Consider the following 71,299-nt stretch of genomic DNA (forward strand, 5'->3'; position numbering starts at 1 on the left):
GGAGTCCCGACCCTGACGCCTGCATATTTGGAGTTTGCGTGCGTGTCTCTCTCTCTCCGTGGTGGCGTGGATTTTTCTCCGAGTCCTTCGGTTTTTCATTCAACATTTATAAAACATGCGTTTAGAGGATTTGGCCGCAACAAATCTCCACGTCGAAAGCCACTTCGTTGCGATATCATTTGTGGCCTGGTCGCTTCTAAGAAAAAAAGAGCTATGTCGCTCGGTGGGCTGTATCTGGTAAAATAAAAAAAAAGTTTAGTCTCGTGTTCGAATTCCGTAGATGTTTCACATCACGTGAAATATTCCACACCACCCCCTCCCTAAGAGCTGTGCTCTATTAAACATCGCACGGGTGTGCTCGTCTCACGACATCGTCTCGTCACCTGCTAAATCACGGTAATGACCTTGCTAGCAGACAAAGTTGTGATCTCGAGATAATATTCTTCAATTGACTCATTGATAAACAAAAATATTGAAAACCCCTCCACATTCGTCGATAACACTTTGGCATTAAAAGGAGGAAAGTATGTAATAGGCGACGTTTTGGGCAATAACCTTACTTCATAGCAGATAGTAATAGGTTTTTACCCTTTCAACTGGTACAAAAACTGACACCTTTATACAAGGCATCATGTTTGCAATAACCACAACACAAGCAGTCAAAATGCAAACATGCAAACATTTTGACTGCTTGTATTGTGGTTATTGCAAACATGACGCCTTGTATAAAGGTGTCAGTTTTTGTACTAGTTGAAAGGGTAAACACCTATTACTATATTTTGCCACTGGTAAAGGAGATGTCTCATAGTGTAAATTCATAGCAGATATTAAAGGGCCCTGCTATTAAGAAGGCCCATTGCTCAGAATGTGACTGTGGAGTGGCCGTCGAGATGATGATGATGGCCCATGAAGGGCCGGGATGCGTGGAGGCCCAGGACGAAAGCAAAGTGAGCGAAAACAAGTATAACCAGTAAAAACAAAGTTTTTCACTATAAATCCTTTATAAGCGTGGCGGCTAGAGTCCTCTCGTCCTCTGGCTTGAGATGGCTGCCACCTATGGGTCAGATGATTGCATTGCACCATTAAGCAATTGGTAATTAAATATAATATTTTTGTCCTAAAAAGTGTACAATTTTGGAAAAAATTTCACGAACATTAATTGTCACGCACAACGAGTCTGTGTGGAAAATGTCAGCTCGATTGGATCACGGGAAGTGGGTTAAAAAACGACCGAAAGATTTGCACGGTCCTAAGCAAGCAAGCGAACTTAATATAAAGGATTTAAAAATCCAGGAAGGTCAGTTCAGAACAGGTCAACGTTGGTTACTCTTGGATAATGTACGTGGTCCCGTCATGTGAACGTGGAATGTAACCGTTGGCCTTACCTGTTCGGAACTTCTCATGGAGGTGAGAAGGGGGCGTTGCTCTCTGAACGTGCACTCGCAAACACTCCACGTGGACACACAACGCGCGCGTCCGCGGGTAACGTCCGCGGGTAACGTGGAGTCTCACTCTGACGAACCAGTGACACGTGGTAATCGAGGACACAATAATCGAGTTATTTTGATTCGTGCAAAAAAAAAGATCCCTTTGGGTGAATTGTTGATGGTTACAATTTGAGACAGAAAACAAACGAGACGGAAGGAGAGACGGACTGAACGGACAATACGAACGAGACAATTAACGAGGCAACCACAAGCGAGGAACACACCAACGCGAGACAGATGATACTAATTATACAATGGCATACAAAAACCAACAAACACCTTATCCAAATAAATAGATTCATCAATTGAACGGAATCGTGATTTTGAATCGTTAACATTATGGGAATCCCCCCATCCCTCCCCCCCATCCCTCCACCCCCTCCCCCCATCCCCCCGTCCCTCCCCCCATCCCCCCCATCCCATCCCTCCCGTCCCCAACCCCATCTCCCACCCAATCCTTCGCAGCAACTTGCACCCCCCATCATCATCATCATCAAGTCAACCTCCACCACGACCCCCGCCCACCGCCACTACCTTCTCACTTCTACAAAGACAAAGATCCCCAGTGTAGTCTTCACAGACTGTAGGGGCAAGTGTGAGTAGCACCTATAAAGGCCGGAACCGGCACACGAGGTGGGGGGGTGGGGGTGGCCAGCACCACTCCCGGCCGCCTTTGTCTCCCCGATAGCGGCAGGACCGGTTCAATTAATCGTCACCTGTGTTGGTGGCCGTGAGCGGGAATTGAACTCGGGGGGTGGGAGGGGGAGGCGACCGGGTTTGTAGCGCAGCGTCGTGCTAATCGCGGCGCCACCGCTCCCCATTTCTAAACCACCAACCCTCACTCGCCACACAACCTCCCCCACCCCCCACTTCCACCCCCCCCCCTCCCCTAGCGCTACACTCGCTCGCCAGGTTCATAATTAATTATCATTAGAGCTGTAATCTGGGGAGTCGCGGCCAGCGCTCCTGCTGTTAATGAGTGCGGCGTGTGTCGCGGCAATTACCAACAAGCCGCGTGGTGGTGGTGGTGGAGCAGTCTGGCTCGAGGTTGGGGGTAGTGGGGGGTAGTGGGGGGTAGTGGGGGGTGGGTGGGGGGGGTAGTGGGGGGGTAGTGGGGGGGGGTAGTGGGGGGGGGTAGTGGGGGTGGGGTAGGGGGGGTAGTGGGGGGGGTAGTGGGGGGGGTGTAGGGGGGGTAGTGGGGGGGGGTAGTGGGGGGGGTAGTGGGGGGGGTAGTGGGGGGGGTAGTGGGGGGGGGTAGTGGGGGTGGGTAGTGGGGGGGTAGTGGGCGGGGAGGGGTAGTGGGGGGGGGGTAGTGGGGGGGGTAGTGGGGGGGTAGTGGGCGGGGGGGTAGTGGGGGGTAGTGGAGGGGGGTAGTGGGGGGGGGTAGTGGGGGGGGGTAGTGGGGAGGGTAGTGGGGAGGGGGGTAGTGGGGAGGGGGGTAGTGGGGAGGGTATGGGGGGGTAGTGGGGGGGGTAGTGGGGGGGAAAAGTGGGGGGGGGGGGTAGTGGGGGGTGGGTAGTGGGGGGGGGGTAGTGGGGGGGTAGTGTCGAGACCGGTGCAGACGACTTGCACGTGTTGAAGCAATGCTGCTGATCTTTTTGGTTCTTTCGGTAAAGTCACGTAGGGGCGGCCTGACTTTGTGACGCCGTGTGACGAAGGGGGTTAAAAATCGTCCAAAATCGTGTGACGTCATTTATGGACGGCCCCAAACCTCTTCGGGAGTTGGGGGGAGTGACAACATTTTGTGCCGTGACCCCCCCCCCCCCCCGCTGCTGCTGCCTTCGCAGGGCTGGGCTACAGGCCACGCACGTGCGGCGTAGCCTCACCCGGGAGTGGCTCACATCGGCAGCATTACATTTCGATGTAAAGCTTTCGTGACTGCAGGGATTCATCTTCTTGGTTCTTTCGGTAAAGTCACGTAGAAGGGAAATAATGAAATAAAATAAGAAAAAGAAAAATAATAAAATAATTTTTTTTTTCTTTTTTTTCTTTTATTATTCCCCTTCTACGTGACTTTACCGAAAGAACCAAAAACATCAGCAGCATTGCTTCAACACGTGCAAGTCGTCTGCACCGGTCTCGACGCTCACGGTCTCATCAGTAGTCACGTCGGGCTTTGCTCGAATCGATGCTCGTGACTTTCCCGCTGCAGACAAGCCAGACACACCTGGGGAGTGGGCAGAGCTAAAGCTTGCAGGTGTACTTGGCAAGAGTCAACGCTCTCAACGGGATGTCCTGAGGCTTGTAGGGTGGTGTGGGTGGGGCGAGGGTCTAATGCTTCATCCAGCAGTGGATTGAGCATGGCTTGTGATGCTGCCTAGGCTCGGGGAGGCTTGGGGGAGGGGGCGCGGTGTTGGGTGTCGTGGCGGAGATGACTGTGCGGGTTTGGCCGGGGCAAGCCGCGCATTGCAGCCGAGACTCGCTCCAGAGAGCCGAGACAAAAAGCGAGGCTCCAGTGACGGCGGCGGCGCGATTACTACAGAGAAATCATGCGTGTGTGTGTGGGCAATTGTGTGTGTGGGCAAGTGTGTGTGTGTGTGGGCAAGTGTGTGTGGGCAAGTGTGTGTGTGTGTGGGCAAACGTGTGTGTGTGGGCAAGTGTGTGTGTGGGCAAGTGTGTGTGTGTGTGGGCAAGTGTGTGTGGAAGTGTGTGTGTGTGTGGGCAAACGTGTGTGTGTGTGTGGGCAAACGCTGTGTGTGGAAGTGTGTGTGTGGGCAAGTGTGTGTGTGTGGGCAAGTGTGGTGTGGGCAAGTGGTGTGTGGGCAAGTGTGTGTGTGTGGGCAAGTGTGTTGTGTGGGCAAGTGTTGTGTGGTGTGTGGGCAAGTGTGTGTGTGGGCAAGTGTGTGTGTGTGTGGGCAAGTGTGTGTGTGTGTGGGCAAGTGTGTGTGTGGGCAAGTGTGTGTGTGGGCAAGTGTGCGGTGTGTGGGCAAGTGTGTGTGTGGGCAAGTGTGGTGTGGGCAAACGTGTGTGTGGAAGTGTGTTGTGGGCAAACGTGTGTGTGGAAGTGTGTGTGTGGGCAAGTGTGTGTGTGGGCAAGTGTGTGTGTGGCAAGTGTGTGTGGGCAAGTGTGGTGTTGTGTGGCAAGTGTGATTGTGTGTGGGCAAGTGGTGTGTGGCAGTGTGTGTGGAAGTGTGTGTGTGGGCAAGTGTGTGTGTGGGCAAGTGTGTGTGTGGGCAAGTGTGTGTGTGTGGGCAAGTGTGTGTGTGTGGGCAAGTGTGTGTGTGGGCAAGTGTGTGGGCAAGTGTGTGTGTGGGCAAGTGTGTGTGTGTGGGCAAGTGTGTGTGTGGGCAAGTGTGTGTGTGGGCAAGTGTGTGTGTGTGGGCAAGTGTGTGTGTGGGCAAGTGTGTGTGTGGGCAAGTGTGTGTGTGGGCAAGTGTGTGTGTGGACAAGTGTGTGTGTGTGGGCAAGTGTGTGTGTGTGGGCAAGTGTGTGTGTGGGCAAGTGTGTGTGTGTGGGCAAGTGTGTGTGTGGGCAAGTGTGTGTGTGGCAAGTGTGTGTGTGGGCAAGTGTGTGTGTGGGCAAGTGTGTGTGTGGGCAAGTGTGTGTGTGTGGGCAAGTGTGTGTGTGGGCAAGTGTGTGTGTGGGCAAGTGTGTGTGTGTGGGCAAGTGTGTGTGTGGGCAAGTGTGTGTGTGGACAAGTGTGTGTGTGTGGGCAAGTGTGTGTGTGGGCAAGTGTGTGTGTGTGGGCAAGTGTGTGTGTGGGCAAGTGTGTGTGTGGACAAGTGTGTGTGTGTGGGCAAGTGTGTGTGTGTGGGCAAGTGTGTGTGTGGGCAAGTGTGTGTGTGGGCAAGTGTGTGTGTGTGGGCAAGTGTGTGTGTGGACAAGTGTGTGTGTGTGGGCAAGTGTGTGTGTGGGCAAGTGTGTGTGTGTGGGCAAGTGTGTGTGTGGACAAGTGTGTGTGTGTGGGCAAGTGTGTGTGTGGGCAAGTGTGTGTGTGTGGGCAAGTGTGTGTGTGGGCAAGTGTGTGTGTGTGGGCAAGTGTGTGTGTGGGCAAGTGTGTGTGTGTGGGCAAGTGTGTGTGTGGGCAAGTGTGTGTGTGGGCAAGTGTGTGTGTGTGGGCAAGTGTGTGTGTGGGCAAGTGTGTGTGTGTGGGCAAGTGTGTGTGTGGGCAGTGTGTGTGTGGACAAGTGTGTGTGTGTGGGCAAGTGTGTGTGTGGGCAAGTGTGTGTGGTGGGCAAGTGTGTGTGTGTGGGCAAGTGTGTGTGTGGGCAAGTGTGTGTGTGTGGGCAAGTGTGTGTGTGGGCAAGTGTGTGTGTGGGCAAGTGTGTGTGTGGGCAAGTGTGTGTGTGGGCAAGTGTGTGTGTGGGCAAGTGTGTGTGTGGACAAGTGTGTGTGTGTGGGCAAGTGTGTGTGTGTGGGCAAGTGTGTGTGTGTGGGCAAGTGTGTGTGTGGGCAAGTGTGTGTGTGGGCAAGTGTGTGTGTGTGGGCAAGTGTGTGTGTGGGCAAGTGTGTGTGTGTGGGCAAGTGTGTGTGTGGCAAGTGTGTGTGTGGGCAAGTGTGTGTGTGGGCAAGTGTGGTGTGGCAAGTGTGTGTGTGTGGGCAAGTGTGTGTGTGTGGGCAAGTGTGTGTGTGTGGGCAAGTGTGTGTGTGTGGGCAAGGTGTGTGTGGAAGTGTGTGTGTGTGGGCAAGTGTGTGTGTGGGCAAGTGTGTGTGTGGGCAAGTGTGTGTGTGGGCAAGTGTGTGTGTGTGGGCAAGTGTGTGTGTGGGCAAGTGTGTGTGTGGGCAAGTGTGTGGTGTGGGCAAGTGTGTGTGTGTGGGCAAGTGTGTGTGTGGCAAGTGTGTGTGTGGGCAAGGTGTGTGTGTGGGCAAGTGTGTGTGTGTGGGCAAGTGTGTGGTGTGGGCAAGTGTGTGTGTGGGCAAGTGTGTGTGTGTGGGCAAGTGTGTGTGTGTGGGCAAGTGTGTGTGTGTGGGCAAGTGTGTGTGTGGGGCAAGTGTGTGTGTGTGGCAAGTGTGTGTGTGTGGGCAAGTGTGTGTGTGTGGGCAAGTGTGTGTGTGGGCAAGTGTGTGTGTGGGCAAGTGTGTGTGTGTGGGCAAGTGTGTGTGTTGTGGGCAAGTGTGTGTGTGTGGGCAAGTGGTGTGTGTGGGCAAGTGTGTGTGTGTGGGCAAGTGTGTGTGTGGGCAAGTGTGTGTGTGGGCAAGGTTGTGTGTGTGGGCAAGTGTGTGTGTGTGGGCAAGTGTGTGTGTGGGCAAGTGTGTGTGTGGGCAAGTGTGTGTGTGTGGGAAAGTGTGTGTGTGTGGGCAAGTGTGTGTGTGTGGCAAGTGTGTGTGTGGGCAAGTGTGTGTGTGGGCAAGTGTGTGTGTGGGCAAGTGTGTGTGTGGGCAAGTGTGTGTGTGGGCAAGTGTGTGTGTGTGGGCAAGTGTGTGTGTGGGCAAGTGTGTGTGTGGGCAGTGTGTGTGTGGGCAAGTGTGTGTGTGTGGGCAAGTGTGTGTGTGTGGGCAAGTGTGTGTGTGTGGGCAAGTGTGTGTGTGGAAGTGTGTGTGTGGGCAAGTGTGTGTGTGTGGGCAAGTGTGTGTGTGTGGGCAAGTGTGTGTGTGTGGGCAAGTGTGTGTGTGTGGGCAAGTGTGTGTGTGTGGGCAAGTGTGTGTGTGGGCAAGTGTGTGTGTGGGCAAGTGTGTGTGTGTGGGCAAGTGTGTGTGTGTGTGGGGCAAGTGTGTGTGTGGGCAAGTGTGTGTGTGGGCAAACGTGTGTGTGGAAGTGTGTGTGTGGGCAAGTGTGTGTGTGTGGGCAAGTGTGCGTGTGTGTGGGCAAGTGTGTGTGTGGGCAAGTGTGTGTGTGGCAAACGTGTGTGTGGAAGTGTGTGTGTGGGGCAAACGTGTGTGTGGAAGTGTGTGTGTGGGCAAGTGTGTGTGTGGGCAAGTGGAAGTGTGTGTGTGGGCAAGTGTGTGGGGCAAGGTGTGTGTGGGCAAGTGTGTGTGTGGGCAAGTGTGTGTGTGGGCAAGTGTGTGTGTGTGGGCAAGTGTGTGTGTGTGGGCAAGTGTGTGTGTGTGGGCAAGTGTGTGTGTGGGCAAGTGTGTGTGTGGGCAAGTGTGTGTGTGGGCAAGTGTGTGTGTGGACAAGTGTGTGTGTGTGGGCAAGTGTGTGTGTGTGGGCAAGTGTGTGTGTGGGCAAGTGTGTGTGGAAGTGTGTGTGTGGGCAAGTGTGTGTGTGTGGGCAAGTGTGTGTGTGTGTGGGCAAGTGTGTGTGTGTGTGGGCAAGTGTGTGTGTGTGTGGGCAAGTGTGTGTGTGGGCAAACGTGTGTGTGGAAGTGTGTGTGTGGGCAATTGTGTGTGTGGGCAAGTGTGTGTGTGGGCAAGTGTGTGTGGAAGTGTGTGTGTGGGCAAGTGTGTTTGTGTGTGGGCAAGTGTGTGTGTGGGGAAGTGTGTGTGTGGAAGTGTGTGTGTGGAAGTGTGTGTGTGTGGAAGTGTGTGTATGTGAAAGTGTGTTTGTGGGCAAGTGTGTGTGTGGATGTGCGTGTGTGTGTATGTGTGTGGGCAAGTGTGTGTGTGGGCAAGTGTGTGTGTGGGCAAGTGTGTGTGTGGAAGTGTGTGTGTGGAAGTGTGTGTGTGGGCAAGTGTGTGTGTGGGCAAGTGTGTGTGTGTGGAAGTGTGTGTGTGGGCAAGTGTGTGTGTGGGCAAGTGCGTATGTGTTTGTGGCTGAGCGTGGTGCTGGTCACCCACCTCGTGTACCGTTCTGGCCTTCATAGGTGCTCGCTAACAGCACTTGCCCCTACAGTCTGTTAAGGCTATACGGGGGATCTTTGTCTTTTTCTTTGTGGAAGTGTGTGTGTGGGCAAATGCGTGTGTGGGCAAGTGTGTGTGTGTGGATGTGTGTGTGTGAATGTGTGTGTGTGTGGAAGTGTGTGTGTGTGTGTGGGCAAGTGTGTGTGTGGGCGAGCGTGATGCTGGCCACCTACCCCCTCTTTTCCCGCACCGGTCTTCAAAGGTGTTACTCGCTAACAACACTTGCCCCAGTAGTCTGTTAAGGATATAAGGAGGGATCTTTGTCTTTGTGTGTGCAACGATTCCCCGTTTAGCCATTACAGAGTGTTTGGGGCAAATACTGTTAGCGAGTAGCACCTATTAAGGCCGGCACGGCACACGAAGGAAAATGGGTGGCTGCAACACCACCACAAGGAGCATTTTTATCCACATGGCAATGTTTACAGACCGCACCAGGTACTCATTTGAGGCCGAGTCGACCTTCGGGAGGCAGCAACAACTGGCACGTGAGACCAGGTGTGTTTACACTGCACACACACGTGGTCCCTGCCCTTGACATTCTTCCAGCGAGCCGTCGTCAATTCAGCATTGTACCGTCTTGTTGTTCGGCATGTTCCAACGACGCGCTCCACTTGCCCGGGAGCAACACGTCAACTACCGAGCCCGGTCTGCAGGAGGTCGTGGGTTCGATCCCGACCCTGGCGCCTGCTGCTGCTGTATATTTGGAGTTTGCGTGTCTCTCTCTCAGCATCATCACAGTGGCTAGATGTTCACTACCTCGCCTGGTATGCAGGAGGTCGTGGGTTCGATCCCGACCCTGGCGCCTGCTGCTGCTGTATATTTGGAGTTTGCGTGTCTCTCTCTCAGCATCATCACAGTGGCTAGATGTTCACTACCTCGCCTGGTATGCAGGAGGTCGTGGGTTCGATCCCGACCCTGGCGCCTGCTGCTGCTGTATATTTGGAGTTTGCGTGTCTCTCTCTCAGCATCATCACAGTGGCTAGATGTTCACTACCTCGCCTGGTATGCAGGAGGTCGTGGGTTCGATCCCGACCCTGGCACCTGCTGCTGCTGTATATTTGGAGTTTGCGTGTCTCTCTCTCAGCATCATCACAGTGGCTAGGAAATGTTCACTACCTCGCCTGGTATGCAGGAGGTCGTGGGTTCGATCCAGACCCTGGCGCCTGCTGCTGCTGTATATTTGGAGTTTGCGTGTCTCTCTCTCAGCATCATCACAGTGGCTAGATGTTCACTACCTCGCCTGGTATGCAGGAGGTCGTGGGTTCGATCCCGACCCTGGCGCCTGCTGCTGCTGTATATTTGGAGTTTGCGTGTCTCTCTCAGCATCATCAGTGGCTAGGAGATGTTCACTACCTCGCCTGGTATGCAGGAGGTCGTGGGTTCGATCCCGACCCTGGCGCCTGCTGCTGCTGTATATTTGGAGTTTGCGTGTCTCTCTCTCAGCATCATCACAGTGGCTAGATGTTCACTACCTCGCCTGGTATGCAGGAGGTCGTGGGTTCGATCCCGACCCTGGCGCCTGCTGCTGCTGTATATTCGCAGTTTGCGTGTCTCTCTCTCAGCATCATCACAGTGGCTAGATGTTCACTACCTCGCCTGGTATGCAGGAGGTCGTGGGTTCGATCCCGACCCTGGCGCCTGCTGCTGCTGTATATTTGGAGTTTGCGTGTCTCTCTCTCAGCATCATCAGTGGCTAGGAGATGTTCACTACCTCGCCTGGTATGCAGGAGGTCGTGGGTTCGATCCCGACCCTGGCGCCTGCTGCTGCTGTATATTTGGAGTTTGCGTGTCTCTCTCTCAGCATCATCACAGTGGCTAGATGTTCACTACCTCGCCTGGTATGCAGGAGGTCGTGGGTTCGATCCCGACCCTGGCGCCTGCTGCTGCTGTATATTTGCAGTTTGCGTGTCTCTCTCTCAGCATCATCACAGTGGCTAGATGTTCACTACCTCGCCTGGTATGCAGGAGGTCGTGGGTTCGATCCCGACCCTGACGCCTGCTGCTGTATATTTGCAGTTTGCGTGTCTCTCTCTCCCCGTGGTCGTGTGGATTTTTTTTCTCCGGGTCCTCCGGTTTTTCCCTCCACATTTAGAAACATGCGTTTAGAGTATTTGTTTGCTTGACATTTACACATAAGTCACTTCATTGGGCTAGCTTTTCTGGTCGCTTCTGAAAAGAGCTATATAGCTCAGTGGGCCTTACGTAGTAAAATTAAAATATTCTTGGTTCTTTCGGTAAAGTCACGTAGAAGGGAAATAATAAAAATATTTATTATTTTATTTTATTATTTCCCTTCTATGTGACTTTACCGAAAGAACCAAGAATATGAATCCCTGCAGTCACGAAAGCTTTAAATCAAAATTAAAATAGTTTAGTTTAGAGCTTCAGGTTACTGAATATTCACTTAAACCTTGCTTGGCCAGTTGCTGGAGAAGCTCCGAAAACGTGGAGCAAAACGTCGGACAACGTGCAAAATGCGCGGTGCAATCCAGAAACACATCACAGCCGTACAGCAGAACCGCTAAACCCGAGGCAGTAAATTGTAAGCCCACAAAATCATTTATTTTTTTCAGTGTGTGCAAATGAAACATTTAAATCACAACAGCAATTAAAATACAGACGCCAACCCGTTCAGTAATGACCAAGTATTGGGACACATATCAAGTATGCTGGCAATCGCATGCAGTAGTGTTACACCGAGGTTCCATCCAGCATTAGACACGGCATGGCTCAGGATATTTACAAGGCGTTTGTATTCATTGTACTGACCTGAATGTGCATTTAAACTGGTCTTTATTTAATCAGCGACAGTTTGTGGTGCATCTCCTTTGGCACGGCTAACATCGGTGGCAAGGGATATCTCAGCTGGTTCTCGGACGAACCCGTCGCGAACCTGCACTTGGGCAAATGCGGTGAAGTATGCCGTGACACCAGTCGCCATACACAAATACCAATGATTAGCCATAGTCATACAGGGTGCAGAAGCATGTGCTGTGAATGAGCACATTAAGGCCTTGCGCAGAATACACGCAACCACCTATGTTTACCAAGTGCTAATGCTCACACGGCATACTGTGCTCATGTTAAGGTTGAGTCAACCTAAGAGAGGGCCAGGACAGGTTCAGATACCACTTGGCCAGGGATCGAACTCGAGTTGCCGGGTTTCTTGAGCAGTGCGCTAAAGACGATGCAACGACTCCCCCCCCCCCCCCCCCACTAGCATCTCACAGCTGTACGTGGCAGTCTGAATAAGTAGCACACGCGCACGCACACACAAACACGCACATAGAATGTAGCAATGAATAATTCACACTTTAAAAAAACACTCAAGAAGACAAAACAGTCGCGGGCGCAATTAAGGTAAGACCAACACAGGGATAATGCGGCGTGAAAATCGTCGGCTAAATTAAACGACTCGTGAGAAAGGGGGGAAATGGAACCGTTGACCTTTAAAGAATAAACCAAACATAAGCGGGGAAAACAAGAGAAACGGGCCAGAGCATCCTGCACATTCATCAGGCAGCCAGCACTCTGCTGATGCCATCGCACAAGCGGAAAACCTCATCACGCATTCAGGCGTTTTGGTGCGGCAAGCGAGGCAGATACGAACATTGTGGCACGCTATGATTTTTTTTTTATCGTGGGCAAGTAGCTGTCCGGCGTGCTCTCGCATTGTACCGCGTGTTGTTGGGCACGATGTCCGACGTTTCAGCTCCACGTGCTGGCAAGCCGCACGTTAAATCCAGTTCCCCGAAGAAGCTCTCCTGGCACGTGGAGCGAAACGTCGGACATCGTGCCGTACAACGCACGGCACAACCTGAAAACACATAGGCGAGTTGTTATATAGAGCAATCGCAAAAATAGCAACTCGTACTTTTTGGGTTTTTTGGGTAAAGTCACGTAGGTAAAAAATAAAATGAAAACTAAATTTAATTTAGTTGTTTTCATTTTAATTTAATTGTTTTCATTTAAATTTATTTTATTTTATACCTACGTGACTTTACCGAAAAAAACTAAAAGTATGGATCCTTGCAAGTCACGAAAACTTCAAATCGAGAATTAATACCAACTCAGCAGGAATTCATTTCTCTGAATATGTCCCCGGCCGTTGGTCGACTGGAGGGTGACACGTGCCGAGATGGGTAGTCATCCAGAGAGGCATCCTGGATGCGGTGTGCAAGGTGTGGACATCTTTTTTCAGGTCGCTATTCCAGATTAGACCCAGCCTTGATTTCAACCCAACGGAAGCCACATTCACTTTCACCACATTTACTCAGCAAACCATTTAAGCAACCTACTGATTTCCTGAATGACATCGTTCGCGAACCCACTCAACAGCTGTTTTCAACAATCCACCCTTTCCAGCATGCATTACAACTTGCTCCAACTCCTGCCAACAATCCATCGTCCCACCAGACGTACACATTACCAAGTAACAAGGCAGCGATCAAGTTAGGTTGAATAATAATGTGCGAAAAAATGTGATAATAAAGGCTTTTTTTTCGGATGGCTCAAGATTCCTATGAATTTCATCATACATTTAATCATATTCCAAGAGCAGAGAAGCCTCGGGGCAAATGCTGCCGGATTGGTATCAAAAATTAGTTTCAGTGGCGGACAGATTGAGAACATGAGCAGCGATCGGCTCCGCGATGAAATGGGAGTGTTATGCTTAGAGAATAGAATTACGACATTATCTCTCTCCGCGTAAAAACAAGAAAAACTGTGGGCCAGTTTCGAAATTTTTTGCTCTCGTCAGCAGAGCGAGCAAATCTCAGTTCGCGTTTGCCCGTGTAAACAAATGGCAAATGGTGCTGAGAACAAAACGTGACGAGAATATATTTTCAGTAAGATGGGCAAAATTACGTATGGCTTCGAATGGAAATTCATGCAAAAATGCCACGCTTAAAATGTTCCCATCTTCTTACCCCACCTCGTCCCACGAGCGAAAATGCCTCTAACAAACGACGTCAGCGCAACAACGATCGCCACAACCAAGCAAGCACGGTCCAGGGGCAGTATTTGCACAGACAAGCGACGCGCTTTTACGTTATGCGCTATTGCAATTCGGCGGTCACACTGCTGCTTAATCTACCCACCGCGCGTTGTGTTTCGGTATATTTCCTTATTTATTTTGTCCCCCAAGTGCTGTCTACATTCGTAGCGTGTTCAGCACAAAATGCGATGCTATATAGACTCAAATTCTGGCAATGCATATTTATTATTATTTAACCGTACTCCTTTTAAATATTAAGACGCAAAACTTGGTAAATGTATTGTGACCAGGCCACTAGACAGCCCAAGACCCTCTAACTTGACTGAAAATGTGACATTGCATTGATACTTGAAAAGTGGTCAATTGGATTATTTCAGATCCAGCAGAGGACGCCTTTTGGCCCATTCAATACAGACACCTCGTCTCGTCCGATAGAGAACTCGAGCATAATTTAATGAAGAACCTTCGTCTCATCTAATACAGATGCCTCGTCTCATATGACACTGAACCCTTAGCTCATTAGGATCACCGAAATCCATCTCACAGACGTTTGCTAAATTCGACTGACTCGTTTTCTTAATAATATAAAACCCTTGCCAAAGCAAAGGAAGCATGCATTGTTAATCATACCTCACCGTAACGCACACGCAGAGTCAGCACCAACAAATCAGACATTCCTTACCGACCACAACCAAAGCTTTAGCTGAACACGTGCAGCTTTAAACAATTGCAGCTTTAAAAATACGTGGATTAGTTCCAGCAGGCTGCGAGCACACACACTCACACACACGCACGCGGGCGGGCTACGTGTTTATAGGGATGTGTCCCTATTTAGCCGACGTACAGGTGAGTGGCAGCAGCGGTAGTGTTACACGACGACACGGAGGGACAGAGCGGGAACAGGATCGGGGTCGTCGTTACCACAGGGGGTGGGGCCACATTTCCCTTCCCGAGGCCCAATGGGACTTTCAATCCCTATTGCGAGCCACACCCCGTTGACGCCAAGACATCAGCGTTGTCCAATAGAGACGGGAAAAATAGCGACGTGAGTGCCGACCGAGAAAAAAGAGACTTTTGCAGTGACAGAATTCACTGGATGAGCTAAGATTACAAAGTGTTGTTGCCAGGTCAAAAATATTTCCCCTCTAGTACCCGATTAGTACTTTTTAATACCTTGCTGATGTAGCCAAGGAGCATAAACCATCGAACCAAAGACGGTCACCGCATCGCGCGCTTTCAGATGCGCTTCTGCGGCCGTCTGGAACGCTCTTGCTTCCGTTATTAGGAAAGCGCTGGAGCCATGCACTTTTAAGTCATCTAGATTGAAAACGTATTTATTTTGAACTGCTTCTTGTTTAGTTTGTTGCCCTTCCCCCCGCACCTCCGATGAGCTGACTACATACGGTGCGAAAGAAGCTCAACGTACATACATTAGTGCAGCTAAGTTTCTCGCATTCCCGAATGGTTATTGTTTGTGGGGCGCTCTGCAGTGGTGGGCCCAATCTGGCCCAGCAGACCGTATGACAAAGTCGCAGGCTATAGTTTCAAAACCCGCGTGTTATAACGTTAAAAAGGAAAAACAGAAGGGCAAGGGAGCGGAGTTCTTGGGTTACACTGGGAGAGGGAGCACCTCCGATTAGCACGGTCGGCTACTTACGGTGCGGAAGAAGTTCAACATACATACGTACAATAGAGGGGCGAGAGGGACGGTGGTATTTCAAGGTTAGAGGGAGCAGAAGAGAAAAGGAGTTTGGTAAGGGGCGTTACTGGCGTAGAAATGGGAGGAACGCGAGGAAACGGAAGTTTGAGAGGAATTACACGGCGGCGAGAGGGGGCGACACGCCGAGCTAGGACAGCTTGGCAGAGGCGAGGACGTCCTCCACGAGCCGCTTGTAGACCCACGCGTCTCCCTTGAGCCTCTGCCGCCTGATGCCCACGCCCTCGGGCTTGAGCAGCGAGCAAACCTCCAACTCGAACTGCATCGTGATCTTGCCAAAGTCCGACTGCGTCTGGCACTTGAGGGTGTACCTACGTTGCATGCGTGCGAGTGTGCGCACGACAGTGTATGTGCGGGTGCGTGCGAGAGTGTGCCAGAGTGTATGTGCGAGAGTGTGCAGGTGTGTGTGTGCGCGGGTGTGTGTGCGGATGTGTGCAAGAGTGTGCGAGGGAGTGTGTTTGTGCGAGTTAATGTGTGTGAGTTAATGTGTGTGCGTGGGAGCATATGAGAATGTGAGACATCATTAGCCGAACACATTATGATTATCATAACAGATAAATACGTCTTGGTGTTTTCAAGTTCCTCCATTGCAAAAATTAGTACAAACAAATATTGAGCGGACTGCATTGCCGGGAGTGCACAGGCATAACTCAAAAATGACTAAACATTTGTAATTCACGCTTAATTACAATATATTTTATGTATATATTCTAAAGATAAATTTCAGATATAAAGCATGACGCTACAACAAAATCACCCAGAATGTGCCCAAGTGCTTGAATGTGTGACCACCATGCGTCAAACCTGCAGTTGTTGTAGGCTGCTGTGGAGCTACGTTGTCAACACTGGGCAATGCAGAAGGAAAATATTGCGCTCTACAACCACCCATTAGTGCTGCTAAGACGCATGCAGTGGATGGATAAATAAATCTAGTTTGGGGCCCGTTTCGAAACGGTGGGCCTCACGTAGGCCACGTGCCGTGCGAAATTTGGACAAATGTGAAAAAGAGCTTCACAGATCATCGGATTCCTCCAGAATAAATACACATTCTGAAAAAATATTATGAACTGTTGTCGTAGGCCAAATCCTCACCCCCGCTCTAACTACTACGCTATCATTCCCCCACCGGGTCCCGCACGCACGCAGAGACAACAACGCGTACGTGGCCAGACACGCTCACCAGCTGGTGAACAGCATGCACCCCTACCCCTCTACACCCCCCACCCACCCACCCACCCCCAACACCTCACTCGCTCTCTCGCCCCACCCACCCACCCGTCAGAGGGCAACAAATACATTAACCGCCGAGGTCAGCGAAGCGATTACCCTGAACAAAATAATTACGTGGTCCCCCAGTGCATTGTGGGTAATACGTAAACAACGTTGCGGACGCCCCCCCCCCCCCGCCCGCATAATAATATAGTGACCCTCCTGTTATCCGTAAAGCCTGCCGGAACTCATTAAACATTATCCTATATTTTGTTGCCGGTAGGAACAGTGGCATTGCACAATTAATTCAATTTTTAACGCTCGGTTTTCTGCTCACAAGACGAACCCTCAAAGTGTTTGCCGCAAGTGCTGCATATGTTCTATCATAGGCGCGTTTTTTTTTGGTAAATAAGAGGAGCCATCGTCAGGGAGTGGCAGAAAATTGCATCCTATTAATGTTGGGCGCCCCGGTAGCGAGTTCTTAACTCGCTCTCTCTCCTGGTATGCAGGTCGTGGGTTCCATCCCGACCCTGATGCCTATATATTTGGAGCTTGCATGTTCTCCCCGTGGTCGTGTGTATTTTTCTCCAGGTCCTCTAGTTTTCCCCACCATGTTTAGAATCGACGTGCATTTAGAGCATTTGGCTGCTATACATCTCCACGTGGTAAGCCACTTCGTTGAGCTACCATTTGTGGCCAGGTAGCTTCTGAAAAAGAGCTACATAGCTCGGTGGGCCTTACCTGATAACATAAAAATTGTTTAAATAGTTTTAGTTTAAGCCACTCCCTGCTGATGAAGCTGACCCAGTGTTTGCCTCGTTTAAATGAATCGCATTGGGCTGTGGTGTCGAGTGACATGCCAGCTGCCGGCCTATGAGTTGGCGCCGGTTCAAGTTGTAGGTTCAGGTTTATTTCGCTTAACCAGTCGAGAACAAAAGAGACCAGCACAGACTCGACTGCAAGAGTGACCTGGAGTCACCAAAATGACAAACGCAATAACAAATAAAATCAGACAACAGTACGGCGATAAAGCAAATAAAAATCCGCACACACAAAAAAAAACAACCGCAAACAAAGCATCATTAGGCAGGAGGGCGATGAAGTATGGGGCGAGTTGGCCTCACCCCTTCTGCTGGAAGTCGATGTGCTTCTGCGGCAAGACCCGCACCAACTCTGCGAGCACCTGCTCGGCACTGAGGCTCCCCGTGGGAGTCACGTTGTAGTGGTACTGCCAACAAGCCACGCGGAGCAGAGTGTGGGAGGAGGGGGAGAACACAGGGTTGGCACAAAGATCCCCTGTATAGCCTTCACAGATTGTAGGGGCAAGGGCTGTTTGCGAGCAGCACCTATGGCGGCCGGCACGGCACACGAGGGAGTGGGTGGCCAGCACCACGCCCGGACGCCTTTGTCTCCTCAGTGGCGTTTACACACTGCACCAGGTACTAATTTGTGTCTGATGTTTACACATGGCGCCACGCATCATGAAAGGCTCAGTTGATCTAGGCGAGATCCAGGACCAGTTCTGCTCTTTGCCACTCTATCGCACACGTACACTCATGTATATATATACACACACACAACAAAAACAGAGGTCCGCTGGTTTAGCCTTCATCCCAGTATTTCTAGGAGACGCTGTACAAAAAACGCAGCTATGCCTCCTCTGGTTGAGAACGAATATCAGTGGGTGCCCGTGCGTGATTTAAATAAAAGGAAAGTATATTTAGAGGCGGCACGCACGGCTGAGCGCAGAGATGGAACGAAAGCGCAACATGACCCCTTGTAACCCTCCAATGCAGAGGCAGTCACCCCCAACCGTGACAACATCATCATCGCCATCATTGCCAGGATGCGGGCGGAGAGATAAGGGAAGAATTAAGGACATCATAAAACGAGTTGGGGTACAAAGTGTTGTGTAAGAAGCGAGCGGAGCAAGACCAAGATGGTATGGCCACGTGATGCGGAGAGTGAGGAGGGACACATCCCATTTCGAATTTTTTAAACAGAAATTTAGAGGAAAATGGAGAGGAAGAGCAAAGACGAGATGCGAGGACAAAACAACAAATAGGGGACACTTTGCCAGTGGCTGTGGTTACAATAATTGAGGGGTGACTTCGACAGACCAAGAGTGGAGGAGCGAGACCCTGGGCCAGCTAAAACCCCTAGCAGCGAGGGGACAGCAAAGGAGGAGGGTGGATGGGGGTGGAGAGGAGGAGGGGGTGGGGGATTTAGTTGGGGCCACACACCCCCACCCCCGCTCAGGCGATGACCTGCCCTTATTTCACATCTCTCGCCCCGCCGCTCTACTCTAAATGCAAACTCCCACTCCCTGCCCCTCTTATTGACTAATAACCCGGCAAAAGAGATTGAAATCTAGTTGGTAGCTAGACGGTATGTATTGTATCTTTTCGCCTTCAGATAAGTAAGCATATATATGTGTGCGGTCTATTTCTTTTTATTATTTTATTTTGGCCAGTTTCATCTCCTTGTGCTTTCATATAAAAAAAATGGGGCTCCGAAGCGGTGTAATGAAATGTAAAAGATCTATCTCTAAGCTCTCGAAGCCTCCCCCCTCCCTCGCTCCCGCAAATAATACTTCAGAGATGGTATTTATGGTTTGTTTCAGAGAAAGATAGTTCGGAAAATGTGAGCCCTTGATGGGAATCTTTCATGCCTTCTTGGACGCATAATTGATGCGTCACACACACAGGCACACGTACAAAAGACAAAGACAAATACGCCTGGATAACCGACATACGTTGTAGGGGCAAGTGCTGTAAGCTAGCACCTGTGAACTCCGCACGGCACGTGCGGTGGTAGGTGGCCAGTACCATGTACACGCACGGACACACACATACACACACATGCAAGTGCACATACATCTGCAGATGCGCACACACTCCTATGGTGTCCACAAGCTTTTGCGCACAAAGACAAAGATCCCCCGTGTAGCCCATAAAGGCAGTTTGGGGCAGGTGCTGTTCGCGAGTAGCACGTATGAAGGCCAACACGGTACACGAGGTGGTAGGTAGCCAGCACCCTGCCTCTAGTGCACACGCAAACACATGCATGCATGTGCACACATACACACACATGCTGGCGCATACGTGTGCATGCATGCACACACACGCACACATGGGGGCACACACACAGCGAAGCAGAGCGGCTTGTAAAAGGTCTAGAATTCATGATGGCACAATCATATGTGAAGGTCAACCAGTGAATCCAGAGGTCAAAAAGAGCAAAAATCCCCCATTGTGCTTTTAATAGACTGTTGAGGCAAGTGTTGTTAGCGAGCACCTGTGAAGGCCGGCATGGCGCACGAGGTTTGTGGGTGACCAGCACCACGCCTGACTGCCTTTATCTCCCCAGTGGTGATGTTTACACACCGCACCAGGTACTCATTTGAGGCTGAGTCGACCTCGGGGAGGCCCATACCAGGTTCAGATAATCGTCACCGATTTTGAGTGCGAGCGGGAATTGAACTCGGGTCGACGGGTTCGTAGCGCAGCGCGCTAACTGCTAGACCACCGCTACACCACTGCTCCCCACAGAGGAACACATATATACACACACACTCTTTTGCACATAACAAACGAAAACAATAGTCTGCAGAGAATGTTGGCGAGCACTAATCAGCACGTGAATGAACGAGTCGAGTCGCGTGTTGATGACGCAGTGATTCTTTGTACTCAAGATACTCACTCAAGTCACATGGGATGAATTTATCATTATTGGACATTTGTAAAAAAAAAGCTTTACATCTCATCGGTTTCCTCCAGTATGAACAAATATTCTGATTGTGATTAGCCCCACATTCTGGCCCTGCTTGGCCCCCAGCCAGATTCAGATGACTTGTGAGGTCAGCGTATCACGGTTTGGTTCCAACTCGGCACAGCAAAGAGCCGGTGGGAAAAACTCCAGCGGCACTGCGATCGCCTCGTGCTGGTTGGGCCCAAATAGGGAAAAGCAACCAAAGGAACATAAACCATCATCACATCATCACGCGAACTCCGTTTCCCCCAGCATTGGCTTTTGGCTGACCATCAAACAAAGACGGTCACCATATCACACTTGTTCAGATGCGCTTCTGCGGTCGTCTGGAACGCCCTCCCTTCCGATATTAGTAAGCCACTGGAGCGATGCACTTTTAAATCATCTAGATTGAAAACTCATTCTTTATTAGAACAGTTTTTTGCGTTTAGCTTGTGGTCCTTCCCCCGCACCTCCGATTAGCACGGCTGGCTACGTACAAAGGGCGAGGCATGCCGATGCGCGTCTCTCCGCCGTCTCGCCTCTCGTCTCACCCGCGTGCGCCGGGGAAGGTCCCGCGCCGAGCCGCGCCGCTTGCTGGGTGTCAGCGCCGCCAGCACGCGGTCGATGCCGCGCTCCAGGCTCCCGAACACCTTCCCCCCGCGCCGCGTCTTGGAGCCACCGGCGGCACCGCCGCCGCTCGCTACGACTCCTCCACAGTTGGCGGCGGCGGCAAAGCCACGTTCAGTGTCGGACCCCGAAGACCCGAATCTGCTGACCAATAATTCACTTTCATTCGCGACTTAAAGATGTTGGTACATTTTTGCCACCTCACGTGGTACCAACAGGTCAAATATTTGCTGCGTGCCCAAGGACTCTACCGCATATGAACGGTGTTCCACGAGTAGTTGTCAATCAGAAACCACGCTCGTTACACACAACGTGCTTGCCACAAATGAACCACACAATAGCTTGCGAATCTCGTCAAGGAGCATGAACCAACACACAAACTCCGGTCATTCTCCCAGCGGCGGCTTTTGGCGAACCATCGGACAAAGACGGTCATCGCATCGCGCGCTTTCTGGTGCATTTCTGCGGCCGTCTGGAACGCTCTTCCTTACGATATTAGCCACTGGAGCTGTGCACTTTTAAATCGTCTAGATTGAAAATTAATTTCTTTATAACTGATTTTTGTGTTTAGTTTGTTGTCCTTCCCCCGCACATCCGATTACCATGGCTGGCTACGTACGGTGCGAAATAAGGTCATCGTACATACATACGTAAGTACAACGTGCATTTGTAACGTGCCCATAACTGTAACAAACATCTTAAAAGAGTGCAGGATTACAAACGGGAACAGGAGGGAACGGGACGAACGCAAGCGTTGCGGAGGGAGAGAAAGCATGTAAAATACTCTTTGGTTCTTTCGGTAAAATCACGTATAAAGATAAAATAATAAATTAAATAATAGCATACTACGACGTTTCGATTGCAGCACAAGCAATCATCATTAGGTATAAAAGAAAGAAATAGCAACAAAAATCTAACCATAAAACTATAGACAGACATATAAGCAGACAGATATCACAAAGATACACAGAGAAAGAACACACATCGGCACAAAGAGAGAGATCGTCTCTGTGACGGGGCCTTAAATAGAGAGAGGGGGGAGGCGGGGTCGGAGAGAGGGAGGGGGCAGAGGAAAAATTAGCATGTCAATGAGTAGGGCGACGTGTGGTACGGTAATTCCTGCAGTCACGAAAGCTTCAAATTAAGCATGTAAAATAGTTGGTCTTCTTTCACACCGTACGTAGCCAACTGTGACCGTAAGAGGTGCAGGGGAAGGACAACAAAGCGAAACATCTAAATGTATTCTAAATAAATGAGTAAGCGACTAAGGGGGTTGGGGGTGGGGAGGAGCGGGTTCCAAAGGCACGGGAGTTGACGAGGGAGGTTTTGACTTGAAAGCAGAGAGATGGGACCAGGCGCAGTTGCCTGGCAAGGGAGTTCCAGAGGTTGGGGGGCAGAGCGGCTTAAAGAGTGCCCATCGGTGTGACTCTTGCAATCACCGTGGCTTACCCAGCTAACGCGAAAGGACTCGGCAGGTCATGAGGGCATCGGGAGGGGAGGTGGAAGCGCACTCTCGCTTTTCGGACTTTTGGGAAAGCCTTTTATAAATTTGTCCGGTTTTCAATCGTGGAAGTCGATAATAGCGAAACAACTTCATACTATGGTTTTGTTCATATTGGATCATCGTTAAAAAAGTTACAGACGAACAAAGTTAATACATTAATGCGTTCAACGTGTGTTAAAAAGTGGTAACAAAAATGTAAATGGTTTCCTTTTGAAGTGGCCATATCTGTTTACAATCCCGAGCCAGCGGTGGAAATTACATTCCTATGGGGGAGGCAAGCCTATCCATTGAACAATCACTGTGAACTTCAGCGCCAAGTGTTACTGATTATATCGATCCCTTTGGGACGATGGGTCAAATTGACTCACAATAGGGGTTTGAACCTACAACATCCCGAGTGCGAGCCTATTCCCCATGGCAGACGGGGTGTAGGAATGAGATAATTACTTTTACTCTTATGAAATACTTTGAACGCAATCTCTTTTCTTCGCTCTGCATTAATTTGCTTTATGATAATTACTTGTCGAGGTCTTAAACTTAATGCATTTCGCTCGCGTAAATAATGTCGCCGGTTCATAACATCCGTTTGCAAATGTATAGCTGGGGGTTACGCACCGAGACCTGCATTATGAATTGTGCAATATAAATAAAATGATGACGACCAGTTCCCAATTGGCTCTCCGTGGCTAAATAGTGGACGCAAGTTGATGTACGGGCCCTTCTGTCTCTACAATGGAATTGGCCAAACATCGCAATACAGGACCCCCTCCAGTAGTGAGTCGAGACGCACATTTCCTAGAAAATGAATAAAATTCATATTCCACGCGCGGGTGTGCAAAGTTTCAAGTTTGTTTTGCTTAACCAGGTGAGAACCCAACAGACCAAGATGCATCTCATTTGTTAGTGACCTGGGGCGTCAGTCTGCCACTAGGGGGGCGATGATAGCTCCGTGTAATCCCAACTGATTAATTTGCGAATCATTTTTAATTTGTCAAATTTGAACCCTGACGCCGGCACGCGATGGCCAACTCTTGCGGGACATTTAAAGTTCAGTGAAGCAGACGGCGCGTAGGCTTGGTATTATCACGGATAACACACCTGCAGTCATGTATGTATGCTGAACTTCTTTCACACCATACGTAGCTAACTGCGCTAATCCGAGGTAATCAGGGCGGCCGCTGGATTTAAACGGTGAAACTCCGCAACAAGCGGAAAACGTGCAGATGCAGCAGAATAGAGAATCGTCACTGGCCAAGTGGCCAAGGGGGGAAGAGCAAGAGGGGCCATTGTAGTAGAAGGCACCAGCCACATAGGCAATTAACGTCCCAGCTAATAGCTCAAGAAACCACAAGAAATTTAAAATGGGAGAAAATGTCATGCGTCGGCCAGCTTGTTCTTGTTTTTGTAGCGGTGGTACTCCTGCTACTGTGTTGGTACCACATGCGTTGAGGGGGGGGCACACTCACTTGCGATCTGGACTCAACTGTGGGGCCAGGCGCAGCCGCTCACACTGGGGGTCACCACGCCTGGACACAAGCGGAGACGAATCCCCCTGTCCTGAAACGGCAAAAAATGTTACGCGTTTAGTCCCATGGACAAAAGGGCGAGCGACCATTTCTTTACCGAAGTCCGAATTGGAACTTTCAATACCTTTGGCGAGAAAAACACCCCGGTGTTACTCAATGACAACGCAAAAAATTACGTGCGTGCTAACTGAGCATTGAGGCCATTTACAGTGTCAGAAGTGATAGAGCGCTAAGATGTAACACCGTGTGGCCAGATCAAAAATATTCCCCTCCAGTAGCCGATTAGTGCAGCTAAGACGCTCGCTGGCTATGAATAATTATATCAATCGCTGGCCATTCTGAAGTGATAAGCTTCATGTGGCCCTGGGCCGTGTGAAATTAAGTCCTGGGCCTTATCCAGCCCAAAGGGAATAGGTTTCCCACCCCTGCAATAGACTCTGCAAGCGCCATTAGCGAGCACCTATTAAATCCACAACAGCAAACGGTGCGGGGGTAAGGCGGCCAGTATCACGCTCACAAATCTACCAGTGCCTGCTTATATACGAGTGTTCACTCAATGCACTTGGTACTCGTATTAAGCCTGATTCAACCTCAGCGAGGTCCAGGCCAGGTTCAGATGTCTGAACCTGGCCTGGATCTCCCCGCAACACAAGTGTCCATCATCATCATCTGATGATGGACGCTTGTGTTGTGCCCGAAACGTCGTTATTCATTTTATTTTATACCGACGTAATTATTAAATACAGTAATTTCGTGCAATAACTGGTAGCGGGGCCAAGACCATCAACTCATTACACTTGAAAACCTTCTTAAATCACGGGCGGATGAAACCCGGACTCAAACCCAGACTCAAACCAGGAATCTCAGCTGTGCTCACGACCCCTGAACCACCTCCACTTTAAAAATTGTTAACGCCGGTAGCTTCATCAGTCCGCAATTTTAAGTTTTAAAAAAGGTCCTTACTCTTTAGCTCGTATACAGGTTCACACATGGAATTGCAAACGATGAGATATTCACACAATGCAACTGACACTAAGTTTTCATCGTCGACCTCAGCTGCTAAACTGCTTGAATTTTACAAATAACTTTGGCGCCACCCGTTGACAAGCCGGTGCCATAGCAGGGAAATCGGCAGGCCTTGAGACCCACCTCCTTTTCCTTCCTAGCCTACCACTACTCTCTGTTCTTAAAGTAATAAAGACATTGCACTTCACATGCCTGATGGTTACTAAACACGTCCCACGTGATGTAGAAGGATCTGATCACTTACGTGTTTAGAACAGTCGTTTTTAAAACTACTTTTTGTCTTTAGTTTGTTGTCCTTCCCCTCCGATTAGCACGGTTGGCTACATACGGTGCGAAAGAAGTTTAACATGCATACATTTGAACGCGTGTACACGCCGTTCTCTACATCAGTAGCAATGAGTTCATACATGCAATCTATCATCACTACCAGCATATCACCAACAGCGATCACTCAATGTGCACCAGCCATAAAAAAAATGGGATCTAAGTGTTTTATTCTCACCGTATTTTCTAATACAGTGACCGCCACTATGAATACAGATGATGTGCTAATAAAAAAATACTATGCGCCGCGTGCTTCAGCGTAGACCAGAGGTCGCAAACGAGTTTTGATTCCTTACCCGTACCCGGCCGCACCAGGGTCGCAAATGGGTACCCGTACCCTACCCGATACCCGGCTACCCGTACCCGGCCGGGTATCGGGTAGGGTACGGGTATCGGGTACCCGATTGCGACCTCTGGGATGAAGCCATGTTGCAGGCGCGGGTGGGTTGATTCTAGGAACTTGAATTGTGAGAAGAGACAAGACGTTGAGAAATGAGTGATAAACGGTTACTCACCAGTGACTCACGGCCTACCCGTACCCAGCCGCACCAGGGTCGCAAACGGGTACCCGTACCCGGCCGGGTACGGGTAGCCGGGTATCGGGTAGGGTACGGGTATCGGGTACCCGATTGCGACCTCTGGTGTAGACGACAACGATCCCGTGACGTCATTCGACCGCATGGTCTCAATTCAGCAAATAACCCGCGGACGACTCGATTAGAATATACCGTAGCAATCATCACCCGCGATGGAGAAAAAGTAAAACTATTATTATTTTATATTATTGGTTCTTTCGGTAAAGTCACGTAGAAGGGAAACAATAAAATAATAAAAATATAAAACAAAAAAATTATCACGACGTTTCGACTGCAACACAAGCAATCATCATCAGGTGTGAAAAACAGCAAGAAAATTTGAAAAAAGTGGCTGTGCAGAGGCTTGCTGTGTTTTTCACACCTGATGATGATTGCTTGTGTTGCAGTTGAAACGTCGCGAGAATTGTATTTTTTATATTTTTATTATTTTATTGTTTCCCTTCTACGTGACTTTACCGAAAGAACCAAGAATATGAATCCCTGCAGTCACGATAGCTTTAAATCATTATTATTATTTTACCAAGTAAGGCTCACTGAGCTATCTAGCTCTTATTCAGAAGCCACCTGGCCACAAATGGTAGCTCAACGAAGTGGCTTATCTCGTGGAAATTTAAAGCAGCCAAATACTTTAAATGTACTTTGATTCCACTCCAAATATACAGCAGGCATCAGGGTCGGGATCGAATCTATGGACCTCCTGTGTACCAGGCGACTTCGCAGGAACCACCTGAAAATAAGTCTCGAGTCCTCCGAGAGACTTTCCTGAACAAACCATGACAAAGAATATAATAATTATCAATCAATCAGCAGGTGCCCAAGCCTTTCTGAAATGTCTCCAGCTTTCCCAGCACACCACGTAGCACAGTGCCATCTCTACCTGCAAGTCAGCTCGGCTTTTCCACCGCTTGCTAAGAGCTGTGCCGCATATGTACGTTTGTAATTTAAACTTCGTTCGCACCATACAGTCAACCGTGCTAATCGGAGGTGCGGGAAAGGGACAACAAACTAAACGCAAAAAGCAGTTTCAAAGAAATGAGTTTTCAACATAACGAGCACGGCTCAGCCACGAACTCTTCACCAACTCGGCGCCGTCGGCTGCGTTCGTACCCTGCGGTGCTTGCCACGACGCCACCACCTCCTTCACCCATGCCGGAGTCCTCGCCACCGCTTTCCTCTCCGAGTCCGACTCGGCTACGGCACCGGTCCGGCACGTCGGGGAACCCGGCGTGAGGGCGACGAGCGTGTTGGGCGTCCTGGCCTGCGCCGGCGTCGAGTGCGGAGTGGCGGCATTCCCCTTCCCACCGGGCGTTTTGCGTTTGAGTGGCGATGATGCAGAGGAAAGAGACGACGTAGAGGAGGATGACGATGAGGAGGAGGTGCTGGGTTTGGGAGGGCGGCCGTGGGGAACGTTCTCCTTGCCGCCAGGCCTCGTCGCCGCTGCCGGGGCGGTGGCTCGCGCCTGTCGCGGTTGTGCCACGTCGTACTCCGTCGTCTCGGATTTGGGTCGGGGCTTCTTGGCCTAAGAAGGATGCATGGGGGAGGTCACAGGTCAACGAGAACGGTCGCTCTGAGGTGTTAATGGGAAATCTAAATGAAGGCTTGACAAATCCATGCCGTCATTGTTTTTTTTTTTACATACTTCACCACACTGGTCGGTGCAGGTTGAAGACTGGGAGGGCAGGACCTATTATTAAATGATGCTGAGGACAAACCCAGTTTGAAAAGCATTGCCCGATCCATCTGTTGCAGTTTCGTGGTTTGCACGATTTACCACAAACCCGGCGACCCCAGTTCGCTCACGGCTAACACCAGCGAGAATTCTCTGAATCAACCCTGAGCCTCCGTAGGTCGACTCAAATGAGTATCTGGCATGGTGTTGTAAACATCGCCATTGGGGAGACAAAGACGGCCGGGGGTGGTACTGGCCACCCATCCCATCGTGTGCCGTGCCGGCCTTCCTAGGTGCTACTTGCTAGCAACACTTGCCCCAACAGTCTGTTCGGGGAGATCTTTGTCTCTATACGTGCGCGTGTTTGCGTGCGAATATGTGTGTGTGTGCGTGTGCGCACACGCGCACATCCATACCGGCGGTCGGCCTGAGCAATGCCTCTCCCTTCTGAAGGGGCAGTCGTCAAAGTAAGAGTCGGTGTCGTCAAAGTCCATGGAGCCAAACACGTACGGCGCGTCCTCCTCCTCATCCTCCTGCTCCACATCGTCTCCTCGCTCCTCGACCCCTCCGCCAGGTGGTGCCATGAACGCCAGCGCCTTTCTTGACTGCGGGACAGTAAAGACCGATAAAACTATGACGGTGATGACGACAAGGAAGACAATGACGATGAAATGACGGTACGTCTCGCGCACTCAATACGCTTGATGTGTCAGCGTTCTATTACAATGACGATAACGGATTAAAAAATAATCATCGCACAACACGCACACACAATCAATAATGCACCACACACACACACATGCAATGATACAGAAAGGATCTAAGGAAATAAGCACCAGTGTGAGATCATGTTTGCAAGTATTTTGAGTACATACTATTAAAAAAATATTTTCAAAACGACCTAAACAATTTTTATTTTACCAAATAAGGCCGACTAAGCTATGTATCTATGTTGAACTTTTTGTCACACCGTACGTAGCCAACCGTGCTAATCGGAGGTGCTAATCGGAGCTCTATAGTTATTTTTAGAAGTGACCTGGCCACAATTGATAGCTCAACAAAGTAGCTTATCTTGTGGAAATGCATAGCAGCCAAATACTCAAAACGCACGATGTAGATTCTAAATGTGGAGGGAAAAACCGGAGAGCCCGGAGAAAAATCCACACGACCACAGGGAGTGAGACACCGCAAACTCCAAATATACAGCAGGTGTCACAGTCGGGATCAAACCCACGCGATCCCGTATACCAGGCGGTTAACATCTCGCCACACCGGGCGTACAAGCGCATGCAAGCGTGCTCGTGGGCGTGCGTGCGAGCACACCTTGTTGGCGTGTGCGTGTGGCGTAGAGGCGACGCGCACGCGGGGGCAGGAGCGGGGGGCGGTGACACCCGGGGGCAACAGACGCACAGGGCGACCCAGCGCCTTCTTGGCGAGCAGCAGCAGGTAGCAGGCTGTGAACTCGTCGTAGCGCCACTGCAACAGAGACCAAATATCCCCCATATAGCCTTAACAGACTGTTGAGGCAAGTGCTGTTCATAAACGAAACTGCAAAAACTAAGACATACACCTCCTACATATAAACAGCTGCAATTTTTCCAACTAATTGGAAGTGATGTGTCCACAGCTCTTGTGCCAGGCTAGGTGCACTTGTGCATAGGCCACATGAAATGTTGAAGGCTCACTGGCATGTGGTGACGGGACAAACCCAGGTGTTATGGGTTGACCGAGGTGATTGGACGGTGCACCACCCGTGATCCCCACCCGCTGTGTTTTAACTACCTGGTGCTCTGCATTGTCCTAAGCGCCACTCCTCTGCAGTTGCCTCCAACTGCCCAGTAGCGTCCTTTACGAGTCTCCTCCACAGAAACAAATCTTAACACCGCCGGTCCCAGTCAACAACGCATCGTCGAATCTCCTCTCGTTTAGCCCTCTCTATCCGACCAAACGTAAGCCGCTTGGGGACATGCAATGGTCTAGGATACCTGCGTCAAAATGTGTGCACAATTTATTATTTGCAATGAACCAATGTTTCGGCCTAAACCACTGCCACCGTCACACGATGGGCGCACCTCCGAGACCAGCTCTGCCGTCCGCTGCTTGGACTTCTTTCCGAAGACGGCGAGTTCCGTCACGCAGTCCTCGTCCACGTGAAGCAGCTGGCACAGGCACAGAGAACGAAGCGACGTCGCTTGAACGGACCACTGCGAAGATAACTCCTACGTTTACGGAGTTTTTTTGTTATTGTCCAGTTAAAAAATGAAAAATGTTCACAATTTTATCGTGATATGACTGTCACGTCACGAAACGAAGTGTCCATCCAGATCTCTGGCAAAGCAGGACAAGACCGACCGTGTTAGTGAATGGCTCACAGTAGAGGGCACTGCTTTCCCATAATTCGAGAGTTGACGTCAATAGCCTGATGGATCAATGAATTAATATCTTATCAGAAGCAAGAGAGAGAGCGCGAGAGAGAGTGTGTGGACGGGAGTTACCGGGAACTTGCTGTGCCACTCTACGGGACAGCCATAGCCACTCATCAGCCAAGGGTGACCTAGGAGATGTCTCACGGCCAAGCGACGCGTCGGGTCCACCTATGTGATCACACACATGGAACAGCAAAATACAAAGATCCCCCACATGTAGTCATACAGACAGCTGGGGGACAAGCGCTGTCAGCCAGTACCTACTAAGGCTGGAACGGCGCACAAGGGGTGACGTGGCCTGCACCAAAGCCGTCCACTTTTGTCTCCTTAATGCTGATATTTACACGCACAGCAACAGGTAATCATTTAAGGCCGAGTCAACTTCAGAGCGGTTCAGATAATCAGCACTAATATTAGCCGTGGCGAGAAAGAAAAACTCAGGTTGCCAGAATCACCAGTGATATTAGACCGGTTTGTACCGTAATCTACTAACCACCGCCCCACCTCACATTCACTCATATGCACGCACGCGCTCAATTTCATACACTCACGCACATGTATGCGCAACCGCCCAAACAGCAACGCACACACGTGCATACATTTAAGCATGTACGCACACACACACACAGTGGCACTCTTGCTTACTGGCTTACTTAACAAACGAAGCCGCGGGTTACCAACTCAAACATACCATTGGTACCTCATTTTTCAGTAAAAAATATGATTGTTTTTTTACCCTTTTATCTGGCAACAAAACTGACACCTTTTTTACGAGGAGTCATGTTTGCATAGACCACAATACCTGCAGTCATAATGCAAACAAAAAACATAACTCTGATAATATATGCACTATATGCAGGACAGTGCATATATTATCAGAGTTATGTTTTTTGTTTGCATTATGACTGCAAATATTGTGGTCTATGCAAACATGACTCCTCGTAAAAAAGGTGTCAATTTTGTTGCCAGATAAAAGGGTAAAAAACCAATTATCAACTCAAACATACATAATAATTATTATATTACTGGTCGCGAAAACCTGTGTGTTAAACTTAACACATTATCGATGAGCATGGCCACACCGTAAGGGCATCCCACAGCAGCTCACGCAAACCTTCACCTGCAGGAGTTGGTCTAGGAGTGTAGCGAGCAACTCACCTGCAGGAGCTGGTCGAGGAGTGTCACGCTCTCGCGAGACAGCCACTTTGGTATCTCGTACTTCCCCCTCTGAACAAAGGAAACCAAGTTTCTCACGTTAACAAACATCATCATCGTCGTCGTCGCCGTTATTTTCATACCACTAGAGATTTATTCAGATGTTTTAAAATACAGATGCCTTTCAAGCCCGCGTCCTTGGTAACGTGTCAGCTCTTATCTATTACAACTTTAATGGTGCAGTTTGTTGCTGGCTACTTGGCCTTTAGAGCCTTTGGGCCTGTGCTCAGCAACTGTGATAATATTTTAGTTTTCTTATCGGGCGCCATGATGGTGAGATGTTAACTACCTCACCTGGTATACAGGAGGTCGTGGGTTCGATCCTGGCACCTGTATATTTGGAAGTTGCATGTTCTCCCCATGGTCGTATGCATTTTTTTTTCTGGTCCTCCAGTTGTTTCCCTCCACATTAAGAAATGTGCGTATAGTGATTGGCTGATATAAATTTCCACGTAGTAAGCCACTCCGTTGAGCTACCTTTTGTGGCTGGGTCGCTGGTAAAATTTAAATAGTAAAATAAACTTAAATGTCAGAGAGCCACACACACCTGGATCTTGCGATACAATGCCATCACGTTGTCATCATCAAACGGGAGGAAGCCACAGAGGAGGGCGTAGAGCAGAACACCCATGCTCCACAGGTCCGCCTGTACGACGCACACATAAACGCGCAAGACAAAGATCCCCCAGAAAGCCTTAACAGATTTTGGGGCAAGTGCTGTTAGCGAGCACCGATGAACAAAGACAACGGAGGATACGGTGAAGTTTCGATTTAAAGCTTTCGTGACTGCAGGGATTCATCTTCTTGGTTCTTTCGGTAAAGTCACGTAGAAGGGAAGTAATAAAATTATAATAAGTATAACCCGTAAAAACAAAGTTTTTCACTATAAATCCTTTATATGCGTGGCGGCTAGAGTCCTCTCGTCCTCTGGCTTGAGATGGCTGCCACCTATGGGTCAGATGATTGCATTGCACCATTAAGCAATTGGTAATTAAATATAATATCTTTGTCCTAAAAAATGTAAAATTTTGGAAAAAAATTTTCACGAACATTAATTGTCACGCACAACGAGTCTGTGTGGAAAATGTCAGCTCGATTGGATCACAGGACGTGGGTTAAAAAACGACCGAAAGATTTGCACGGTCCTAAGCAAGCAAGCGAACTTAATATAAAGGATTTAAAAATAAAACATAATAAAATAATTCTCACGACGTTTCGGCCACAATGCAAGCAACCGTCCTCAGGTGAAGACAGACAACTACCGCGTTACAGGAGAACAGACTGCACTGCATTTGTGAAACGACGTGAAAGGGGGAGACGTAAATCGTTGTGCGCGTGTTTCGTACCTCCGAGCCACAGTAGGGTTTTCCCTGGATGAGCTCTGGTGCAGCGTACGCCGGGCTGCCGCAACAGGTCTCCAGGTGGCAATCCAGCCCGCCCTGCAACCGCGACGCACAATGCCAACACAGCCATTCCACCAGCGCAGCAGCGTACGCTTTAAACTTGGTGTCAACACACGGACACGTTGCCACACGGGCCAACACTCGCACCGCTATACTCTCAGAGGCAACCGCTCGCTTCACTGTTATACACCACCAGCACAGACACAACTGCACCACCACTAATATACCGGAACACAACCACGCCAACATTAAATGCACCCCACCACTCTATATAGGCACAAACAACACAAGCTAACAACAACAAAGATCCACAACACCACGAACGCTTTACAGATATCTATCACACTAAAACACTGCCACAACCACACCACCAAAAAGACACAATCACGCCACTACCGGCACACAGACATAAACAACACAACCACTGCGTCACTATAAAGAGACCCCTACCCATCCCACCACGTATCCTCCGCCCCCCCACCTTGGGACGAGCGCAGAGCCCGAAATCGATGAGCTTGAGGTTGTGGTTCTCATCGATGAGGAGGTTCTCCTGCAGGAGGAGTCACAGTCAGAAATCAGTGAGCTATGAAGCTCTTTTTCACGGATGTCCAGCAGTTACGAAGCGGGAGAGTGATCCTCACACATTGTTTTTTTCCATGGCCACTCGTGATCCAAGCGTGGTCTTCCAGGTCAGGCTGCGTGTTGAGCATTCTTCTGTCAAGCTTTCACCACGCACCACTGCAGGAATCTTTAAAAGTTAAAGATGCCCACTGGGAAAAGGTATGTGCTCAACAAGCGGCCTAGTTAGGAAGACCATGCACTTGCGTGTGGAAGAGTGATTAAAGAGCGAAAAGGACAGAACGATGAATATAAAGTTTGTTCTTATTATGATTATTACAACTTAGAGATGGAACCAGCTCACTTCCAAGGGTGCAAAAAAGGACAGGAAGGACACAGAAACTGGCGGACGGCACAGTGGAATGGAAGGACCATACCGCAGGACACAAGCAAAGAAGAATGGACGGAGAGGGAAAATAAAGGAGACAGCAACAGAAAGACACGGAATGAGGAACAGAAAGACAGAGGCAGAAGGATGGATGGCAGAGGTCGCAAACGGGTTTTGATTCCTTACCGGTACCCATACCCGGCTGCACCAGGGTCGCAAACGGGTACCCGTACCCATACCTGGCCGTACCCGTACCCTACCCGTACCCAGCCGGGTACGGGTAGGGTACGGGTATCGGGTACCTGATTGCGACCTCTGGGATGAAGCCATGTTGCAGGTGCGGGTGGGTTGATTCTAGGAACTTGAATTGTGAGAAGAGACAAGACGTTGGGAAATGAGTGACAAACAGTTACTCACCAGTGACTCACGGTCTACCCGTACCCGGCCGCACCAGGGTCGCAAACGGGTACCCGTACCCGGCCGGGTACGGGTAGCCGGGTATCGGGTAGGGTACGGGTATCGGGTACCCGGTTGCGACCTCTGATGGACAGATGGACTAAGGCGGCCAGTCGACACAGCCTCGTGTGCCTCTCACCGGCTTGAGGTCACGGTGTGCGAATCCCTGGCTGTGGACGTAGGCGATGGCCGACACGATCTGCCGGAAGAAGACACGTGCCTCCTCCTCGGGCAGGCGGTCCCGCGCGATGATGTAATCGAATAGCTCCCCGCCCGGGCAGTACTGTGGGACAGGCACACGCCGTGAGACTCTCTGGCAATTTTGCGCCTGGCGAAGCTACGGGCAAAATACTTTAACCAAGCCTCGTTAGTGATGAAGCTCTTCTTTACATCATTCGCTGAGATAGCTCTGGGTTATCTGGCTTTTTCTCACACAAAGCCAAACACTCATTAATGTATTTGGCCAAACGTCCCAATGTAACACACCTTCCTGCCGACATAGCCTTGACATTCAGTGAGGTTTTCCTGGGAAAACGAAGGGCATTATCATCCTAGATTTGAAGTTTTCGTGACTGCAAGGATCCATACTCTTTGGTTCTTTCGGTAAAGTCACGTAGGTGAAAATAAAATAAAAAATAACTAAATCACGACGTTTCGGAGGCAACACAAGCTTCCGTCATCAGGTGGGACAACCCCAGCAAAAAATTTTTACTGTAGTGGGCAGAGAGAGCTGTATGTGACAAGCGATTATATAGGGTAAGAGCAAGGGAGGAGGGATGCAGGGGGGGGGGGCGGCATGTGGAGTCAGGGGCGGGGGCTTAAGCTGTCATTATTTACTGTAGCCCCCAGGTAATTAGGATATTATCATATTATCATCAGTAATGGACTCTCTCTGGAAGGGGATGTGGACAGTGACTCACTACTGGTGACTGTTTCTCACCTCCAGCACCATGAAGATTTTCGTCTTTGTCTCGATCACCTGGTAGAGACGACACACGTGCTGGTGGCTCAGGCTCTTCATGGCTTCTATCTCGGTCTTCACTCGTGGCAAATCATCCTGCACAAACACACAAACACACCCACACAGATTGCTCATGCAGTATTACAGACTGTGGAGTCAAGTGCTGTTCAGAAGCACCTGTTGAAGTTTCCATGTTAGACGAGAAAGTGGCCACCACAACGCCCAACCACCTTTGTCTTCACAGTGCTGATGTTTGCACACTCCACCAGATACTCATTTAAGGCTGAGTCGACCTACGAGAGAACCAGGACAAGTTCGGTTCAGTTGCCACTAATTTTACCCATGGGTGATAACTGAAATCGTGCAGTAGCACAGCGCATGAACCACTACGCCAATCTTGCTCACACACACTAACCCTAAACATTTATTTTGCATGGTAGACACGAGGGGCAAGCACTGTTAGAGAACCCAGATTATGGTCAGGATTGCATACAAAAGGAATATTATAGCCATAATCACTCCCTTTATCTCCACAGGGCTGAAGTTGACACATAACAGCTGGTACTCAATTCCAGCTGAGTTGACCTACAGGAGTCCCAGGCCTGGTTGGGATTGCAATTACAACCGACGGGTATGGCCAGAAATCAAAACGAAGGGCGCACATATCGTGGTACGGCAGGCTAACCATTACATCGCCACTTAAACTGAACAAGTGTTGTTGAATGCAATTGCATGACTCTCAGGGAAAGCGCTGGTGTGTTGAGTGCAGAACAAAACACACATACACACGCACATACCCCAAGCTCAGCCTTGTCCATGATTTTGATGGCCACCTTCTCCCCCGTGAGCAGGTGACGCGCGACCTTTACCTTGGCAAACCCACCTGGGGAGAGGGGTGAGCGGGAGAGGGGGGGCAAAAATAACGTGAGGATTCCTGAAAATGTACCAAAAAAGTGCTCATCCGTGACCCCAAACCGTGATCCCGAATTGTGGCGATTCATAGACTCGCAGGGACTGTGAATCATTCCATCATTAAGTTAGCCTTGGTAGCTGGTGCGGGAGACACAGGGAGGAGGGCAGGTGAGTAAAATATGTGCAAGGGTAGATGGGCGCAAGGTTGTTGCAGGAATAGCACATGGGAAGAAAGGTGATGAACATGGAAGCACCAGGGTGGAGAGCGAGTGGCAGGCCTCGAAAGAGGTGGATGCAAATGGTGAACCAGGATATGAAAGACTGTTGAGTGGGTGCGGAGTAGCCCAGGACTGGAATGAATGACTAAACATTTCAAACAAAAAATTTATTTTACCAGGAAAGGCCCAGAGCTGTATGGCTCTTTTCAGAAACGACCTGGCCACAAATGATAGCTCAACAAAGTGGTCTATCGTGTGGAAATTTATAGTAGCTTAATACGCATTGTTCTAAATGTGGAAGAAAAAACCAGAGGACCCGGAGTAAAATCCACACAACCACAGGAAGAGAGAACACGCAAACTCCAAATATACAGGCATCAGGGGTGGGATTGAACCACGACCTCCTGTATACCTGGCAAGGTATTTAACATCTCAACACTGTGGCACTCCTGAATGAGCAAGAGGACCGGGAAGGCAGACCTCACATGAATGGGAAGTGGTAAACCAGGATATGAAGGCCTCTAGAGTGAATGTGGAAATGGCCTAGGACAGGAATGAGTGGGGGAATAGGACGAGGAAGGCAGGCGCCGTACAAATGGGGAAAATGCCAGGAAGAGCAGAAAGGCAGCACGTGGAGCAGTCGCCTTGCCTGAGCCGATGGTCTCCCTGAGCTCGTAGAGACGGAGCAGCTCATCGTAGTCATCCTGGGCCGTCATGGCGTCGTCCCGCCGCGTGTCGCTCCAGCAGTGAGACCCGGGGCAGTGAGGTGTGGGAGCAGCTCTGCAGCCCTGGTTGATTCACAAGAATGCAGCTATTAGCAACCTTTACAATTTTAACTTATTTTGGTCCGCTACTTTGTGGATGTTTGGACAATGCCATTAATGCGTTTTGCTTCATGTGGGAGCAAGCCGGAGTGCCTGGAGAAAACCCACCGCATCATAGGAGGCGATAACACTAGAAGGGCCTGCACAGATAGTCAAGCATCCATTGCTGCATTGCTATCTCCTGGCCACCTCAACACCTCAAAATGCTCAAATGATGGGTAAAGTGATGATTTCTCATTTACAGCCCTGAGCCAGTGGTTGAAATTCCACATTCCCATGACAGGGACAAAACACACCATAAAGCAACCACTTTGGCCTTCCCAGAAATTGGTACTCATTGTATACGCGGGGTTGTTCGGGGACGCCTATGGCGCCCCTCACAACCATTTACAGCCTTTGGCCGGGAAAGTCACAAAAAAATTGCACACGAGCGACGCATTCACGCAAGCACCCGATGCTCCGTTTTGAAGTTTTAAAATGAAACATCTTTGAATTGTATTATGTTTTGAATTAGATAATTGTATTTCTTCATTAAAAGCTTATATCATTTATACCTGGAAGACTTAATTGAAAACGACATTTCGTGTGAATTTTCTCTCGTCGTTAAGTAGATGGCCTTGCTGGGGGTTCAGTTCAATGCGGACTTTCACCTGTTTGGGATTACGGGATCGAGATAAAGCGACACAGAGCTGGCCGTGCGAGAAGACCGCCGTCTGCAGATCGATTCCAACGTAATCGAACGTTTATCCCTGCGCCTCCCTCGTTCATGACGGAAAGTGCAGCGTTCATCACAGATAAAGTTGTGCACTTATTTCAGAGTATACCCCGGAGAGCTGAAGGGTTGAGATCAATGTGTTCTGATTACAGGGAAGCCCTGTTTAAAACTAGTTTCTCCCAATACAGGAAAACAAAAACACACAAGTCTCCATGGCCAGTTCGCAGTTGGTTCTATCCCAGGGGTTTAAAACCTGTGGCTCCGGAACCAAACGCGGCTATTTTTTACAGAATAAAAAAAAAAAATGTCTCTTCTTGTTACTTTGGTTGCCAACTCCTGTTCTATACAAGCCAACTATTTACTCTTAGCCTGATCAGGTGTCAATACTCTGGGTCGCGATTGAATAACCGATTTTGTTCACTTTGTGGATAATTTAGTGGCCTCTGGTGGCTGGTGGGGTCACGTGAAACCTTTCCACACGACATGCGGCAAAGTCAGCGAATACAATCGACTCTCGTTCCACACGCGGTTCGATGCGTGATGTTTTATGAACTTAACGATAACTGGCGGCATCACTTGGCGATGCTGCGTTGGCAGTGGTGCACAAGCCCAAACAATAAAACATCTCAACACGTTTGTCAACAACACTGCAGCCTTAAAAAGGAAAAGTATATTACAGACGACGTTTCGGGCAATGGCTCCCCTTCAAATCACATAGAGGCACCAGAGAGATATACTGGATAATAAGAGTTGGAGACTGCTGAGAATTCTGAATCGGTATGCCCCGAAAAAAAAGTGGTGCAGTCTGATCGATTTGCGTCTCTATTATTGATCCTGGAGAGCTGATAACGATAATGATGGCTATGTTGACCCTGACTGGGACTCAAACTCATGTGTACAAGACTTAGAAGCTTGCTTCTCGATTAGATGATCTTTCATTACCCAACTCCGGTTCGAATCACAACAATTCAATACACTTGTCACGACAGTACGTAACAGCATGTTTGTCAATCCACTGCTGGATGGAGGCCTCCCTGTAAACGCACGGTGAGGTTCATGTCATCATACTTCACCACTCTGGTCAATGGCGTAAACAGAACTGCATTATATATCACTAGTTCGCGTAAGTGTAAATGTGTCACGTACACAGAACGCGACAATTAGTTACCACGTCAGGCCCACTAACTGGCACGTTCTGTTTAAGTAACAAATGTTAGTGGGTGGTGGAGGGTTATTGTTAGTAGCTCAGCTTATTGGAGAGTATATTGATGATATTGATATTGATGTAGTTTATATTTAGGGTATTTTTTACGTGGTGGTTTGGCTGCTGCAGCTCCTTACTATTAAAATTTCCCTCCCTTTATTATTGCTAATCCTACTTCCTCCCTTTATCACTGCTAATCCTACATAATACACGAGCATAATATGACTTTGAGACCCCCCCCCCACCACCTCCACATTCCACAAGTAGTGACTAATCCCATATCTGCATTTCCCATAAATATGCTAAATTCCTCTGTTGATATGTCAACTCCTTTGTCAAGGCTCTCTCCTCCTTTAACCCAGATTAAATATACGCTGCCAAGCTTGGTGGTGTTCATTGGGACGCGGTCTTTCCGACAGACCTGTTCTTCACCTGAGGACGGCTGCTTGCGTTGTGGCCGAAACGTCGTGAGAATTTTATTTTATATTATTTTATTTAATTGTTTTATTTTATTTTATTATGCTTTATTTTATTTTTTATTATTTTATTATTTCCCTCCCTGTTCTTCAGCTGAGGACGGCTGCTTGCGTTGTGGCCAAAACGTCGTGAGAATTGTATTTTATTATTTATTATGTTTTATTTTTATTTTATTATATTTTATTTTTATTATTTCCAGTCTACGTTACTTTACCGAAAGAACCAACAAGGTTACGACACATTTATACTTACGCGATGTAACACAAACCCCTCGATTAAAATTGCTCGCTAAAGCCTACGCGTTAACGTATATTACTACATATTGATCGCCGATCGTTAACCGCGATGAATCCACTGCTGGATGAAGGCATCCCCACGCCGTTCACTGTTACAGTGGCTTGCTGACACATACTTCACCACGTACGAGACGACGATCCGCCGGATTTCACCGCTCCGTCTCCCTCCGTTTGACGTCCCTCGGAACGCCGTTCGCTCGTCCGAGGCGCTGCAGTGATCGATAGAGGCCGGCAAACATTAAAAAAAACACCGCGTAAAAGTGCAATTCTTACCCGTGCGTCTGCGCCGCGGAGTTTGAAGCTGAATGCGCGCTGGTTTAATGGTTTTATCGATAGATTTGGTGATGTTTTACCGTCGAGTTTGGGATTTCGTGAACTTGAGGGGATATTTTTTAAAAGCGGAAAAACCGACGCGGGGTACGAACCGACCAATCAGCGCGCAGGGCGGGGCCTCACGGGAGACTCTACCATTCCTCGTACACACGGAGGGGGGAGGAGCAAGAAGGATTGTGATTGGCTCACAGTTGGAATGTACCAAGTCAGCGTTCGGGCGCGGGGGTGGAATAATCATTAGATAACACTGGTCAACACACTTTTTCTAGCATAAGGTTTTCAAACGGTTTTAAGGTAATTTTGGGGTGCTGATTCCAAATCTGGCATCAGTTTTTGTCTATCACATCAGGTTTTTGAGATATAAAATATTGCATTTTCAATAAAAACTGCTGAAGATAAATATTAAATAAATGTGGATATCTACATAAAATGATATTATAAACACACTATCCTAAAAATACAGCACCATATTTTAACACTAAAGCAGTCATTGACTCGCAACAACTTGCAATCATAAGTGATAGAGTTAATTTCGGGTAAAATCAGTGAAAATGGGGTATGCCGATAGCATCAAAATGAGACGTGATAGAGCAATTCATATTCTTTGGGTCTTTCGATAAAGTCACGTAAATCGTCCCGATGACGATCGCTTGTGTTGCGATCGAAACGTCGTCGTTTTTGTTATTTTCTTTCAACCTATCTACGTGACTTTACCGAAAGGCCCAAAAAATTTAAACGTAAGTAGCTTGAGGAAAATAACATTGGGCATAGAACTCCCGTTTCTGGGATATTTAATTAGATACGTGTCAATTGTATTGCAGAAGTACTCCTACGGAGCTGAAGTGGCTACATTTTGCGAAGGCGGAGAGCCTCTACAGCATTACATGTGTAATGACTCGAACTTTAGAGGTTTATTTTATTTCACGTAACATAGCTTAGGACCCCGTCGTCATGAGATAATGCCGACGTGGAGATCGAATGACCGAGCTGACCGTGATGACTTGTAGACAGTGATGACGTGAAGACAGCGACGACGGCCCGAGTCCCTCTCCACAAACCCCGAACATCATTTATCGCCCTGCTTTTATCCTCGTGGATTCTCCGGGGGAATTTCCCCGGCTGCCTCTTTTGGACACTCTGGGGAATTTTCCAACCAAGAACCTCCAGACTTGCTGGCACCTTGTCTTTGCATCCAGCCTCGCTGACAACCCTGTCTTCACCTCGAGACTTACTGACACAGTCTTTACACAAGTCTAGTGTAATAGCGCCAGCTGATGGACAGCAGCGGCAGCTGTGGTGGACAGACAGCGCACACGCCGGTGAACGTGAGCACGGGGTGTGTTGGCAGAGCGGAGGAACTGGGGCAAGGGTCACGGAGGACCCCATCTGGAAGATACCTGGAACCTGCTGGCGGGTTCGAGAAGGTAGGCGCAGTCAGGGCGGAGCCAGGCCACGCTGGGAGCATAAAAGGAGCCGAGAGCGGGGGGCTCGAGGCTGCCGGTTCTGGGAGTGGACTCGTCTCGTCGTCGCTGTCGTCTCGTCGCCGCCATCGTCGTTGCCGTCTTCGCTAGATATTGCGCTGCCGGATAGTTGTTGGCTGTCCCAGTCTGCGCCGCCGGTGTTAGACGGCTCGTGTTGTGTATAGGCCAGGCTAAGCGACTGTAGAGAGCGTGCAGGCGAGACCGTGAATGTTCTAAAAAAAGGTGCCTCCGACAAACCTCGTCTCCGAATCACTGACGCTACACATGTTTGAGACTGTGAGCGTAACGATGTGATTAGGCAAGTGGAGCAACAATATACAATAAAGCCGAGGTGCGACCGTGCGAGACAAATCAAATATTGGGGCCCCACCTGACCCATTTCCGCACCCCTTAGCTGATAACGTCGTTACTACGCCACTGGGTCCTGCCCAAGCCCATGCGCTTACGTCTCTGAGCCGTCCATACCAGTGGTTCTTAACCCTTTTTGATATCAAATTCCAGAAGAGCAACATTTATCATGTCATATGGTTGACACATTGATTGATTAAATTTGAACTTCAATTTAAATGCTTCACTGCTCTCGCTATTCAACAAATTGGCATGATTCAGCGTCATGATTTCATTTCTAACATTGGTGTAGCGGTTCCTAAGCGGCCGGAGGGGAATACGCGATTTTAATACGTAGAACAGAGGCAGTAAATTGTAAGACGTTTTAAGCTTGGACACGATATTCTACGCATGTATTGAGGCTTTATATTAACCTTGCTGACCCCCCCACGTTGTGGACCAGAGGTCACGTGACGGACCTCTGCAGTAGTTCTGTCCTGTCTACTCTGTTAGAGACATCGTCTCATGACGTGACAGCGCAGTCGGGATGCAATTGTGGGGAAAAAACCCCATCACAAATCTTAATGAATCCTTAAATATATGCATTGTACTGGTAGGAACCCCCTGGTTACACCAGCCCACAAGGGAGTATTGTGTCCGTCCGTCGTGCAGGGAGGGGCTGGGTGGGAAGAAAGGGGCTGGGTGGGGAGGGTGGGGAGGGGCTGGGTGGGGAGGGAAGGGTGGGGAGGGGCTGGGTGGGGAGGGGCTGGGTGGGGAGAGTGGGGCTGGGTGGGGAGGGATGGGTGGGGAGAATGGGGAGGGGCTGGGTGGGGAGGGTGGGGAGGGGCTGGGTGGAAAGGGTGGGGCTGGGTGGGTGGAGAGGGACTGTCACCCCGTGGTGCCCTTATAAAACTCAACGTTTAACCTACTCACGCCGGCTTGTGCCCGCCCTCACAGTCGGGCATATTTGCGGAATACACCACGCCACCGTTGACCCTGGCCATTGACCGAGCAACCCAACGTTCCTACCAGCTCCCTCCGCAGGAATGTGTTAGACTGCAGAAGGAATGTGTTTATAACCACTAAAATATATACTCGATCACAAGGTTCGGAAACCAAAATAACAAGAAGAGACATTTTTTATTAGATTTAAAAAAAGCAGTATTCCAAGAGCCACAATGGATATGAATACGAGACGGTCGTCTCTAATCAATAAAGTCACGAAGCAGTCCTTCAAAAGCCGCATTTGACAACAATAAAAATACACCGGGAGATATGTTCTCTTGTCGAACGGTTTATTAGAATGATAGGCAAGGGCGTGACAACGCACACTTTCAGACAGGTACAACATATACTATGAGACCTCCTTTACCAGTGGCAAAATATAGTAGTAGGTTTTTACCCTTTCAACTGGTACAAAACTGACACCTTTATACAAGGCATCATGTTTGCAATAACCACAACACAAGTAGTTAAAATGCAAACAAAAAGAAACAACTCTGATAATGATAATAATATGCACTGTCCTTGAAGTTGATTGGTCCACACCCGAGACAGCTTTCCTTAGAGCCTCGTCTTCATTGGTGTTGGACCAGATGACACCAAAAGGCGTACAACTCATTATGATTATCAGAGTTGTTTATTTTTGTTTGCATTTTGACTACTTGTGTTGTGGTTATTGCAAACATGATGCCTTGTATAAAGGTGTCAGTTTTGTACCAGTTTAAAGGGTAAAAACCTACTACTAGGTACAACATATCTTTGTCATATCCAATGGTCCCCACGCAGGCCTTTAACAACAACAATCAAGGCATATGCCAACATGTATACAGTTTGATATAATAATATCTATCTATACGCAGGAGAACATTCGAAGACAACCTGCATTTTTTGCGAAACAGCAAAAACTCGCCTTAACTGCTCCGATGTTGAAGCGCTATTTGTGTTCATTCACGCAAATTAGCCCCCGCAGTGTCCGAGTGATGGATACAAATGGATGACGGGGCGATGGACCGCTGCCTACATTTTTTTCAGGTGGCTGCGTAGAGTTCCCCTTGTGTGTGTCTGTGTCTGCCTTTGGGTTGTACCGCGTGTCGGTCCGGTCGCGTTTTGACGTTTCGCTCCCCGGCACTTAAAGCGAAACATCGGACGTCATTGCCAAACGACGCTGCGGGGCTGCGAACCGAACACAACATCAGAGAGCTGTGGATGATAGGAATCATTTGCCACCACGTCCACGTGACTCCCTCTTATCCGTGCCAAAGACTATAGGTTAATGGACAATCTCAACTAAACTTTTATTTTACCAGGTAAGGCCCACTCAGCAGCAACCTGGCTATCATAAATGATCGCTCAACGAAGTAAAATATCGCGTGAAAATTTATAGGAATAGCCAAATACTCCAATTGGGTGGCGTTGATTGTAAATGAGGAAAAAAACCAGAGGACCCGGCGAAAAATCCACGCGACCACGGGGAGAGAGACACGCAGACTCCAAATATACAGCAGCAGGCGTCAGGATCGGGATCGAACCCACGACCTCCTGTAAACCAGGCGAGGTAGTTTACATCCCTCCACCGTGGCGTGGGCCCTGGTGCAAGGAATTAAATGAGACCCCCCTCCCTTCCCCGTCCAATGTTTCCCTGCTTTTTCCAAGTGGCCCACAGCCTGGGTTTCTACAGCCCCTAAAACCTTCCAGCAGTCGCACCGCGCCTACACACTTGATTGATGTGCCACTGCTTTCCGAATCACTTTCTCCTAGATAAATGGTTTGTCAGAACTCCTGAGTCACTCCCTCATATCCGCACACACGTCGCAAACATAGCGGAACGTTACATTTGCCGCCTCTAAGTTACAAAAAAGCAATCGGGGCACATCATCGGAAGAAGAATAAGAATATCTCACAATACCACCACAGGATAACACATTCCGTGCGAGTGGTAAATCATCATTAATATGCAACTGACACAAGCTGTGTCTTTCGATGCCCCGGGAGGACTTGGGATAGATTTTCCAGGACTGCTACGTCAGCCAGAGAACGGTCCCGGGAGAACCGGGACAGGTGGCAACCCGGAGCAAAGTGCGGTTCGATCGGGCTGCACAAGTCATGAATGGAAAGCACGGCTAAGAGAGGGCTTGGATATGAGGAGCTTGACGGTACATAGACACACGCTCACGAATGGCAGCGTCAGCATGTAAGGCACGTTGAACATGGAAATACTCCACGTAACAGCATTTATGGCTGGGCTCACAAGGCAGTAGTGGGTGACCCCCCCCCCCCCCGGAAGCCCGTGATACATTCAGGTGGACATCAATTGCTCGTAAACACGCACTGCACAATCGCTGGGTCTCCATGAAGACGCAACAACAGACAATGACTCGACTAATTTGAATCAAACGTGAATAGGTATCGTAGCTGCTACGATTTTCTAATGTAGAATTGCTTGCTGTAACAGGCACTATTATACTGATGTCGACTGTGATTGTAACTGTCAAAGATTGTACATATTGCTCATTACAACTGTCTCACAGTTAATTGCAAGTGTCTGCCATCGGACGTAATCTGTCACGTGTCGCTCACTGCGACCTGAAGTGTATTCGCTGCATCCTAAATTAATTTAATCGACAATATGTCAACGTACAGAGTTTTATACTGCTGACTAGCAGGACATGTTTTTTTTCGGAAGGACGTAACCTTTTGTTTAATCCATTCCATCGACTTTACAAACAGTTTAATCACTTGAACATCACTCGTTTGAGATTAAAAAAAAAAACAAAATTGTAAACCCAGCAAAAGGAATGTTCGAAAACGAACCCAGAAACCCGTGGAGGGTAAACACCCGGACAATGTCAAAGGAAGTCTTTATACAGTGCTATCGAGTGAGCGAGTGTACATCGTTGCATTTCAAGTGGCTGTGTATATTAATCAAATTAACGTATGATAATTGTTTTTTTACCCTTCTATCTGGCAACAAAACTGACACCTTGTTTTTACAAGGAGTCATGTTTACATAGACCACAATACCTGCAGTCATAATGCAAACAAAAAACATAACTCTGAGAATGTGCACTGTCCTTGAAGTTGATTGGTCCACACCCGAGACAGATTTCCTTAGAGTCGTTGGACGTCTCACCCATGTGAGACTAGGTCTATCTAAACATGACTCCTTGTAAAAACAAGGTGTCAGTTTTGTTGCCAGATAGAAGGGTAAAAAAAACAATTATCATATTTTTACTGGAAAATGAGGTTCCAATGGTGCAAATTAACGTAGTGCAATCTGCCCACTCCATAGCTGCGCCATTGACTGAAATTAACACGGAGCAAATCATAATAATGACAAGTTCGCCTTGTAAGTGGTCACTCGCTCTCCTAGAGAGACATGAACCACAGACAGGCGGGGAAGGCAGCAGCAGCAGCAGCTTACACGCGGCGAGCCGGCACCAACAATCGCCCGAGCTCTGCGATCCTCTGTATATGATGGCGCCATCGGCCAATTATAAATAGTTATGGCATCATTCTAGATTGGAAGCTTTCGTGACTGCAAGGATTCATACTTTTAGGCTTTTTCGGTAAAGTCACGTAGGTAAAAAATAAAAATAAAAGAAGTAATAATTTATTTATATTATTACTTCTATTAATTTTATTCTTATTTTTTACCGACGTGACTTTACCGAAAAAGCCTAAGAGTATCTTCTTTTAGACGCTGTCGCCTCGACAGACCTGGTCTTCACCTGAGGACGGCTGCTTGTGTTGTGGCCGAAACGTCGTGAGAATTATTTTATTATGTTTTATTTTTATTATTTTTTACTTCCCTTCTACGTGACTTTACCGAAAGAACCAAGAAGATGAATCCCTGCAGTCACGAAAGCTTTAAATCGAAATTTAGCCTAAGAGTAGTTATGGCATAACTATACAACACTGTGAGGGCACTATTGGTAGGGGTTGTACACGAACTCTCTCCTGAAGCCTTCTCGTCGCAGCCAGCAGACCTCGACATTGGGCATCTAGATCCTGAACGTATTGCTACCGACATCGTCATACAAAAGAATAGAATTGGCAGCGGTTGTTGAAGGGATACGATGAAAGTTTCCCCCATGCCATAACAGTCGTGGAGGCTGTTTGATCATACTTCACCACAATGGGGATGGTGGGTGGACAGGTGTCAGAATATCGGTTGACATATCGATACGGGGTACCGCGGTGGCTAGGAGATGTTAACTACCTCGCCGGGTCTACAGGAGGTCGTGGGTTCGATCACGACCCTGACACCTGTTGTATATTTGGAGTTTGCATGTTCTCTCCATGGATTTTTCTCCGGGTCCTCCGATTTTTCCCTCTACATTTAGAATCAACATGTGTTTAGAGTGTTTGGCTACTGCAAAACATTTCCAAGTGATAAGCCACTTCATTGAGCTGTCATTTGGGGCCACGTCGCTTCTCAAAAAGAGCTAAATAGCTCAGTGGCCCTTACCTGGTAAAAAAACATTTGTTTAGTTGAGATTTCACTGCACTATGAACCCGACGACCTAAGTTCGATTCCCGTCCACAACTAGCGGCGAGTGAGAATGAGAGAACTACTTTCTCCCAAGGGTGGCACAGTCGGGTTTTTTACAATCGGGTTTAATTGTCTTTTTATATTAAACCCGATAATCTGAGATTGGGAGAAATCCGGTTTCATTGGTTCTAATTGCAGAACCGCACTTCTCAACGATGAGCTTCATCCATTCCAAGCTAAGGAACTCACAGGCGCCCACGATTGTGGAGGAGAAGCTCGTGTTCATCACGACCAACCTGCCCGCCGCATTCTACGACTACTCCGTGCCCGACGGCCCCGAGTACGATAGCAGCACCGACGAGGAAGCAGCCTAAGCCTTGGATCAGAGTTTTGTATTCATCAAACCAGGTTTTAATTCCCCGAAATCGGGTTTAATTGTATTAATGAAAAAAACAGATGCCTGCCGCTGGAAAAATCGGGTTTTTTCCACCCATGCTTTCTCCATAATCCATCATCACCAAACCGCACTGGCCATTATGGTGAAAAATGGACAAACAACCTCCTCATTTACGATATAGCATGGAAAGGCCTTTATCCAGCAGTGAATCAACAAAGGCCTATAAATGATTAGTAATTAATGTACTTTTAAGTAAGTGCAAATGCATAGTGTTTAATATAAAGTTCTCAATACTCTTGATATAGCTCTTAGAGATATTGCAAATTTGCGTATAAGTTTGCATACCATGTTCAACAGAAGTCATTTACATTTTACTATTTTCACCTAATATCTTGTACTTTTATACAATCTGTAAAAAATATATACACACTGGAATGTTTTAATCATTACAAATATATGTTGAAACATTGCCTGCAGAGTGTGAATAGTAAAATAAAGCTTCACTTAGAAAACGTTTAAGTAGTTAACGATCAGGTTAAACATAAAATATGCCGTAAAAACATATTTACACGGTTACATAAAGTCAGCGCACACAGATCTTTAAAGAAAAGATTGTGTACGCAAACCACGGATGATGGTGGTGATCGTGATGATGATCATGACACATCAACACATCGCGTGCATCAACAACCCCGAGCCAACCACATGAATCTCTTTTTTTTCCCCCTTAACTTGTATTTAAGATCTTGCATCTTGGAATCCCTGCCTCACTTGATACAGCAAATCTGGCTGTGACGGTCCCACCTAATGACGGAGACTTGTGTTGCCTCCGAAACGTCGTAATTTTTATTATTTTATTTTTATAAATTTTTTACCTACGTGACTTTACCGAAAAAACCAAGAGTACACATGAATCTCTGCCAAAGTGCCACTTTGTTAACTGTGCAGCCTGCTTGCTCATGCCACTTCTAAGCGGATCTCTAGAGAAGCCCTGCAGAGGACGCTTAGATCTACTCATCGGCGCTGGCCACACTTCTTGAAAGCGGTGGGGGCGCCCACACTTTACCCCACCGCACGATGGAACCAACCGTGGCATGCCCACAGCGGGAGGCGATGGGACGTCGCCCGCTCAACTCGGCAACGAGAACCTTGGAATATCTAGCGCAGTGGTTCTCAGTGTGGTCTCTATAGCGCAGTGGTTCTCAGTGTGGTCTCTCTAGCTCAGTGGTTCTCAGTGAGGTATCTCTGCCACAGTGGTGCTTAGAGTGTGATCCCCAGACCACCAGTGCTCCATGACGGTCTTCCAGGTGGTCTGTAGAACTATGATGCAAATGCAGGTTGACAATAATAACTTGTTGTTTCAAACATTCATTGATATTTTACTCATGATAAACTCCGCTGATTAAACGACTTTCACCCTGAGATATAAATTTCCACCCCAAAAAAAAACCTTATAGCTGCGGTAAAAAAAAAAATGCTCCGGTAAAACGAATCATTCAGTATGAGTGGTATTGAGAGAGACGAGTGAATGTGTTTTGTCACCAGGGCTCAGGGGCTAATAGTCCACGTTTGTGCACGTATGTTGAACTTCTTCCGCAGCGTACGTAGCCAACCGTGCTAATCGGAGGCTCAGGGGGGGAGGGGAAGGACAACAAACTAAACGCAACAATCACTTCTAAAGACCTTCTGCGTCTGTTTGTCAGAATCGAGCCCTGTGAGAAATGTTTGCACCGGCTGAGCGGGGTCCACAGGCCCCAGCAAGAAGAAACACCTCGTCGAGACGGACGCAGTCAGACCTTGCCGCGCATCGCCCGAGCGTAGAACTGCGCCTCCGTGTAGTTGCGGTTGTGCAGCACCAGCGCGTGCAGGGCCTCCGCCTCCCTCTCCGACTGACGGTGCATCGGCAGCCAGAATTCCCGCACGATGGAGCCCGCCTGGGGTGGAGCAGCCGAGCGTCGACGGCCGCCCCGCCGGACCCGTGCCTCCGCCCCCGCCGCCGCCGCCGCTCCTCCGGGCTTGGAGAATGCCGGGCGGAACGGCGCTGGCGCTGGGCAGCTGAGGGCAGCGGGGTCAGCGTTCCACTGGCGCCTCGGCAGACCCTGCGTTCATCCATTCATTGCAGATATTGGTTCGCCTGTTCGTTCATTCATTTATCAAATAATCATCTATCAGACCCTGCGTGCGTTCATTCATTCATTGCAGATATTGGTTCGCCTGTTCGTTCATTCATTTATCAAATAATCATCTAGCAGACCCTGCGTGCGTTCATTCATTGCAGATATTGGTTCGCCTGTTCGTTCATTCATTTATCAAATAATCATCTATCAGACCCTGCGTGCGTTCATTCATTCATTGCAGATATTGGTTCGCCTGTTCGTTCATTCATTTATCAAATAATCATCTAGCAGACCCTGCGTGCGTTCATTCATTGCAGATATTGGTTCACCTGTTCGTTCATTCATTTATCAAATAATCATCTAGCAGACCCTGCGTACGTTAATTCATTGCAGATATTAGTTCGCCTGTTCGTTCATTCATTTATCAAATAATCATCTAGCAGACCCTGCGTGCGTTCATTCATTGCAGATATTGGTTCGCCTGTTCGTTCATTCATTTATCAAATAATCATCTATCAGACCCTGCGTGCGTTCATTCATTCATTGCAGATATTGGTTCGCCTGTTCGTTCATTCATTTATCAAATAATCATCTAGCAGACCCTGCGTGCGTTCATTCATTGCAGATATTGGTTCACCTGTTCGTTCATTCATTTATCAAATAATCATCTAGCAGACCCTGCGTACGTTAATTCATTGCAGATATTAGTTCGCCTGTTCGTTCATTCATTTATCAAATAATCATCTAGCACATTCGTGGTGATGTAAAAATGTTTACTGCGGTGTGTACATGTTGGGCAGGAGTTTGCCCAGCAGCAGATCTAACATGACCGATGATGACATTTTGGTCGTCACCAATCTACGGGTCTCCTTTTTAAGTCTATGAATCTCAATGTGAGTCTGTGTTTTCACACCATGAACCACATAGCAACACCACTGCCCAATTAGATCATTTAGAGGCAACAGCATTTTAGATTTTGATTTAAAGCTTTCGTGACTGCAGGGATTCATATTCTTGGTTTGTTCGGTAAAGTCACGTTGAAGGGAAATAATAAAATAATATAAAAATTAAACAATAAAAATTCTCACGACGTTTCGACTGCAACACAAGCAATCATCATCAGGTGTGAAATCCACAGCATCAGGTGTGAAATCCACAGCAATAATTTTTTCTTGCTGTGGATTTCACACCTGATGATGATTGCTTGTGTTGCAGTCGAAACGTCGTGATGATTTTTATTGTTTTGTATTCATATTGTTTTATTATTTCCCTTCTACGTGACATTAGCATTTTAGATATTCACCATGGAGCTACCCCTGAAGTCGTGTGTCGTGGTGTAAATTGTGGGTACTTCCATGTATTCACAGAAGTCCAGCCAGCATGGAAGATCAGCCCATATATGCGACTCAATTGTTATTTGCTTTATTGCTGTTCCTTTTTTTTTATTAACTTTTGTTATTTTGGTGACCTAAGTCACTCTTGGAATTGAGACTATCCTGGTCTCTTGAGTTCCTACCTGGTTAAACAAAATGTGCCTATGTTTGTTGAACTTTTTCGCACTGTACATAACCAATCGCTCAAATTGGAGGTGCGGGGGAAGGACAACAAACTAAACACAAAAAGCAGTTCTAAAGAAAGGAGGTTGCAATTTAGATGATTTAAAAGTGTATCCATCGCCGCCCACCTGCTGATGGCGCTCCTCGTTCTCCCAGACACGGGCGCACACGGCGCACTCGAACGCGTCGATGAAGTTGTCCTGTGCCGGGTCGTTGACGCCCCACGACCGCCGGCTGAGCGCCGTCAGGAGCCGCGCGTTCCGCACGCGGCCCTCCAGCTTCCAGCGCCGGTAGTCGTCGTACAGGGCGTCGTCGGCGTCCAGCGACAGCAGGAACGAGGCCAGCTCCTGCGGGTCGGAGTAAGAGGAGATGGCGAGGGGAGTGAGTGGTGTGGTCGTAGTTGACCCGTTGTCAGCGGCAGCACAGCCGGCGGTATCGGCAACAGCTGAAACCGTCCAGTGACGGATTACAATTTAAGCGCTACCACCGTCCGGCGAAAGAGTCCGCGCTCCCGTGACGCGTGCGAGAGTACTAATAACCTGGAACGAGCCGTAGATGAACCCCCACTGAAATTCAATTCCTAAGTATTCACGACGCACTCATCATATTGAGCGCGTGAGCCATCGCTTGGTCCGTACGTGTTGCACGCAATGGGTTCACGTCGACCCGTGGCAGGCTCTGGGAGTCTCGATGCCCACAGTCCTCGTGCGACCAACGGGTTGAGATCAACGAATGTGTGGCCCGACAAAGGTACGGGAAGGCCAGACGTGACCCTCGGTCAAGGTTGACCGCCCGTATCGTAGGGTTATTACATTGGGCAAGCGCTCGCTCTGAACGCGTGGCGGTGTTCACGCTGCAACGCGTCTTCGCTGTGATGCGCTTCTTCTATTGGGGGACACTTTGTGCACAACGTGGAGCACACACGCCGTGATAACGCGGTTTGTGAGCGGTCGACTCTAAACTACTTTCTTGAGCTGCGAAACTGAGCGGTACGATACAGTATACGGTATGATACAGTATACGGTATGATACAGTACACGGGGGCTTACCCTCACCTCAGTTCTTTGTACTGCAATGGGACGACTACAGGCAAATTTTACCGTCCAAATGTCATTTACAACATTTGCAACGTTTTGTATTCACTTGTGCCCTGCAATGTACACAGTGAAACCTTGGATTGCGAGTAACTTGGTCTGCGAGTGTTTTGCAAGACGAGCAAAAAATTTAAATAAATATTCTTTTGATAAACGAACGAGGTCTTGCAATACGAGTAGTACGTGTATACGCTTTGTCTGCCAAGCGTCACGTGATCACAACTGATATACGAGTGCTTTGGATTACAAACACGTTTCTGGAACGAATTATGCTCGCAATCCAAGTTTTTGCTGTATACCCAGAGCAATGGTCCGCTTGACACGGTCACCGCTCGACGCGGCACCTTTCAGGAACGCAATCTACCGCCGGCGCCAAACAAGGAACCAACTCTGGAGGAGCGGCCGACGGCCGATCACGGAGACGCGGCGAGGAACCTTGGGCGAGGGGAAGTCGCTGACGATGACGGCGGAGCGCTCGGGGTCGGGCAGCCAGTCGCGCACGCTGGCCGAGCCGCGGTACACGGGGACGGCGCCCACCGCCAGCGGCCGCCACAGCTTCTCCGTGACGTAGTCGTCGCACAGCGCGTTCTCAAGCGCCAGCACGAACTTGTAGCTCGACAGCAGCGACAGGAACCCCTCCGCCTCCATCGCCGACGGGTCTGTGTGAAGCAAGCACAAGGGCGGGTGGCGGTGACGGTGGTGGCGGTGGTGGTTGGTGGTGGTTGGTGGCGGTGGTGGTGGTGGTGACGGTGGTGGCGGTGGTGGTTGGTGGCGGTGGTGGCGATGGTGGCGGTGGTGGTGGCGGTGACGGTGGTGGCGGTGGTGGTGGTGGTGGTGGCGGTGGTGGTTGGTGGCGGTGGTGACGGTGGTGGTGGTGGTGGTGACGGTGGTGGTGGTGGTGGTGGTTGGTGGCGGTGGTGGTGGTGGCAGCACTGTGAAGGTAGCAGCAGCAGCGAGCGGTTGGCGGATCGCCACGCTCCGCTCAGCTGTCGTTAAACTCCCTTCTACCCATGAGCATCGAGGACAGGAGCAGGCAACCTGCAACTCCAGAGCCCCACGTGACTCTTTGGCTGACCCCTTGCGAGCAGCCGTTTGAAAATAGAAAAAACTACCTTAAATCTTAAACGTAATAAAATGTAGAGATGATGTATTCAATATGACAGTGACTGGGTCACTATGTAATGTCTTGGTGACGACGAAATGTACAACAGTCAAACTGTGTTATTAAAGGATAACTAAGGGGGTGGGGAGGGGGGAACTAAATAGACGCATCTTCTTGGTTCTTTCGGTAAAGTCACGTAGAATGGAAATAATAAAATAATAAAAATAAAACATAATAAAATAATTCCATTCTACGTGACTCTACCGAAAGAACCAAGAAGATGAATCCCTGCAGTCACGAAAGCTTTAAATCGAAATTTAAATAGACGCAGTTTATTCAATCACCTCTTTTTGTTCATTTAAGTCAGAATATGTTTGTCATCTGCTGTATACTTGCTGCTGTGTCTGTGTTTGTGTATACGTAGTTCTGCGTGTGGTCAAAGACAAAAGCATAAACAATGACTCCTCTACACCTTTGAAAGGTTTCCGACCCCTGGTCGAGGAGGTGCCATACCCCCAGCTCACCAGGAGATGGTGGTTACAGCAAAAATGTGAATTAACATCACGTACATACGCAGTGAACCGTGCTAATCGGTGGTGTGGCGGTAGGACAACAAACTCACTAAAGAAATGAGTTTTCAATATAGATCATTTAAAAGTGCATAACTGCAGTGGCTTCCTAATATCAGAAGGAAGAGCGTTCCGGACAGCCGCAGAAGCGTGCCTGAAAGCAAGTGCGCCTCCCCCACTGTGTGGGGATATAGCGTTGCCCCCTCGCACAGTGCGGATGCTTCTCCCGCTGCTCACCGGTGAGCGGGCCAGGCAGGTCTCGGTTGTGGAGGCAGCGCCCGTACGAGTCGACGTCCATGTACGCCGAGAGCTCACGCACAAACTCGTCGCGGTCCGACGGCGGCTCGCAGTCCGACTGCACGTACGCCACGGCCGCCAGGCCCCGGCCCGAGGGCGCCGGTCGCCGCAGCCGGCTCTTCTTGGCCGCGCCGACCAGCAGGCGACGCGACAGCAGCGCCTTGGCGCTCTCCACGAACTGCAGCGTGAGCGGCAGGTCGGAGCGGCGGCTGAACGTCGCCGTGTGGTTGAAGAGGGCGGCCGTCTGTGGCCAGAAGAGCACGTAGTTGTTCTTGGGCGACTCCTCGTGGAACAGGGCCCAGTCGTGAGAGCGCTGGCGCGGCAGGGGGAGGTCCCAAGCACTGAAGTCCGTGCCTTGGGTGCGGGGGGGAGGTGTTAGAGGGGGTGGGTGACAGCGCCAGATTTCGTGGTAAGACAGACAAATTAGGCATTTGCCAGTAAAAAAATATGATAATTGTTTTATTACCCTTTTATCTGGCAACAAAACTGACACTTTTTTTTTTACGAGGAGTCATGTTTGCATAGACCACAATACCTGCAGTCATAATGCAAACAAAAAAGAGGTACCGATGGTGTAAATGCTTACCCCGAGCTCTCATACTCTGATGGTGCATTGTCTTTGAGTTGTGCGCCTTTTGGCGTCATCTGGTCCAACCCATGTGAGACTAGGCTCTAAGGAAAGCTGTCTCGGGTGTGGACCAATCAACTTCAAGGACAGTGCATACATTATCAGAGTTATGTTTTTTGTTTGCATTATGACTGCAGGTATTGTGGTCTATGCAAACATGACTCCTCGTAAAAAAAGGTGTCAGTTTTCTTGCCAGATAAAAGGGTAAAAAAACAATTATCAAATTAGGCATTTGTTCAGTCCCCCACAATTCTTGAGGAATCCTTCTAAAGTAAAATAACTAAATAGGGTTTTTTTATTAATGTCATGATTTTTTTGATAGGTAAAGGTTCAGCCCTGCAATATCCTCCCCCCACGTCACTGCTGGCAGAAGGGCCTCCACTTGGAGGAATTATTGAGAGTCCGAAATATTAAGTGAGGATGGTGACAATGATGATGATGATGTTGATTGTTACCATGGTGCAATGGAGAGCAAAACTGGACCTGCAATTCAGAGGTAGCTGTTTCGAAAACATCTCCTGGCGTGGCAGTTGAAACGACGGTGCAAGTTATTTGAATCCCACCCAACAACTTCTCTCCAGCAGTGAAGTCAATCGGCAGGTTGCTTGTAGTGGGGTAAAGTGTGGATACTTCCACCTCCACTAAGATGTCTGGCCAGCGAGCATCGGCAGGACAACATACTTCTAGATTTGAAGCTTTCGTGACTGCAAGGATTCATATTCTTAGGTTTTTTTGGTAAAGTCACGTAGGTAAAAATAAAAATTAATAAAGTAAAATAAAAGTAAAATAAAAATCACGACGTTTCGGAGGCAACACAAGCTTCCGTCTTCAGGTGGAACCGTCACAGCACGATAGCTGTATCAAGTAAGAGAAATTCCAAGAAAACAGTCCTTGTATATATATTGTTTTTTTACCTACGTGACTTTACCGAAAAAACCTAAGAATAGGACAACATACCTTGTAGAGAGGCTCTGTAGAGCTCCTGTCTAGCGGAGGACCTTCCACCAGCAGTCACGTGAGCAAGCAATTGCAGGGCTGCACCTTAACCTGCGCACCCTACCACTGGAATAAACTTCCCCTGCACATTAAGCCGTCCCACTCCTTGACCTCGTCCGCTCCTCTCTCACAGCCTCACCTCTTTTCCATTTGCCAACTCCCTTCCTCTTCCCTCCCCTCACCCCTCCGTCCTGTATGACCTCCAAACCCCACCACGTGCCCTCTGTTGCAGTCGCTCATTCCTGGGCCCTTGCACGCACCCTTTGCCATCGAAATCACTCGCCTTTTGTTGCCACTTTTAAACTACGTTATAAACTCTGCAAACTACGAACAAAAATATTCACCAGCTCTTTTTCAGAAGCGACCTGGCGGTCACAAATAATAGCCCAACGAAGTGGCTTAGCACGTGGACATTTACATGAGCCAAAGACTTTAAACGCGTGACGTTGATTCTAAATTTGGAGAGGGAAAACCGGACGGCCCGAAGAAAAAATCCACGCGAACACGTGGAGAGAGACACCGTAAACTCCACATGTGCAGCAGGAGTCAGCGTCGGGATCGAACCCACGAACCTCCCGTACACCCGGCGAGGTAGCTAACATCTCGCCACGTCACAGAGCGCCTCGAACTACCAACGCCTCTCTATATTTCACGCGAAATTTTCTAAAATCCAAAAATAATACGAAGACAATTCGGTACCGTAGAAGAGGAAGGCCCGGGCCATGGAGTGCCGCCGGTACGAGCGGTCCACCGTGAAGAAACATTCGCCAGGCACGCCGGGACAGCGCGCCAGCTTGCCCGCCTCGCCCGTCAGCGGCGTCCACCACACGATCACCGGGTAGCGCGCGTCGCCCGCCTCCAGCTGCGCCTCCCGGCTCACCACCCTGCTCCCGTGACGGGGACGGGGTCGAAGCCGCACGGCGTCGTCGGCACGCGGGCCCCCCAAACTGTCCCCGTCGGCCCTCGGGCGGACGCGGCGGCCCCCCGGGAGAGAGGCGCGCTCATACCCGCTCAGCTCGTCGGCCACCTGCAGCAGCGGGGGGTGACGAGACGAGAGATAAAGGCGCAGCCCTGCAAGCCGCTGACTCGGGGCACGTGCTGGCGGAAGGGCCTCCGCTATGTGGAGTTGGCCTACTCTTCCATACTGGCTAGAACGTCTGGAAGAGCGCTATATGGAGTTGGCCTACTCTTCCATGCTGGCTAGAACGTTTGGAAGAGTGCCATGTGGAGTTGGCCTACTCTTCCATGCTGGCTAGAACATTTGGAAGAGCGCCATGTGGAGTTGGCCTACTCTTCCATGCTGGCTAAAACGTTTGGAAGAGCGCTATATGTAGTTGGCCTACTCTTCCATGCTGGCTAGAACGTTTGGAATAGGAAGGAAGAGGGGAGGGGGGTACCCACACTTTACCTCACCACACACGACTTGCCGTTTGGTGCACACATTTTACTGGTAGAAACCCTTCTGGTTACACCAGCCCACAGGAGATTATTGTGTCCGTCCGTCCATCGTGCAGGGAGGGGCTGGGTTGGGAGGGAGGGGCTGGGTTGGGAGGGGAGTGTGGGGGGCAGCTGGTTGGGGAGGTTGGGAAGGGGCTGGGTGGGGAGCGTGGGGCTGGGTGGGGGCTGGGTGGGGAGGGGCTGGGTGGGGGAGGGGCTGGTCACCCCGTGGTGCCCTTATGAAACTCAACGTTTAACCTACTCACGCCGGCTTGTGCCCGCTCTCACAGTCGGGCATATTTGCGGAATACACCACGCCGCCGTTGACCCTGGCATTGACCGAGAAACCCAACGTTCCTACCAGCTCCCTCCGCAGGAATGTGTTCACTGCTGAGTGGACAAACGTGATAGTGGATATTTAAGAAACGTTTAACTGTGAGAAAGAACTTCATAGCTCATCGGATTCCTCCAGTCGAAATAAAGATGCAAATTCCGTACCATTATTCCAACTTCCGCGCCTGGAGATAAAATCGATTTCAGATCCAAAGTGCAAACATTTACACCGTGGCTGCACCCCAGGTTAGATGTACAGTAGCCAGGGCTTCGTTTCTCACGAAATATGTTTCAGTCCCACTCGGCCATGTCCTTCGTGGTCAGGGCTTTAATAACTCGCTGATTTACTGCTCGGGCTCGCTGCCAGACTGTGGAGTCGCAGCCACGGCAGCGTAGCGAGCGGTGTCTACTGGATGCGTTGCACTGGGAGGTAAAATATTGTTCAGGTCACCGAGACGGCTGTAATTCGTGCGTTGGGGTCAAACGTGGGTGGTCACGTCACCCACCTTCAACATCCCAATACCTAATCTTGGTTTGAAGCTTTCGTGATTGGAGGAATCCATACTCTTTGGTTCTTTAGGTAAAGTCACGTGGGTAGAAAATAAAATAGATCACGACGTTTCGGGCGCAACACAAGCGTCCGTAATCAGGTAGGAAAGCATGGTCTGCTGCTGAGGCAGACTGCTTTGAAAGGTTTGAAATGGGTGTAGCCCAAGGGTCATAAAGAAATGGCTGGCCCAGTAACATGCTAATCTCTCACATTAACATAGCCACTTCCGTGCCCAGTTACATGCTAATTTCTCACTTTAACATCATGCTAATTTCTCACTTTAACATCACTAGACCCGGCCACTTCTCTATGACCCTTGGGCTACACCCATTTCAAACATTTTAAAACAGTCTGCATCAGCAGCAGACCACGCTTTTCCCACCTGATGACAGACGCTTGTGTTGCGCCCGAAACGTCGTGATCTATTTTATTTTATACCTACGTGTATCCCTACTTAATCCTCACTCCCTGTGTAAATGGTGTGGTGGGGTATGGGGTGGGTACTTCTTTCACCTCTTCCAAGACGTCTGGCCAGTGTAGATACGGGCAAAATAGCTTCTAGACTCGAGAGAGAAGCTTCAAATCTAGAACTTCTAGAGAAACTCTCTCGAGCTCCCTCTCGCGGAGGTCCTCTCTGTCAGCAGTGGCACGAGTCAGCAGTTGCAGGACCGCGCCTTCATCTGTTATCCCACGAGAGGCAAACTGCAAACCGCACCAGGCGTGTCAAGCTGGACAAAGACAAAGATCCCCTTAACGGACGGTTTGGGGCAAGTGCTGTTTGCGAGTAGCATCTGTGAATGCCGGCACGGCACACGAGGGGGGGGGTACAGCACCACGCCCGGCCCCCTTTGTCTCCCTCCCCCACCCAATGGCGATGTTTACACATCGCACCAGGTAACCATTTGAGGCTGAGTCGACCTAGGGGCGTTCAGATAATTGTCACTGATGTTGGGGGCCGTCCATAAATGACGTCACGCACCTAGGGGGGGGGTCAGACATTTGTGACGATGTGTGACGAGGGGGGGGGGTGAGAAATGTGACGTCACATCAAAATGCGCAACTTTAAATAGATATAGACAACACGTTCCACTTAATTAAACAGACGTTTTGATAAATGTTTTCTCCTACAACATCGGAGTGCAGCGGCACATTAAATACGCACTACAATGACAATAGTTTAAAGCGATTTGAAGCAGGTTTTATTTTTTTTTAGGGGGGGGGCAGAGCTTTGTGACGTCATATTTGAAGGGGGGGTCTGACTTTTTGTGACGCCGTGTGACGAGGTGGGGGGGGTCAAAAATCGTCCAAAATCGCGTGACGTCATTTATGGACGGCCCCTTGCTCGTGAGAAGGCATCGAAGCGGAACTGGCCCCTGGACGAACACACACGCGTACACACATTCACGGTGGTGTTGGGTGATACGATTCACGTGGTGACAAGTGCGTGTTTACAGACGGGGGTTGGCTCAAGCTGCAAACGTCACGTGCTCAAGAATAGCAAAGCCGTTTGTGTACGTGTCCTCACAATCACACATGTCACGAATCCCTTTTGTCACGGATTTGTTTTTCGTTTTCTGGGTGTCACGCTCTCAACTGGTTTGGAAACGCTGCGAATTCTTTAGTGCGTGAAGGCGGAGGGAGGGAGGGCGGGCAGCCAGAAACTGAACAAGACGCCGAACTCGCCCGGCTGGGTTTGTGTGCGTACGCATGGCGTGGTGGCTTTTGTTCCGAATGTCAGATGCCACATTTGGGCCCATACGGGGGCCGTGGTGAGGCTTCCATCTAGCAGCGGATAGAACACGGTCACTCGTTTAAGTTAATTTATTAGGTATAGCCCTGTGAGCCATTCGGCTCTTGAATCGGGTGCAACCGCAACAAACAAAAAACTAAAACATGAACAACAAAACATCTTAAAGTGAATATGTGACTAAGTGCAAACAGAAAATCCAAGAAAAGACGGCAAAATATTGCAGAAAAAAAGCACCGCACACCAACGCTGTGTGCAAAAATCCCAGTGGGATGCAAGTCAAACAACAACAACACCAACCACAAGACAACTTAGATTAAGGCCATCAGTCTAGCTCCGTACTACAACAAACAAACGTGGCCAAACCAGTAAACTTTTCGAAATCACCAAAATAAAGCAATGAAACAGTGATCAAGTGTGGCAGGAACTCCGGACCATGAGGCTCGGTGTGGGGAGGCATTCGTCCAGCAGTATGTAGAACATGTCGGTGGATGGACTGTGTAAGGAGTTGGTGCTCATCTTCTTGGTTCTTTCGGTAAAGTCACGTAGAAGGGAAATAATAAAATAAATAAAATAAAACATAATAAAATACAATTCTCACGACGTTTCGGCCACAACGCAAGCAGCCGTCCTCAGGTGTCGGAAAGACAGCGTCTTTCCGACAGACCTGTTCTTATTTTATTATGTTTTATTTTTACTATTTTATTATTTCCCTTCTACGTGACTCCACCGCAAGAACCAAGAAGATGAATCCCTGCAGTCACGAAAGCTTTAAATCGAAACGTCGTGAGAATTTCTATTGTTTTATATCAATATTATTTTATTATTTCCCTTCTACGTGACCTTACCGCAAGAACCAAGAAGATGAATCCCTGCAGTCACGAAAGCTTTAAATCGAAACGTCGTGAGAATTTCTATTGTTTTATATCAATATTGTTTATTTTTCCCTTCTACGTGACTTTACCGCAAGAACCAAGAAGATGAATCCCTGCAGTCACGAAAGCTTTAAATCAAAACGTCGTGAGAATTTCTATTGTTTTATATCAATATTATTTATTTTTCCCTTCTACGTGACTTTACCGAAAGAACCAAGAAGATGAATCCCTGCAGTCACGAAAGCTTTCAATCGAAACGTGAGAATTTCTATTGTTTTATATCAATATTATTTATTTTTCCCTTCTACGTGACTTTACCGAAAGAACCAAGAAGATGAATCCCTGCAGTCACGAAAGCTTTCAATCGAAACGTGAGAATTTCTATTGTTTTATATCAATATTATTTTATTATTTCCCTTCTGCGTGACTTTACCGAAAGAACCAAGAAGATGAATCCCTGCAGTCACGAAAGCTTTCAATCGAAACGTCGTGAGAATTTCTATTGTTTTATATCAATATTATTTTATTTTTTCCCTTCTACGTGACTTTACCGCAAGAACCAAGAAGATGAATCCCTGCAGTCACGAAAGCTTTCAATCAAGAGTTGGTGCTGTGTGGGGGCACCTATCGAGTTAGCCACGCCACGCGTGGTCGTGGCAAACAGGTGCAGCGACACACCTTTCCGCCTTCGTATCTCTATAGACAATGGCAACGTGGGGCGTGGTGGCCGTGCTGGTATGAGCCAGTGGACGGCTTTAGCAGTGGCCCCGCGGTGAATATCGAGAATGATACAGTACAGAACCCACGTAGCGATTCCTAGACATACACAGAGACCCAACGACTCACGATTAGACCCGCACGATCGCATAAACACCCATAGACTCACAAAGCGACCCAGAGACTCGCACAGAGACTAAACATTGAGAATTGAAGCGGGCAATGAGGGCCATGATTCGAGACTCACTTGAAGGTAGGCGTACCCATAGATATTCATCGGCGTGTATAGAGACCTACAGACTTACACCGAAACCCATAGATCCACATATAAACCCATAGATTTCAATTATGGAAGCCAGCAATGTGGATCATGGTTTGACATTGGTGACCTCAGTTGCACTCTGGGGGCTATTCCGAAATGTCCATTGGTGTAGCAGACAGCCGCGTCGCACGTGTGATCTGCCGGCCTTAATAGGAGCTCGCAAACAGCAGCACTTGCACGTCTATAAGGCTGTGGAACGTGTAAGATTGCCCGCCGCGTGTTTGTGAGTCACTTTAGCCGAACTAAAGAATACAATGTTGGCATCAGCCAGGCTCGGCGATGAATTATCCACGCATTTCAGTGGCATAGCAGCCAGAAAACATGGGCACAGGCAACCAGCAGTGACCCTAAGCTAAGCCAGAACCAGTCCTGACCCTCGCCTAAGCCCCGTCTCTAACTCAAGTCCTTGTCCAGTCTTGGTACTCCAAACACATGCGAATCGAAAGCCTAGCCCTGACCCTAACACAAGAACTCATCAGAGTCATAATCCTACCCCTAACTCTAATCCTAACCTATCACAATAACTCATCATAGCCATAACCCTCCTTATAACTCTAGCCTTGCGTCGAACATAAATTGCTAGCCGTGTGCATTACCCCAAACTCTAATCCTAACCCTAACACAAGTACCAGCCGTAGCTAGTCCTAACACACAAACACAGTACGATCCATATCCAACACATTCCTGCTGCGGAGGGAGCTGGTAGAAACGTTGGGTTTCTCGGTCAATGGCCAGGGTCAACGGCGGCGTGGTGTATTCCGCAAATATGCCCGACTGTGAGGGCGGGCACAAGCCGGCGTGAGTAGGTGAAACGTTGAGTTTTATAAGGGCACCACGGGGTGACCAGCCCTTCCCCACCCTCCCCACCCAGCCCCTCCCCACCCTCCCCTCCCCACCCAGCCCCTCCCCACCCTCCCCACCCAGGCCCTCCACACCCTCCCCACCCAGCCCCTCCCCACCCTCCCCTCCCCACCCAGCCCCTCCCCACCCTCCCCACCCAGCCCCCTCCCCACCCTCCCCACCCTACCCAGCTCCACCCAGCCCCTCCCCACCCTCCCCACCCAGCCCCTCCCCACCCTCCCCATCCAGCCCCTCCTTTCCCACCCAACCCTTCCCTGCACGACGGACTGACACAATAATCCCCTGTGGGCTGGTGTAACCAGGAGGTTCCTACCAGTATAATCCTGTCCCTACCCCCAACCAATGTCATCCACAACGCAATCCCAGTAACGCCGAACCAAAGCTTGTGATGTCTCCATGCACACAACCTGTGATGAAGGTGGGGGAGTAACTCCACAGATTCTCACGGAAAGACTGCAGATTATCACTCTTCCATCACACAACCACCTCAACTCATCTATCACACACACGCAACACGAGATACTGCGATGTGTCATTTACACTGCAGATATTACGAGGACCACGTGGCTGCAGACGCGGTACAGGAAGCGATATTGACGCCTTCTCAACAACATCAGGAACACAACTTACTCTCATGCTGCTCATGATGATGATATCCTTAGGTTTTTTTCCGTTAACTCACGTTGGTAAAAAAAATAAAATTAAAACTTTTATTAATTTAAATGTTTTACCTACGTGACTTTACCGAAAAAAACTAAGAATATGAATACTTGCAGTCACGAAAGCTTCACATCTAAAATTACATGGTGATGATGGTGATGTTGATGATGGTTAATATTAAATAGACTACATGGACCATTCGAGGATGACTTCGATGATAAAGTTGATGGATTATAAGACGTGGTCAATTTGATGATGACTTTAGTGATAAAGATGATGATGTATATGATTAAATTGACGTGTATACCATGAGGTACCTTTGATAATTAAGACGGTGATGGATGATGACAGACGACATGAACCACTCTACGACGTCTTTGATAATAAAGATGATTATTATTATGAGTTGGCTAGCGTATCATCCAACTTCCTACACTATACATCAATCAACCCAACCACAATGAGTGTGACGGATGATATGATATACACTAGACTGACAGATGATGATGATGATGATTATAATGCTCATCATGAGTAGGAGACGATCGGTTGTTATCGAACTCCTATAATCCTCATTGATGATGATGACTATTCTGTCAGTGTGTGTACTGTATCAGTGTGTACTGTATCAGTGTGTGTACTGTGTCAGTGTGTGTAGTGTGTGTACTGTATCAATGTGTGTACTGTATCAGTGTGTGTACTGTATCAGTGTGTACTGTATCAGTGTGTGTACTGTGTCAGTGTGTACTGTGTGTACTGTATCAGTGTGTGTACTGTATCAGTGTGTGTACTGTCAGTGTGTGTACTGTATCAGTGTGTGTACTATGTCAGTGTGTACTGTATCAGTGTGTACTGTGTCAGTGTGTGTACTGTATCAGTGTGTACTGTATCAGTGTGTACTGTATAAAGTGTGTGTACTGTGTCAGTGTGTACTGTGTGTACTGTATCAGTGTGTGTACTGTATCAGTGTGTGTACTGTCAGTGTGTGTACTGTATCAGTGTGTGTACCGTGTCAGTGTGTACTGTGTGTACTGTATCAGTGTGTGTACTGTATCAGTGTGTATACTGGCAGTGTGTGTACTGTATCAGTGTGTGTACTGTATCAGTGTGTACTGTATCAGTGTGTACTGTGTCAGTGTGTGTACTGTATCAGTGTGTACTGTATCAGTGTGTACTGTATAAAGTGTGTGTACTGTGTCAGTGTGTACTGTGTGTACTGTATCAGTGTGTGTACTGTATCAGTGTGTGTACTGTCAGTGTGTGTACTGTATCAGTGTGTGTACCGTGTCAGTGTGTACTGTGTGTACTGTATCAGTGTGTGTACTGTATCAGTGTGTATACTGGCAGTGTGTGTACTGTATCAGTGTGTGTACTGTATCAGTGTGTACTGTATCAGTGTGTACTGTGTCAGTGTGTGTACTGTATCAGTGTGTACTGTATCAGTGTGTACTGTATAAAGTGTGTGTACTGTGTCAGTGTGTACTGTGTGTACTGTATCAGTGTGTGTACTGTATCAGTGTGTGTACTGTCAGTGTGTGTACTGTATCAGTGTGTGTACCGTGTCAGTGTGTGTACTGTATCAGTGTGTGTACCGTGTCAGTGTGTACTGTGTGTACTGTATCAGTGTGTGTACTGTATCAGTGTGTATACTGGCAGTGTGTGTACTGTATCAGTGTGTGTACTGTATCAGTGTGTACTGTATCAGTGTGTACTGTGTCAGTGTGTGTACTGTATCAGTGTGTACTGTATCAGTGTGTGTACTGTATCAGTGTGTACTTTATCAGTGTGTGTACTGTGTCAGTGTGTGTACTGTATCAATGTGTGTACTGTATCAGTGTGTACTGTATCAGTGTGTGTACTGTATCAGTGTGTGTACTGTATCAGTGTGTGTACTGTGTCAGTGTGCTGCTGTGGGACCCCACCTGAAGGCTCACGAAGATGAAGATGCACGTAGCTACCCCCAGAGAGGAGCAGAAGAGAGCTCTTTGGGATGCCATGTGGATGAGGAGGATGAGAAGGATGAGGAGGAGGTGTTCACTCTGAGCCTGAGGTCTTCGCTGAATCTGTGTTGCTCTCTCTCTCGGATGCTTTCTCCCTATTACCACCAGACTCTCTCTCTTTACATCAACATCACACACACACTGTCTCACTCTCACGCTCTCTCTCTAACAGTCTCTCTCTCTCTCTCCCTCTTCTCAGTGTCCCTCGTCCCACTGTGGCATTCCTCCTCTCTCGCCACCGACATCACGTAACTATCTCCCTCCCAGATCTCACGCTCCCCCTCCAGTCTCACTCTCTCGCCCTCTCCCCCCCCCCCAGCCAGTCGTTCTCTGTAGCCATTCCGCTCCCTCCTTCCTCCATCCCTCCCTCCCTCCTCCTCCTCTGAGAGGCACTTCCCCTCCCCCCAAATCTCGTGCATTCTCTCCTCCTCCTCCCAGTCTCACGCTCTCACCAAGACAAAGATCCCTGGATGACCTCAACAGACTGTTGGAGCAAGCGCTGTGAGCGGTACACGAGAGAGTGGATGAAAAGCTCCACGCCCGGCCGCCTTTGTCTCCCTAAGTGGCGATGTTTACCCCTCCCCCCCCCCACCAGTTGTTCATTTGAGGCTGTGTCGACCTAAGGGAGGCCCAGGACCGGTTCAAATATTCGCTACTGTCACGCTCACACACTCTCAGTGTCACGCTGACACAACAACAACAACAATCGCCACTAAGTGGTGGTGACTTCACCACGACGCTTGTGCCAGGCTAGGTGCACCTTGAGGCCACGTGAACGCCCGCTGGCAGGAGGTCACGGGTCAGAACCAGGTGCCACAGGTCGACTGACCGAGATGACCGAGATGACTGGCTGATGCACCACCTGTGCCCCCTACTGTGGCAACTTGCTGTGCTTTAGCCACCCGGCGCTCCGCTCGTTGTTGTGAGCGTCGCTCCTCCGCCCTCCGTTGTTGTTGGAGGGCGACTGCCTCCAACTGCCCAGTAGCGTCCTTCACGAGCCTCCTCCACTGAGGCCGATCTTGACACCGCTGGTACCAGTCATCGGCAAGTCCACTCAGCTCCACGTCCTCCTGTACCACGTCACTCCATCTCCTTTCGAGCCCGTGCCACGCCCGTTTAGCCCCCTCAATCCGGCCGAACAAAAGCTGTTTAGGAATGTGGTGTCTGGGCATGCGGGCTACATGGCCCAGCCAACTTTGTCAAGATATTTCAATGATTTGTGAGCTCCTCACACAATCCAGCCTGGTTAAACCCAGGATGGATCGTAGGCAGGCCAGCCTAAAGTTTTCTAACCGGCGAAGATGTTCCATTATGGGGGTCCTCGTTTTGCAAGCGTAGAGAAGGGAGGGAATGACTGTGGCCTAGAAGACCTGAAGCTTCGTGCGGAGCGACAGACCAGGTAGCTTCCACACAGCGTTACGCAACCGATGAAAAGATAATGCCGCTCGACTGATTCGGAGTGAGACCTCTGCGGTCAAACCGGAGCCGGTCATGAGCACACTGCCCAGGTTAGGGAAACTCTCAACTCGCTCCACAACTGCCCTATCACCAATTGGGAGTTGTGGGGGTGGAGTGTCCGATGGTACAAAATACCCAGGCAGGTCCTTAGTTTTGGTGGGGCTGATGGTAAGGCTCCACCTCTTAGTGTGCAACCTCCAGGTTCAGCAGCAGCGCCTCCAACTCCTCCTCTGAGTGAGCAACAATTACCAGATCATCGGCATACATAACATGGTTGACCAATTGGGAGCCATCCCTTGACCGCACCCGGGCATCAATCAGCCTCCCATTGTATCTGTACCAGATGGAAATTCCTCTGGTACAGCTATTGAAGGCTTCACGAATTATGTGGTCGAAATAGATGTTAAATAATGTGGGAGCCAGAGGACATCCCTGTCACACCCCAAGGTGAACAGGGAATGGCTCCGACTCCCAGCCACGTAGTTTTACCCGGGCCTGCTCACCATCATGAAGGTCCTTAGTGATCGTGAGCAGTGGCTCAGATGAGATGCCCCTGTAATTGTTACAGTCTCTGCGGTCCCACTTCTTCTTAAAGAGGGGGACCACCAGGGCATCCTTCCAATCCTGTGGAACCCGTCCAGTGGTCCAGACTGTTGTTATGATGTCATGTAGGGCAGTCTGTTCACAAACGCCACCCTCCCTCAGCATTTCGTTTGGGAGATCATCTCTTACCGGTGCCTTTCCTGGTCTCAGACTCCGGGTCGCCTTCAGTACTTCCTCAACAGATGGCACGTCAGCCAGCCACTCACAGGGGGTGACTTCTTCTTCTTCCAAATTTTGAGGCACCGCAGCCTCAGCAGGGTCATCCCCACTTTGTCCCACGATGTGTTCCAGGCTGAGGGATTTCACACACTCACAGTCTCACGCTCACACACTCTCAGTGTTATGCTCACACACTCAATGTGCCACGCTCACACACAGTGTCACGCCTGATGCCCCCTCCCTCCCCCACATTCGCCCTCGTCTATCTTCTGCCTTCACAGTCTCACCCGGTGACTCTCTCAATCTCACTCTCTCCTTTGGATTGTAAAACTTTCGTGACTGCAGGGATTCATATTCTTAGTTCTTTCATTAAAGCCACGTAGAAGGGAAATAATGAAATAATAAAAATCTAACATAATAAAATACAATTCTCACGACGTTTCGGCCACAACGCAAGCAGCCGTCCTCAGGTGAAGAACAGAGCTGTCGGAAAGACAGCATCCTAATGAACACTGCTAAGCTTAAAATACGCTGCCAAGCTTAGCAGTGTTCATTAGGATGCTGTCTTTCTAACAGCCCTGTTCTTCACCTGAGGACGGCTGCTTGCGCTTTGGCCGAAACGTCGTGAGAATTGTATTATGTTTTATTATTATTTTATTATTTCCCTTCTACGTGACTTTGCCGAAAGAACCAAGAATATCACTCTCTCCTCTCAAGTGGCTCACTTATTCCCTCGCCAAAATTTCACTCTCCCCCTGTCTGTCTGTCTCTCTCTCTCACCTCCACTCCCAGCTCCACTCCTCCGCTGCATACACCAGTGGATGAGCGCGCCATGAAGGAGCAGCCCGTACTGGGCATCTGTGAAAAAGAACTCATCGGATTCCTCCGGTCCAAAATAAAGATTCAGATTCTAAACTCGCACCGACCGGGAAGGTTCGACTCCCCCCCCACCCCCCGACTCAAGACACGAACCGTCAGTCAGTGGTGCTGCTAGCCAATTGGGGAGCCTCAGCAGACCTCATCTTGTGGGCCCCTCTCCCTTTCAATTAAATTCCTCGTGAAGTGACGGAGATGTTAACTACCTCGCCTGGTATGGGGGAGGTCGTGGGTTCGATCCCGAACCTGACGCCTGCTGCTGTATAATTGGAATTTGCGTCGCTCTTTCCCCGTGGTCGCGTGGATTTTTCTCCGGGTCCTCCGGTTTCCCCCTCGAAATTTAGAATCAACATCACGCGTTCATCGTATTTGGCTGCTACTCATTTCCACATGATGGAAAAGAGCGAGATCAGTGGGCCTCACCTGGTAAAATAAAAAATTGCAAAAAATAGTTGAATAGTTGAACGTGTGTCAATAAAATCGATACACAGGCAGACCTCGCTTAGCACTCAAGATGCGCTCCTGGAGAAGTGAGCGCTAATCGAACCAGCGCTAAAAGAGGTCGTCCTACCACAGAGCTGGTGTGACAACACCACGTGTGCACAGCAGAGATATGGACGAGGCGTGCAAGGTTTCTAAGACAGACGCGTGGCGAGATGGACAGGGATGGCAGACAAGAGACGGAGGTCAGATTAACACGTAAGGCTTTCGCGACCAATATTATTCAAAAATAAACGTTTTTGGGTTAGATCGCGTTATTTATAAATGTGCCGTAACCCTCCACCACCCGACCACAACATTTACAATGTTTCGCTCTTCAACACACCGGTGGGCTAAAGCAGTGAACTATTTGTCTTTTGTCAACGTGACACTTTTTTGCTGATTGGCCGTGTCGAGTGGTGGAGGGTTACGACACATTTATAAATAACGCGATCTAACCCAAACACGTTGATTATGAAGAGACGGAGGTGTATGCGAGAAGGGAGATGCCGTCAGCATTGCCGTGTAATGAGATTTCGACGTAAGCTGGAGTTGGTGTGATTGATGAACACAGTGAAATCAACTACAATATGTATATACTGTATATAGATGTACTGCTCATGGATATCTGCCAAAAAAAACTTATCGAGATTTAGCTTATGACTTTACTGAAAGAACCAAAGAGTATGGATTCCTGCAGTCACGAAAGCTTCAAATCAACAATAATATTAATTATAGTAATAGGTTTTTACCCTTTCAACTGGTACAAAAACTGACACCTTTATACCAATCAACTTTAAGGACAGTGCATAGCATTATCATCATCAGAGTTGTTTCTTTTTGTTTGCATTTTGACTGCTTGTGTTGTGGTTATTGCAAACATGATGCCTTGTATAAAGGTGTCAGTTTTTGTACCAGTTGAAAGGGTAAAAACTTATTACTATATTTTGCCACTGGTAAAGGAGGTCTCATAGAATAATATTAATTGCTTATTCATACAGCACGATGCTTTTGTTTGTACTCTCACGGAGATTTGCAACGCGACCACGAGAGGGGGCTAACCACTCACAACCATACACAACATGCAGATTTATCCAGCCCTGTAAACGTGGCCACATCTCAAGGCGCCGGATAGAACGAGCTGGGTGCAGTGAATTAACAACAAACATGAGAAGAGGTTTCCCCCTATTTTCTGGCAACAAAACAGGTGTTAAGATGTTAAAACACCAAACTGAAACCTTTTACAAGGAATCATGTCTGCATTCACCACAATACTTGTGGTCAGAATGCAAACAAAAAACATACTCAGATAATATATGCATTGTCTTTAAAACTGATTGGTCCACACCTGAAACAGCTTTCTTTTGAGCCTAGTCTCATAACGGTGCGAGACCAGAGGACGCCAACAGGCGTACAGCACAAAGACAATGCACTATCAGGGTAATGAGAGCTCGGGGTGAGCAGCTACATCATGGGACCTCCTTTGCCAGAGAAGCACATTAGGAATGGATCACTCTTTTAATTATATCCTTGTGCAGCAAGGGAGTAAAGTGTGGTTTTGTGAAAGTCCTAATCAGTCCCTCCAGAAAAACGCGGAGTTTTTTGGTGATTGTTGCGGGCAAAAATCGTTGATTATGCGGCACGTTTTCTTAAAAAATGCGATGGAATATGCGGGATATTATGCAATTTTATGCGATTAAATTGCGGGAACTTGCAAAAACTGCGGTTTGATGAAAAAGAGAAAAAAAAAGTGATTCCCCCAACACCCTATTCACTAGGCTACTACTTTAATGTAAAGAGTCATTTCTTATTACTTCCTATGATAAGCAAGCATACTACATCACAGAAAGTGCTGGGAATATTTAAGTTCTCATCTTGTTTTATTTCAGACCTTAACAAACAGATGGCTCAAACTTACAAAACATTGAGTCGAACAAGTTCTGTAGCTTTACAAAATGAATATGCTACAACTTCTGTAAAAATGAATAAATAAAATATTAAAAAATAAAATGTGTGCTTCCTGTTTTACAGAGGTAGCTATACAAAACAGACATCTTCTGTTAAAATAAGTGTTTTCAGTGCACAGTAACGTAAGCAATACAGTAACAGTACAGTCTTACAGTAATGTAAATTTACATGCTACTAACAAAAAAGTGCAATCTTACAACTGTAAAGTTGCATAAACTCTTCATCATGGTTTCATTGGCATCGCGGGGTTTGCAGCTTTTCAATGATGTCGCGTAATGAGTGACGTCACTTCATAACGTTCCCATGGCAACAGGGGAAATGGCTGCGCTTGTGTGAAGTAAACGCAACATTTTTCAACTTTCTGCTAAGATATATGTGACTTTTTGCAACGAAAATGCGGGGATTATGAAATCATGCAAGCCCGCATATTTTGCGCACGGAAATCTGCAATTTATGTGGCGAAAGTGCGGCGTATTTGAAAAAACGCGCCCCCCGCATAAATATGCGGACTTTGGCTGATTTTGCGTGGAATCTTGCGATCGCATAATCGCGTTTTTCTGGAGGGACTGCCTAATGTGCTGTGCAGTGCATCAATGCATGTGTGTGCAGCAGCATGCGATGACCGAGTTTAGCCTGTAGGTGGCTGGCAAGGTTA

General features: G+C 48.8%; 2 protein-coding genes across 7 annotated transcripts; both read right to left on the reverse strand.

Moving 5' to 3' along the window:
- Positions 1–10,762: 10,762 nt before the first annotated feature.
- LOC133354409 (maternal embryonic leucine zipper kinase-like) lies at positions 10,763–39,618 on the reverse strand. Of its 5 annotated transcripts, none has more exons than XM_061571220.1 (19): positions 39,561–39,618; positions 39,324–39,416; positions 36,341–36,479; positions 35,359–35,444; positions 34,541–34,657; positions 33,740–33,883; positions 32,680–32,748; positions 32,142–32,234; positions 31,343–31,441; positions 30,739–30,807; positions 29,650–29,748; positions 29,227–29,313; positions 28,478–28,630; positions 27,571–27,759; positions 26,593–27,004; positions 23,480–23,570; positions 20,434–20,650; positions 17,254–17,357; positions 10,763–15,231 (listed from the first exon to the last, which is right to left on the reverse strand). In XM_061571220.1, exons 3-19 carry the CDS (start codon positions 36,405–36,407, stop codon positions 15,051–15,053), a joined length of 2,277 nt encoding a protein of 758 aa, XP_061427204.1. In that variant the 5' UTR covers positions 36,408–36,479; positions 39,324–39,416; positions 39,561–39,618; the 3' UTR covers positions 10,763–15,050. The 5 variants fall into 5 exon arrangements, with proteins under 5 accessions (XP_061427204.1, XP_061427201.1, XP_061427203.1 ...); XM_061571217.1 differs by having other exon boundaries at positions 20,434–20,653; XM_061571219.1 differs by having other exon boundaries at positions 20,434–20,653; positions 39,336–39,416; positions 39,561–39,593.
- A 3,014-nt stretch (positions 39,619–42,632) lies between these two features.
- LOC133354489 (alpha-(1,3)-fucosyltransferase 10-like) lies at positions 42,633–65,361 on the reverse strand. 2 transcript variants are annotated; one of them, XR_009756592.1, is made up of 7 exons: positions 65,023–65,361; positions 56,298–56,625; positions 53,915–54,328; positions 52,442–52,665; positions 51,041–51,259; positions 45,583–49,338; positions 42,633–45,304 (listed from the first exon to the last, which is right to left on the reverse strand). XR_009756592.1 is itself a non-coding variant. In XM_061571363.1 (6 exons), the coding sequence occupies exons 1-6, from the start codon at positions 65,095–65,097 to the stop codon at positions 49,030–49,032; spliced, it is 1,569 nt and encodes a 522-aa protein (XP_061427347.1). In that variant the 5' UTR covers positions 65,098–65,361; the 3' UTR covers positions 42,633–49,029. The 2 variants fall into 2 exon arrangements, 1 of the variants encoding a protein (XP_061427347.1); XM_061571363.1 differs by having other exon boundaries at positions 42,633–49,338.
- Between the last annotated feature and the right edge of the window lie 5,938 nt (positions 65,362–71,299).

The sequence above is a fragment of the Lethenteron reissneri genome, chromosome 47, assembly GCF_015708825.2.
Source record: "Lethenteron reissneri isolate LAM-NWPU_2019-01 chromosome 47, ASM1570882v1, whole genome shotgun sequence".
Lineage (NCBI taxonomy): Eukaryota > Metazoa > Chordata > Hyperoartia > Petromyzontiformes > Petromyzontidae > Lethenteron > Lethenteron reissneri.

What these genes read in the sequence shown, in the direction of transcription:
- LOC133354409 (XM_061571217.1), bottom strand. Translation starts at nt 36,407, where the DNA reads ATGACGGCCCAGGATGACTACGATGAGCTGCTCCGTCTCTACGAGCTC. An exon ending in CACACCGTGACCTCAAGCCG is followed by an intron (nt 32,749 to 33,739) that starts GTGAGAGGCACA and finishes CTCCTCCTGCAG; the next exon opens with GAGAACCTCCTCATCGATGA. An exon ending in ATTGCTCAGGCCGACCGCCG is followed by an intron (nt 27,005 to 27,570) that starts GTATGGATGTGC and finishes CATCCTTCTTAG; the next exon opens with GCCAAGAAGCCCCGACCCAA.
- LOC133354489 (XM_061571363.1), bottom strand. Translation starts at nt 65,097, where the DNA reads ATGGCATCCCAAAGAGCTCTCTTCTGCTCCTCTCTGGGGGTAGCTACG. An exon ending in TCATCTTCGTGAGCCTTCAG is followed by an intron (nt 56,626 to 65,022) that starts GTGGGGTCCCAC and finishes CCGCTGCTGCAG; the next exon opens with GTGGCCGACGAGCTGAGCGG. An exon ending in CCTGCCTGGCCCGCTCACCG is followed by an intron (nt 52,666 to 53,914) that starts GTGAGCAGCGGG and finishes TGCTTCACACAG; the next exon opens with ACCCGTCGGCGATGGAGGCG.